Below are 72,089 nucleotides of genomic sequence, written 5' to 3'. Positions count from 1 at the left end.
TGATATTAGAAAAAGTCTAGAAGTTCAATTTTGAGCTTTTCCCTGCCAATAAATGAATTCATTAAAATTGCTAAAATTCTAAAAAAAATTGTATAATTTAATCAAAAATAATTGTTTCTAGAACTCCTGCTCTCACAATTTTTGAGTGATTAATTTGAAATTTTTCAGTTAAACTAAAATTCACAATTATTAACCTGTCCTATTAATTTTATCAGTGATGTGATAATAATTATCATTAATTATATAATTCTATTTGGTGCCATTATTATCATATTAGGATTTTGACTTGGACTAATAATTACTCAAATCAGGTTATTTTTAAACTTAAATCCTAATTCACCTGCAATAAAAGTTGCATTAGGTGCTCAGATGAATCATCTGATGTTAATTATTAACTATGTGTAACATATGCCCTGACTTTAAGGTGCTGTTCCACTTAGCTAAAACTTTAATATTAAGCAAATAAACGGGGTATCTGTCATTTTATTCATTTCCTTGAAGCAATAATCAGATTAAACAGCACAAACTATTAAGACCTATCAATGCCTGCTTTTGTATTACATGCCAATTAAATATTCCCCAAAAAAATCATGAAGAAAGCCAATTTTTTCACGATGACATAATTCTTTTTGGTAGGGTTTAAGGCATTCAGCAGTACTAGGAATGGTGCTTCTAATTTAGCTACTAAATTGTTACAAGCAGCAGAACACGTGGAACAGTAGGAAATGTTTAAAATAATTTAGCATCAATGTATTCATTATTTGCCATCATGTATCAATTATTGAATTATTAATATAGTTTATCTAATCAAATAATGCAGCAATAATTTATCATATGTAATTTATCCAATTAATATAGTAATAATGGATGTTAAATTATTCTAAATCTTTCTTACTGTTCCACATGTTCTGCTGATTTATATATATATATATATATATATATATATATATATATATATATATATATATATATATACATATTATTGGTAGGAATGTTCCTCTGTGCCCATGTAACACTTTATGTCTCGTTACAGGCTTGTGGCATCAATGTTTTCCTGCTGAGAAATGTATCAGCATCACAATAACAGGCACTGGCTTAAGCAAAAAAAGGAAAGGGTTAACAAATTAAGTGATTTGCTTGTTTTTTTTCTTTGAAGTAGTACTTAGATATCCTGTCTGGATATTATAGATTCCAAGAAAGGACTGCGAGTCTGCTTTATTGAAAAAAAATATATATAAAAAATATAGAAAAAAAGAAATATAGCAATTTATCTTGATCAGCTTGTTTTAATGTATCTGTTGGTGATACTGTGTATGTAACAGTGATTATATTCAATTAAATATTTAATATGCACTATATATTTGAAATGTTTGCTTATTTAACATAAAATAAAATAATTAAAAAAAATATATAAAATGGCATTTTCTCTTTATTTTTTAAAGAAAGAAAAATGAAAAAAAAAGTTTTTCTTTCTTAAAAACAAACAAACTGTTATTTTGTGTACAAAGGTGGTCTGGATTGAACAGTAGACTGAGGAAGGGGATTAAGTTGTAATGACATCATAGGGGATTAAAGGGGGCGCCTTATCCCTTGTTGCGAAATGTGTATTCCACGTGCTGTCTGGCAGCCCCTGCAGGAAGTGAAGTCTGCCTGACAGCCTCCATTATGATCTATTACTGTCTGCCCAACACCCTCTACAAGCCCTTTTCACACCTTGTCAATAACTCTTCACACCTTCTCACCATCTCCTGCCCTCCAAACCCCTATAATAAGGGTCAGACTCACTTTCCTCTCAGAAAGCACTCACCACACACAGGAGTCTAGATCACTGCCCTCACCAGGAGAGATGGCTGAATACATTGGGCAAAATCAGCCTTTTTACCCCACCTGCTTCTCAGATGCAGACTTCATGTGCTGCAGTGGCCTGGAGGACCACAGTCTGCATCACACCATGGATGACTTTCAGAAGATCAATGTGAAGGGTAAGTGGTGAAGCTGACTGGGGATACGTGTGGGACTCTAAGGGTTAAAGATCTATATTTTTAATTAATGATATCCATCACAATATACCTTAAATACTGAAGGAGTAAGATAATAATTTAGGTATTATTTAACACAAAATAATAATTTAAGCAGACGTTTTTTTTTAAATTAATAATTTTATTTAGTATATATACTGTGGTCTATAAGAGTTTTTATACATTGTTTTTTAATGCAAAATGTCTTATTATTACAGCTCAAACAGACCTTTCCAGCATGTGTGTTGGATCAGAGCAACAGTTGTTGGCCACAGTGGGAGAAGACCCTCCATATGTGAAAGGCTCCCACCGCAGGAAGAGGACAGCCTTTAACAAGAAACATCTGGATGTTTTGGAGGAATTCTTCCAGTCCAACATGTATCCGCACATCCACCACCGTGAACATTTGGCTAAACTACTTTGTCTTCCCGAGTCAAGGATACAGGTATGTGAAGTCATTATATACATTATGAAGTCATATCAGACATTATTTCCCTACCTAACACCAGATATGTGAGTTGTCCATGTGAAGGACATTCGTATCTTCTGACCATCCATGCTTCCAGTCCAAATAACTTCTTCTTCTGTTCTTCTGTAGCTCTACCATGTAATCATTTTTGAGGCCCCTTATAGTACCATATAGGACCATAAAGTACCAAGAGCTGCCCCCATGGATGGTGTTTTGCGTCCATATGATTGCATGTAGTTCTGTTTCTTATGGAAGGGTTTGACTATTGCTTGTTATTTCTGTTAAGGTACAAAACCTAAATCTGTATGTATTGGTGTTCCAGGTCTGGTTCCAGAACAGAAGAGCAAAAGCCAGAAGGGAGGGAGTGAAATTTACAAAGACCCCTGTTGGGGGACATTATTACCCCACTTTTCCAAGTGCCAACAAGAATGCCTACCCTAAGGCACCGGAATCAGCGCTAGATCGTTCAGTTGCTCAGGATGACCACATAGCCTTCCATCCTTCACAACAATGCGAAGTCCTCAGAGGATCCCAGCAAGATCTGCTTCACGGTTCTAGATCCATGACCTACCCTGGTTACTCCCTGAGGGTTCCCACACAGAATCACGTTATGTACCAAGCATCGCCCAACGACTATCACCTGAACGTGGTGTCCATGGGGTTCCAGCAGCACTTATATAGAGATACTCTCAGCAGAAAGTGTGTCCAGGGTCCTCGGCAGTCAAACTTCATGGTAGACTCAATCCCACCCAACGCGTCAATCGCACAAGAGATGAACATGACCACCGTGCCAACCGCAGGTCCAATGACCCATGAAGGGCTGCACCCCTTCACTACTCAAGGCTGGTTCCACGCGGCCCCCGTGCAGTACGACCCATACAACCCACTTTCTCCCATCTCCGATTCCGGCATCAGCGTCACCTCCACGGACTCAGAACGGATGGGAATGGAGTTTGCTTTTTTCACCCCGCACTCCGTATGGTAGAGACAAAGACGTCCTCCTACTTCGCCCGATAATGGATTTTCCGGGCTGAACTCAATATAAGGGGCATAAAACGAGAAGGAACATAAAGTTGGATGGTTAATGGTTTCATTGTATAAAATGTAGATAGTTCGCTATATATAACGCTAGTATTTATTCATATGATATATATATATTTATTTAACTTAATTTTTGCCATTTTGTGTAAATGTTTCCTTTGCTGAGCTTGGACAGTTACCGGTTGCACTAATAAAGATTAATGGCCCATATACCTGTGTTCCTTTTCTTACTATAACCTATGAGGTCATCAAAAGGATGTGTGACCTTATTGTAGCGCTTTCTATGTGCCTTGAGGTCAGGGCTGATAATAATGTGTGTGACTATTTATTTCAAGTATTAGTTTTGCTGATTTGATGTTTAACATTACTGTACTGAGAAGGTGGTGGATAAGTGGAACAGCCTCGCAGCAGAAGTGGTAGAGGTTAATACAGCGAGGGGATTTAAACATGCATGGGACAGACATACAGCTCCTGAAACTAAGACGAGACTGAAAGATTGACACAGAAACATGGGGTTAGGGGTCAGAGGCGGACATCTCAGGCCAAAAAACTTTAAAACAGTTAGAGACAGTAAAAGAAAATAGGACCCACGCTCATGCTTTATCCGCCAGGGAATAGATAGGTGCCACTGGCATACTCCATTGTAAAGCACCGTGGAATATGATAGTGACATATAGATCAATAAATAACCATAATCAGGGCCAGACCTGGGGTAATGAGGGCCGGGAGCTGCCCGATGTGGCCGGTCGCAGCACACCGAGGGAGTTAATCCCTGGCATTAAATGGCAGATCTAACATATCTGAGACCCCCTTTTCCTAAATTAAACTCTTATTTTTGCCAAATAAATGAAAAACGGGAAGACACAAGAAATAAAAAAAATAGCTGTTTTTATTCACAATGATGCACACATTTACCTATCCAATCCTATATGAGTTCTTTGAATAAGAGCAAAAAGTAAAAAAAAAAGGATTTTTGCATCTTAAAAGGTTTTGCATTTTTGTAAAGCCCACTAAGCTAATAAATAACTATATGGTGGGTTAAATAATATATGTTCCAAACATAACATTGGTTTTCATATTTCTATTAGTCAACCAATCAAAACTATCTATCTATCTATCTATCTATCTATCTATCTATCTATCTATCTATCTATCTTAATATCTATCTATCTATCCATCCATCCATCCATCCATCCATCCATCCATCCATCCATCCATCCATCTATCTATCTATCTATCTATGTATTTATTTATTATTATTTTTTTATTTTATTTATATAGCGCCAACAGTTTACGCAGCGCTTAATACAATACATATATTCCAGGGGTCTGACGAGACGAGAATTGACAGACTAAGACAAACCGATACATTAGGTGGAGAGGCTCGGCTTGCAAGCTTACCATCTATCATCTATTATCTATCTATCTATCTATACAAACAAAAATGATATATATATATATATATATATATATATATATATAAAGGGCGTGACTGAAGCTGACGAGGCAGGCCTAGCACTTTAAGGCCAGCAGCCGCTGGATGACATAAACTGGTGGCTGGGCATATTAAGCCGGTGGCCACACATTACAGCACCTGAGCAGTGGGGTGAGTGGCCAATATATACATTGACAGTGACCCTTAGCTGTATGGATCTAATGCCCCCGGAAGTGACAGCTCAATACAGAACTGGCGAGACACTGAGATCGGTGAAGAGACGTCCTGACATGCAAGCCTCCTTACACCTCGGAGAATCCGTATTGACTCCGACCTGCGGGGACCGGCTGACAGATCAAGGCGAGGTCCCCGCATGCCGTCACCTGCTGTCTTCCTGTTCCTCTCAAACCGTCCTTGTGTTACTTTTCAAATGCAAATCCGTCAACATCCTGTGCCCGGCGCTGACAGGGTTACCCCAGCGGCTTTCCCCGCTCTTACTCCTCAACCTCTGCAGAACTAGTGGTCCGGTCTGAGAAAATCATTTAATATATAACTTATCCGAAATGTAAATGGTTATTGTGTTACTTTACTGAGAGGGTGGTAGATAAGTGGAACAGCTTCCCAGCAGAAGTGGTAGAGGGTAACACAGTAAGGGTATTAAACATGCATGGGAGAGACATACAGCTCCTGAATGTAAGACGAGACCAACGGCGGGGGCCGAATGGGGCCTATCTGCCGGCATACATGGATTTTTAATAATGATGTCATCATTGGCAAATATCATGACTTTGCTTGGTGGGAAGCCCCCTATAGCCAATAAGATTGTTAACAAAAGTGACTATTTGGGGGTGAAAGATACTCAAACACAGAATTTTGGGGAGATCCTCTAAAGAAAAACAAATTTAGGGAAAGCACAGAGTTTTCTAGAAAGCCTCATTTTCCATCAGAATTTTTTGCCTCTGTGTTTTATCATTTCTTAGCTGCCTTAATTAACTTTCTTCAGGAAAATACAGACATCACCAAGATTCTAAGCTAAAAAGGGATTTGCAGAAGTAAGCACTAATCAATACTAGTCAGCTGTCCTGATTTCCAGAAACAGTCCCAGCTTTTGAATGATCTTTCCCTGACAGTTCACACTGCGGTTTAACCAAATAAAACAGCTTTATAAATGTCTGCTCTTGAAATATAAGGTTAATACACCCTGTTTATGGCAGAGACCCTCTCCCTTTCTGCCCTACCTTCATATGCAGCTGGCTTGTTTGATGAGAGTTGGAGTTCAAATGAATTTCTACACCTAATTAGAACTACATTTGCTGCTCCTTACTTGAAGATAATTCATGTTGTAACACCCCAGATGGATTACTACTCTCACAATGCTCAGCCAGCCAATCCTACATCTTTAGTACTAAAATTACATATGTTGTTGGCAGCTAATGCTTTAAATTCTGGGGCTAAAAAGGCAAATTTTGATGATGGGGACAGGGTTAACCCTATCTGTTGTCTGGATCTTGAAGTCTTAAATTGCTTTTTAGCTCTATACAGCGAATAGAAATAAATGTTATATTAACAGAGAAAACACATTTATTGATCTCATTGTAGTAGATCTGTATTTTTTTTCCAATTAAGGCTTAATCTTATGGCAACAACACAGAAAGTTTCTATGGTAACCACCTATCAGAGTCTGCTGTGGTGTCACCTGACAATTGAGCATTCCCTGAAAATTCTTACAGAAAAAATTAATTAATTCTGGGTCTGGGCATCTAGAAGAGCTTGGAATATTGCTCTAATGCTGCATTTAATGAAAAAAAATTAATTAGCAAACTTTAACATTTTTATAAATTCTGCATTTAAATAATATTTAAATGTCAGAATATTCTGATGTTATAGAGATTCTTAGCAACAAAAAATGAATAGCTAGAGGGCGAAAAAAATGCCAAGATTTTACCTGGATAGAGCCAAAAATGGAAAAAGAATGGAAAAAGGAATCTGTGAGATAAAAAAAATTAAACAAATAAGGGAGAAAGTAGAAAACCAAAAAGACAATCCCAATGATATTTCAATTGGTTTCATTCAGTTCCTCCACCTCCTCCTTGTCTTATTTGTCTGTTTTTTTCCTTTTTTTGTCTTTTTGTTTCAATGTCTTTGGTTTTATATGTTAACTTTATGTAAGATTTGATTTTTTTTTTTGCATTTTATCTGTTTTGCTTCCCTATAGGAATTAATAGATTGTACCCACAATTATCTATACATATATTTCTTGTTTTATATAGCGCCATGGTATTGCGCAGCGCTGTACAATGGGTAAACAGGACATGACAAGTAGTATATAACATAATTCCACTTGCAGAAACGAGGGGTAAGCAGGGCCTTAATGTGGTTGCATATCTTTTTGTGCAAAAATAATAAAAATGATTTACAAAAAAATGTAGTTTAGTAGTTAGGTTAGTATTTGTAGTGGTTGGGTAGGGGTTAATATGAAACATTCCTGATAAAACAGAGACGTCTTTCCTTCCACATCAAACAGACTCTATGTATTAAATTGTAAGAATCCACTAAAAATAAAACATTTTGTGAAAACCCCCCAAAACAAACAAAATTGATTTTGGGTCTATAGCTGCTGTTTTAATAAAATACCCAGATATTCTCAATTCCCTGATTCAAATTTATCTGTTAAGGAAGATATGATTTCCTTTCATTTGTGCCACATATTATACATTACTAGGGTAGAGTAGCAGTATTATTATTATGGTTATTATTATTATTATTAATTGTATTATTGGTAGTATTGATGCATATTGAAGTTGTTTATTGGGTATTTAGTTTAAATTGTAGAATGAACACATTTTTAAATAAATATATCTTTGAAAGAAGATATATCTTACTTCCGTGTGGACCACATTTATAATCTTTTATGGTCAATATCTATATAGAAGCTATAATTCTTATTTTTGGTGTGAAGTACCAAAACTTTAACAGAATAAGATAAAGTTTATGTCTGAGTAATTGGAGGAAAAAAATTTCTCATAAAATATTACATTTTTGACTAATAATAATAATAATAATAATACAAAATTATTATTACTACATAATGAATTTAATATTTTATATAATAATTATGTTATTTGTTATAATAATTATAACACAATTTTAAACAAATGTATTTCTTGAAAGTATTTTAAGTATAAAATCATATTAAGTACAAACATGATATTCAAATATATATATATATATTTATATATATATATATATATATATATATAATAAATGCAACAATAACTAATAGAACAATAATACACAGAACAGAATATTCTCACATCTAACGAATTATTAGTTTAGAAAAAGAAATCAGAACAAATTTATAAATCATAAAGGTTTTTGATAGATCCAAAGGTACTGTAGTACCTTTGCTTACCTTTAATATATATATATATATACACAATGCATTACACAGTTATCACCAGACTCATAGTACAACTATTATATAAGACAAAACTATGTAAAATTAAAATTATAAACCCAATTATATAAAAAATAATAATAATAATAATAATAAAGCCACTTTTTATATTACAAAAAGGGGTTATATTTTTGCTGATATTTGTGTATAAATGAAACAGGATATTCTTCAACTTCCTATTTATTTACAAAAAAAAGTATACTTCCTTCACTTATTATTATTTTTTGTTTGTTTGTTATTTTTTGTAAGAAGAGGAAGTCTCAGAAATGTCTCATCCAACATCAATGGAACTGAGCTGATATCCATGTCTGGAAAACCTGCCAGGTAATACATTTCCAATGGAGCCCAGTCTGGGCTGGATGTGTATTGGGGGTTCTGGGGTATTCACAATGCAATACCCAGGAAATCCAAGCTGTCTGATCTCCTGCCTTTTTCCACCCTGGACTTTGAGATGACAATGGTGTTCACCTCACACCCACAGCCTCCAAGGTCATTTTGAAGCTTTTTACTTTTTTTCACACCTTTTCCTTTGATCCTTGGACCCTCTAATCCCACCTCCTATAAGAGGACACAAGCTTTCCTCCATTCAGTATTCAGACACCTGTAAGAGCTGAGACATCCAAGTGGTGGACAATTACTCTCCTTCTAAAGCAGCTATCTATTGGAGGATGTCTGGATACATGCAAGGAGTAGGGGATTTGTATCCAGCCTGTTTCCCCATTCACCAGATGGATTATAGAGACCCTCAAAACCAATGGGTGGGAATGGGCATTGCCCCAGCTCCCCAGAAGGACTATCATCAAGAAGCTTTTGTGAAAGGTAAGCAGGCATTCACTGTAAAAAAAGAATCAGGGAGTTATCTGCTACATTGTTACTACTACAATACTAGTCATCAGGTGCCATCCCTGGAATGATACATGGAGATTTCTAATGAGCTGTAGTCTTGTGTGTGTTTGGAGTTCTTATAGAATATATATATTGCTTATATTTCTGTAGGAAGCTTGGATGTTCAACCAACAAGTGAATGCACAGGGCACCAAGGACCAGACACCAAGAAAGCCTCCAAAAAGCAGAGGGCTCAGGTTAACCCCCTGTCGCACCGCAGGAAGAGAACTGTCTTTGACCAGGACCAGCTGGACACTCTGGAAGCTTTCTTTGGAACCAACAAGTATCCTGATATCCACCATCGAGAGAAGCTGGCCAAGCAGATGCATTTGCCTGAGTCAAGGGTCCAGGTAGGTCCTGATCTAAAGACCACCCAAAGCTATAGTGTACAAGCAGTGCCAGGGTAATGGGCAGCATGCTGTCCTGCCATCCCATCAAACCTTCAAACATTCCCTGTGTTCTTGGTAGAATGTTTATCTTATTTCTTATCTCTTGGTTCTGCAGGTCTGGTTCCAGAACAGAAGAGCTAAAGCCAGACGTGAGGAGGCTAAGAGCCCTGGAGGTGGGCAGCATTACCCCAATGTCCCAGGACCTAGCATGTACTCTTATTCACAAGGACAATACCCTGGAGTACCAAGGGATCCACCAGTACCTACCCAGCACCAGCAAATTTTCCCAGCAGTCACAAATTCACAGCAAGATCTGTTTCATGGACCTGGATCTCTGGGTTACCCTGACCACTGCCAAGCAGCTGGCACTCACATTCATGCCATGCACCAAGCATCACCCAGCTGCTACCTCCCAAGTATGATGTCTATTAGCCCCAACGGGAACCCACAGCGCCTCTATACTGATGTGACCTCCAACAGCCCCTACCCAAGCAACATGGGTGGCCAGAGCAGAAGAAACACTCAGATCCCAACACAGTCAAACTTTATGGTGGACTTTAATTCCATCTCACCCAACAAGCCCAGCTCACCACAAATGAACATGACCACCACACAGATGCCAGTGCCTACCACCCCATATGGCCAGTATGGAGTGGATTCCTATACTACCCAAGGGCAGTTCCACATGGCAACCATGCAGTGTGGCCCCTATAGCCCAGTATCTCCACTGTCTGATTCTGGGGTCAGTGAAAAATCCATGGAGTCTATCACCGGTTGGGAGCACAATCTGATTCCTCTGCTCCATAACCCCTTAATGCCAGAATAATTAATTAATTAACCCATAATGTATATATTGTGAAATTATCATTTATGGGTCTCAATGTATTTTAGTAATTTAAGGACTAAGCACTAGAGCAGTTTTTTTCTTTGTATTCCGAGAACACATTGTAATTTATCGAACGACATTATGTGCAATACCCTGCTTTTATTTTTGTATTTATTTTTTTTACTAGACACGAATATTTTCTTTATCAGAATTATTTAAATGCCTTTTAATTTTAAATATTTGATGTTTTATCAGTTTGGGCGCTTTTCTACCCACTTATTTTATGAAGTATTTTTTTAAAATAAAATGTTTACATTTCTTTTTTTTTTTAAACTTAATAGAGAGTTTTGTAAAACGATCAATTTTGGTAAAACTGGTCTTATCAACATCAATGAAATGAATTGGACCATACCACTCACTGCTAAGGGTAAAACTTTGCACCAAAGGCTTGCAGAGGGTTCCCAGAATTCTGTATTCTGTCCGCTAGTGTATATATATATTTAATTTTAAATTAATTATTTGCTACCATGTATGTTGCGTTGGGGCACGTTTGCGACCGATCCAATAACTTAGGTGAAATAAGAAAAACTGAAATGTGATAGTAATAGGAAAAAAAATAACAATTTTACTTTACTGAAAAGGGGGTAGATAAGTGGAGCATCCTCCCAGCTGAAGTGGTAGAGGCATGCATGGCATAAGCATATGGCTCCGGACTCTAAGACAAGACCAACGACTGATTAAGTCTTTACAGCGGGTCAAACGAGTGACTGGATGGGGGCCGAATGGGCAAATTCTGTTTCTATGTTTTAATGGCTCCATCCAAAAATATAAGTTAACAAATAAATATAAAAAAAAAATAAAAAAATACGTTAACAAATAAATATATAAAAAAATACGTTAACAAATAAATATATATAAAAAAATATACGTTAACAACTAAATATTAAAAAAAACTAAACAAAAAAAAACCGTTAACAAATAAATATATAAAAAAAAAAATACGTTAACAAATAAATATAAAAAATATATATATAAAAAAAATAAAAAGTATAGAAAGAACCCCAAACCCCCGGAAAATATTAAGGGGGTTTAAAAGGCCAGCGTCGTATTCGGATATCCCAGTATATATAACACCTTCTGGACAATAGACTACGGGGATTATACCGAAACGGCACTCATTCATTAGCATCGGGCTTCCTGTGAAATCAATTTGCAAATGTACAGAGCCCAAATAGCTTCATAGCCCGAAAAAGATGGCTATACGTGGAATTTTAACAGATTAAGAACTTTTGTCAAAGGAATTTTTCATTTTACACTCAACTGAAACGACAACTCCTTCGCCGGGGCACACAAAAGGGGTAAACAAAGTTCGCTGGGGAGGAATAATAGCCGGGGTGTTAGGAACACGAAAGGTGTTTATAAAATGTGTCTATGCCGCATTTAAGAAAAGCAAAATTTCTGCAGAGCTTTCAGGAACCTGTTAACACTCCGGGTGAGGGAGGGCATTATATTATTATTATTATTATTTATTTTATATATTTTTTTGTATTTGCTTTGTCTCGACAGCTTTTGTAAGAAATGAACCACCGGTTTAATGTAACTTTAATAAATGCAAACTATAAAGGTTTTGACCCAAAAAGAGAAGCCATATGCTGCTTTAGAATCTGAAATGAATTTAAACGGGGCGTAACATCAAAGATATTTGACAATAATAAATCAACAAGCGATGCATTCATATATATAAACATGGGTTTTAAGACAGTATTAAAAGGATATTTTCACTATTATATAATTATAATTATTTTATGCTGCTCCTAGTGCAGAAGGAAGAGATCCGATCCCTGTCTGTGAGCAGAGATTGGTGTACGGAATGGGGCGTTTAGCTGAGCTACTGGTTTCCATGGTAACCATTAAAAAATCTGTCTATCTATCTGTCTGTCTATCTATCTATCCGTCTGTCTATCCGTCCGTCTATTATCTATCTGTCTGTCTGTCCGTCCGTCCATCTATCTATCTGTCTATCTATCTATCTATCTATCTATGGACTACAATTCCCATGAGCCGTGTGATCATAGGGGTCACTCAAGCTGTAACCCACAAAATAGTGACAATAAGTGTGTGTTGTGTTGGTGGCGATGTGTTTTCTGCACAGACCGGTGTAATAATGCGAAATAACCCACCCTTTGTGTGTCTGTCTGGGGTATATCGTGTCCCTGTCACCTACGTGGGCTTTGTGTGCAATCAACACGTATGTTTAACCCCCTTTTGCTGAATACATCTGCCGGGGTGGGGGCTTTTAACATAATTGACTTGGTTTGGGGTATACTGGGAAATAACAGTGAAAATGACATTTTGTATTTTTTTTTATTATCTCATGTGATCTGACGCATCGTTTGCTTTAAAATAGGCATTTATTATTCATAAATTTATTAATAAAATATAGGTTTCCGTAGGTAAATAAAACTATAGCCAATATACACAACTTGTCCTGCCCCGGCTCCCAAAATGTTAAAGTTTTGCCCCATTCAGGGGATGCTTGATTCTCCCCTTAATAATTTCCTCCCCACTCCGGTTGTACATTATACTATGCAAAACATTCCATTGGTTTCCATGGAAACAGAACCCTACGAAACCCACCATTCTTTTAAATAGATGTGACGTAACAATGGTCGTAATTATTAATCTTTAAAACTACGTCAGAACTTTTTATTTTGTTAGAAGTGTAGAAATTCTGACAATGTATTTTTTTGTAAATTGTGACAAATAGGTGACTTTCCAGCATCAGACGCTGTCTTGCTGATTGTGCCCCCCCCCCCCCCACCGCCGTCGACGAAGCCAAGACCCCGCTTTCCTTTCCAAGGGCCTGGGAGACGACACAATGTGGATTCCGGATTACCCGACGAGTCTCAAGTCAGCAGAGCAGTCTGACACCCGGCGCCTGCTGTCCGCGCCGCCCCTCGGGGGGTCTCGGGGGGGTCTCACCTCGGTCACTGACAGATCTGCCGTAGGTTTCTCCTCAAAAGGCTCTGAAATATTGTGTGTCCGGCGATTAAATGAGATATTCTGGATTCTCCCGTTATCACTCGGTGGTGGAGGAGGCGACGGGACCTCTACAGATCTCCGGCCAGACGTCACAGAGAGCGTTGGGGGCCGTTCTGGAGACCCCATTTCCAGAAGGATATCGGCATTCTGGAGAGAGTTCAGAGGAGGGCGACTAAAACGGGGAAGGGTTCGCCGGATGAAAAGTTACGTGAGATTTCCGGGCGGCGGATTAAGTCAAATGACTGACAAGACCAGTAATCAGTCGTTGGTCTCGTCTTAGATTCAGGAGCCGTATGTCTATCCCATGCATGTTTAATCCCCTCACTGTATTACCCCCTACCACTTCTGCTGGGAGGCTGTTCCATTTATCTACCAGCCTCTCAGTTATTTTACAGCTCGGTCTTAACACATAGCTTGGAGGAACGATTGGAAACCTTCAAATGTATGAAGCCATTCAAAAACACATGTCCTAGAAGTCCGAGTTTAAGAATATATCATATAATAAAGAATACTTTTGTCTTTCTCTTCTTTCCGATCTGCCGTCACATTCTATGCTTCTAGACCATGAAAAAAAAAAAAAAGAGGAAGGAGAAAAAAGTGACGTCATCGATCTGCAAACCACGTCATCATCATTAAAGTGCCGCTCGTCTGAGTCATCGGGTTAGGCGTGCGATCCCCGGGAGGTGAGATAAAGGACAAACCGCAGGAGATGCTAAAGTGGATCAAAAGGCCGCTTTGTTAGATATTGGATCGGAACAGACAACTTACGCCGGGCTATTGTTAGCCGACATCTCGCTGTCTAAGATATGCTTATTCAGTGAAATGTGAAATATTTAAATGGAGACGGCCGAGCGACGTCAAACCGCAAAAAAAGACGCAGTTTGGAAATCAGAATATCAAACAGGACTAAGTATCATTATTACAGTGAATGGCTAATTAATCAGGGGGGTAATCTGTGTCTGCAAACGGCACAAAATTATTAAACCTCTCAATATTCTAAATATGGGGAAACGGAGTTTATTAGCCGCTTCCAACATTTTTTTTACAACCAGTATCAGAGATTTCTGACAATATTTTAAGACACATGCCATATATTTTATATAGATATTTTTATATACTATATATATATATATAATTTAAACATATTTTCTATGTTATATTATTATTATACACTAAGAACATCCACATTACTGTTTTTAAAGTAAACATACATTTTTTTTATATATAATATTTTAATAACATGAATATATTTTGTGGTATTTTGGTCAATTGAACCAGTTTGGGGACCGCTTTCATAATAAAATATCAGATAATGTGTCATTTTTTTTATTGTATTATTCATACTAAATGTGGGACTATACATCTAAAAATGGTATGGAAAGGAGGTTAAAGGGAAACAGGGAGAAAGCGGACTGTGGCTGGGATCAGAGCGTGTTCCGGAGTCCATCCCGCAGTCTTAATGTTTGTCTTTGACCCGGAGTTGGAATCTGCCGTATTGGACATATATTACACGCTTCTCCATCTTGGGCCGATAACGCTGAAAGTGCTGAAATATTCTCTGTTCTTCGGGTATTTTAAGGGTTTCGGCAGCCGCCCCAGTGGGACCGGTACTGCGATCTGTTGACTGGTGGCGCCCATTGATGACCCTGAGGAGTTCTGTGGGTCTGTTGAGACTTGGGGTTCCAGTCTGATGGCCTCCAGCTGTTTCCAGGCCACCAAATGGAACAGAGAATGCCCCCGAGCACTTGGTTGACACACAGGATCTTCTCCATGATGTCCGTTGCCTCACTGCTTTTCTTTTCTCCAAAACCCTCTTGTTGTTATTTGATAGAGGACCATTCCGGACGACCACCAGTCTACCGAAGAATGATACCTTTTGGTACATGAGCAGCTCAGGTCCCGCGTATCCCGGGGGTGCCCCGCATGGCCTGATGTCATCACCGTGAGTCCAAAGTGAGAAATCTGTACGTGTCCCGCTCTGTCCGTTAAGATGATGTCCGGCTTGAGGTCCCGGTGGAATAACTCCCTTAGAATGGAGAAAGTGCAGCCCAGACACCAAGCCAGCAGCGATGGATGTAGTGGCGGTGTAGTGGCGGAGTAGTGGCGGAGTAATGGTGGTGTAGTGGCGGTGTAGTGGCGGTGTAGTGGCGGAGTAATGGTGGTGTAGTGGCGGTGTAGTGGCGGAGTAGTGGCGGTGTAGTGGCGGAGATGTCCCGTCTGGTATGTCAGGCCTCTCAGATTCCCAAGTATTCACGTTTCGCCATTTGAAAGGCAGCCTCGGCATGGGTGAGGAAGACAATTTAAGACCCGACTTTCCACCGGAACTCTTTCCCTTCTGTCGAGTTCTCATAGAAATGCTCTGACCGCTTGCATTTGGTGCCTCCAATTCTTCTTCTCCGCGTCATCACATCATCTCTCTGCTTCTCTCCTTTCTTCTCCATATCCTTCTTTATAGTTCTCTGTGCCCCTTTTTCATTATTAAGTGAAAATATTCACAAACTACAGAACACCAGGCATGACGTAAAGCAGGAGATACGTTTCGTATAGATGGCTGGTAATCAATGAAATGGATGCTACCAATGGAGGAAAGGATGAGTGTTGAGTGAGTTGTAGGGGGTTCTGGGATGTTGGGGTATCCCAAGAAAGTCTCCAAATTGACTTATTAAGGTCTGTAGGTAACAGTTTTATTGTAAGGACCATGTGGGAAAATGTTTTGTATTTGGGAGGGGGTTGTACATTTCTAAACCCGGCAGCAGATTTCGGGAGAGATTGTACTGGAGAGCTGTGAAGATCAGAGGAAAGCCAACCAAGACTGAGGAACCGAGGAATGGTTTCTGTGGCATCGTGGATCAGAGATACGTGAGATACGAAGGAGGTGGCCGAGCTAAAGGACAACCCCGAGACGCCGCGCTTGATTAATAGGTGATATGACGGTGTTACCGGAAGAAAAAGAATCATGCGAGATGGAATACAATGTGTCAAGAAGAACAAGGTGGTCGCAGATACTAATTGTGAGCCATCTATTCATTAAGCACTAAAGGTAATTGTAGTCAGAATACAGAAGGTAAGGATTTTCCGCGAGTCTCAGGTTATTTTATACCTGTTCCAGGGCAGATTGTCAGGATCACACAGGCTGGACCCAATTCTTTCATTTTTACTCTTAGCATCCCAATTAATGACAGGAAACCTTACTTGAATACAGGTGATTTTATTCAGAATATCTTTACCTCCTGACAGGTCATGGTTTTCATTAGGACAATTATTAGAACCATTTGGTTGCCACCGTTGTCACTAAGGAAGAATCAAAAGGCTCACTAGCATTGACAATATATAGGAACAATCATTTAGCTTCTATATCTAAAAGTCCAAAGTCTTGGAAGGAAGGTTATTTTAAATAAGGACAAATGTTAAAACAAGAGGTCATAATCTAGAGGGTCAGAGGCTTAGACGTAATGTAGGGAAGTTTTACCTTACCGAGAGTGGCAGATAAGTGGAACAGCCTGCCAGCAGAAGTGGTAGAGGGTAATACAGTGAGGGGATTAAACATGCATGGGATAGACATACGGCTCCTGAATCTAAGACGAGACCAGTGACTGATGGGCTGGATTGGTCTGACCGGCTTACGTTTCTGTTTCTATTCATCAGGCTGTCACAGCTACAATATGCCGCACACCCATCAGGCACCTTAAAGGTTCATTTTAAATATTTGGTTTTTTTTCTTGATCTTTATTCTTCTTTTAGAATAAACTTAGGTCAAAACCTAATGACAATAACAAGATCACCTAATATAATAGGATTAAACACCAAATTCTTAAAAGAAACAAAAAAAAAATAATAATTAAAAAAAATAAATAAATATATATATATATATATATATACACATAGATCCAATATCTATTACTTTTCCAGACATTTGCATTTGTCGGTAAAATGGGCCAAGATGAAAAGGAAAATGTTCTTTTATTCTTTTATTTCCTTGTGATTTGGGGATTCAGCTTTTTGTGATCTTCATCACAGACCAGGATCAATAGGAACGAGAAATCTACGAGCTTCCTGCACCAATACACAAGATGACCAGAGGACCTGAAGAGGTCCAGGTAGACCCGTCTGGCACACAGTGTGTGTATAGGGGCTGGTGGGGGGTGGAAATGTCTGGGGCCTTTAAGTTCACACTTTATGCTAAATAGAGCAGCTGACTAATGACCCTGCCCTCTCTGAAAGAGCCTTAATGAAGGAAGATAATGGGCCACTTCAGGAGATGAGAAAGTGGAGTGTGGCATGGATAGCAAAGCCTTTGATAAAGGAAGTATACTATTGACTTCCAACTGCAAAGACAAAAAAAAATAAAATAAAGTTGTGTAAACACCACCCAAGATTGTCATGCGCTTGTAGACTCACACAACACAGACAGCAGACATTAAACATCAACTGTCAGAGACGGCAACCGTTAAAAAGAACAGAAACAGGAAAAACTCTTCTCCGCTAATTTTCTGATGATTCACAATTAATATTATTTTAAAGAAGTGTAAGAATTAGGATAATTCAGCAGGGCCCTCCTCACCTGTTGTCTCTATAAGTCAATTTATTATGTTATGTTATTGTACAGCGCTACGGAATTTGATGGTGCTATATAAAAAAATAAATAATAATAATTCCCTTTAAACCCTCATGATCAGCTGCCTAGGATCTGCAGATACAATTAAAATCCTCTTTGAACAAAGACATCACATGTCTTACAAACTACAATTCCTATCATCCTCAACAATCCTGCATGACAGAGTTTTTGGTCGATAGCAGTTGATGAACTGTTGGCTACCGCCGATTTTTTTGTATGGATTTACAGAAATACACAGATTATTATGTATTATTACCAATTCCAAATTACATTTAAATTTCGTATAACAAATGAAAATGACATCACGCATTAAAAAGTCAATAAATAATAAAAAAGAACTGTTATATTCAGTATATTTTGAGTTTACAACGTGGTGATTTCACGGGTGTATAAACGCCGCCCTCTAGTGGCGAAAGACCAAGCGTACAGTCTAAGGGAAAACAGCGACATCTAGTGTTCAAAACTAGCCTTACATTGAGATTTATGTAGATCAGGATAAACCAGATTCTGTATAAATGAACCCAATTTGGCTGCATAGTTAGCATTTGATAAATGCTAAGAAAGGGGAATACAAAAATATGCATTAAAATGTTTAATTCTAGATAATTTACATTTTCTTGAAAATTCCAAGGCAGTTGGGATTTGTTTGATAGACACAGGAAAATCCTTGAACCGAAAAGAAATCATAAAAAAACCAAAAAACGCTATCTGACAATTAGGCATTTAACAATTGATAAAATGAGATGGTCCTTATTCTCCTGAGGGATGAATATTTTTATATAATAAAAATAAATTTAAAAGGCAGCACGTAAACCTCCAATATAATGTCATCCGTACAAAATGGGCTCTATTCACTATGAAAATTTTGATCTAACAGGGAAAAAACAAAACCAAAACCCAAAATTTGCCGGCACGTCATCCCAATCAGTCCATCTAGTCGCTTGTATTTCATGCTGTAAAGACTCAAACCTTAATTGTCTTAAGGAGCCCATATCCCTATCCCATGTATTTTTTTTAATTCCCCCCACTGTATTAGCCTCTACAACTTCTGTTGGGAGGCTGTTCCACTTATCCACCACTCAAATTTCTTTAAATAAAAAAAACTATTGAAAGTAAATAACCACCAGATGCTAATTTGCTTTGCAGGGTCTCGATTGCCCAATAGGAATGTAGACAGAGAGCCATGGCGGTGTATTGCCCCATTCACTTCCCAAGTAGCACTTACCATAACACATATTTTGCAGGATTTCCATCTAATATTGAACATTGGAGTGAAGCTGAGTTTGGTTATCAGACCTCGATGGATCTCCCAGTCATGAGTCTGTAGGAAATGTCACTGTTTTTTGTGAATACATTTCAACTCACTTATTTATTTTTTAAAGCGCCCTCGTATTCCGCAGAGCTGTATGACGGGTGCTTGTTTCGCAGAGAAAACCCAACCCCTTGCAGATCTCTTGAGCTTATTTACTAAACCTTATCTTTGCAGGTGGCAATAACACATCTCCTCACCTCCAGTGAGAAGGGCCGAGCTGGCCCTCCATAATGCATGGTTAAGTCAGTGTAAGTACATCTATTGTACAAACCATTCCTGCCCGGGCCCTCATGGCCCTCCAAGCAGTCAGGATGCTGGATATCCGCGCCGGTCGCACCAATTCTATAATACTGACTGAATGATACAGGGTCCCGGGCTTGTGATGTGTATCACTAACACCCCATACAACATGGTTAAGCAGACCTATGGCCAGGGACAAAGGGAAATATTCAGCGAAATTGGCGAATGGTTCTTATCTGCCGACACACTCTATGCTGGTTTAGGCGCGGGGTGCAGACCTATAGATCCTTTACATCCATCACACAAGCTGCCATCCAGCTGACCGGCCAAGTGTGTTCTTACACAGAAAGCGTTAACTGTCCTTCCAGACATAGGGTGGCCCAATCGGCGCTTGATCTCACGTTTCCAGTGTTTGTAATTTATTTAGGTTCACCCCCCACATACCACCATGGTCTAGTGGAAGAATATAGAAGTGTAGGAAAGATATGTATGGTATGCCAGGGTAGGATGGGTTCGCTTCATTCCCAGGGGCAGTTCTATATATTTTTACTATTCACTATGATAATGGAGCAGATCCCCAGTTATTAGGTTCTGTGGGAACAAATGGTGAGATGATGTTGTTTGTTTACCGAGGAGATCTGGAAGCCTTTAACGCATCGCGCGGCGCTGCGGCACCCATCTGCCATCTCTGTTTCACGAGGAATTAGCTGAGCTCGCCAAGGGCAGCAAGGACAACTGCAGCGGCATATAGCGGGTTTTATCTGCTAAACGGCTCCGGCTGAATTAAGAAGCACAGAATTTGCCGGCAGATCAGACCCATTCAGCCCTTTTCTCCTACCATAAAAACTCCGACCTTAGATTCAGAATCCATATCCTTATTCCATGCTTGTTTAAATTCCCTCCCTGTATTAGCCTCTACCACTTCTGCAAAGAGGCTATTCTACTGATCTACCACCCTGTCAGTAAAGTAACATACCATAGCGGTTATTTTAAAGGAGAAAAAACAAAACACATATACTTCCTTACCAATACCTTCTTTATCTTATCCAAAAAAGAAAATTATGATTTAAGTCTCACGTTTTTAGGTCAACCTATAGACCTCCAATACAAACAGAATATTGAACATTAAAGCAGATTTCTTCTAAAACAAAGTGTCAAACTGTTTTATTATAATTAATCTTCATCACCTATATTAAACAACCCAATACACATTTTTTTCACAAGGTGAACACCTTAAAATCCGCAAAAAGCTGTTTGGTGGCGGTCCAAAATAAGCAAGGAAAAAAAATTAAAATAAAAAATAAAAAAAAGTATTTGCTTTTAAGGTATTTCCAATGCTTTACACTTTGCTTGGCCTTTGTCGGGGCTGCTGACTGGTACCAGCTTGTCCCAAGAGCTCTCACCAAGAGACGGGTTTGTCCACAATGCCCCGAGAGGTAATTATATCCTGTCCTTACAGTTCAAAGTACTCAGAGCAACCATAGTCCAACTGGGGGGTTTGTAGATATATTCTGCATAAAGTCCTCACACCCCAGGTCTGTGGATCTTTAGGGTTATTAAGAACCAGAATCCAACTGGAAAAGCAGGCCTAGATCTGCTAAATGGAAGGGTGACGGGGAAGCTGTATCACGCGTGTTTGTGGATGAACGTGGAAGGGACAGATGACCTCACGTGTCACTTGCATGTTGTCAGAGTATCTACAGAGTCTTGGCAGCAGACCTATAGGTTAATGGAAGAAAGAAAAATGGATCCCTTGATACAAGACAAGCTGCTTTTCCTTCGTTCTGTTCCCCCTTAGGCATACTGCTGCGTTTTCACGGAGATGTTTCAGTCCCGGTTTGTATTATTAGCGGCGAATGCGTGAAGGTTCCCCATCTGACTGAGTCCGCTCTGAATGTGCGCAACATGGATCTCAACATTATTCTGAAAACAGCTGAAGAAGAAACAGAACAAATGTTGATGTTTAAAGGCATTAAATCACGAGTGCGGAGATGGTACTCTTGGTTTATTGGGGTCTATTCACTATGAAAGAAGAGGGCTGGCCAACAAACAAACTGCGGAGACCAAACCCAAGTCTGACAGATATATAAAGGCATCACTTGGTGCTGAGAATACGGCAGCGTTTCCCACTGAAATGCCGCAACGCAGGTGTAAGAGCCGCTATTTAAAAGCTTTTAGCGTAGCTGAATCTGTTAATGAACTTTAGCGTGTGCTTTTGTGGCATTTTCTGTAAATGTTTTGGAATGAATGGAATGAAACATTAACTACACAGAAGAGAAAAGGCTGGGCCAGCATTATCTGATTCAAACAAGAACTTTCTGCTAGGAAGGCTAACTTGGCCCATATAGTGGATTAGTTAATACATTATTAGAATAAGAGTTTTTAATAACGCCACAAGGCAGCAAAACAAAGCGCAGCTTCACAACTCATCTCAAATCAAAAATTTGGGACAGACGTGTCACAAAATGAACACAGAACCTCGGATACACACCTGATATTGGATGGGTTTATTGAGCTCTTTATATCATTTATTGAATCCGTTAAAGATTTGAACTCAAATGAATTAAGGTCTCCTCCTTCGGCCAGACACTGCAGGGGAGACAAAGACCGGTTAATCATATCATCTCCTAGTCACAAGTCCTATAAACAACTGCCCGGATGCCGCTACCACCGCAATCCTAAACATAACGCAGCCTTTATTATAATTATCTTACTCTTGGCGGAAACTATAATCGCAGCATCCTAGCACAAGACAAATTTATATTTTATATATCTGTTCAAACGTTTGGAGTCCCTAAAAAATGGAAATTCCTGGCTGTAACATAATTGCAAAATGATTTTTAACCATCAATTAGCCTTTTAAACTTAAACTTGGATTGCCATTGGGACACAGGAGTGATGGGAGTGATAAAGTGCCAATAAAACACAGGAGTGATAAAGGTGTTTACCTGGATGGGTTATTTTTATGCTTCATGTTTCCTATAATCATGTATATTAGTGGTATAAATAATAATCACGCTAATTATCGTATTAGCTCGATTATAAGACGATACGCACAGATAACCTCCGCTGCCGGCTTTTTTCCTTTTTTCTTAAATTAATATTAAGGCATAATAATATGCTCTCACTGTTCCAACAGTAATAATGTGAAATGACAATCCATCTATTCATTACCTTGTTAAATATAACAGTGAAAACACCTGCAGGGTTGAATGCTGTTAAATGTGGCAACTTGGACAGACCCATAGCAGCATGTAATGCCTTTAATTCTATTAGTGAAATATATATATATATATATTTCTATCATGTGTACAGCCAGCTCACAGTTTGACTTACTTTTATCTGTAACAAGATTGCCGTGAGTCTAGAAATTAACTCTGTAAGACTCTCGTTCTGGACGCAAAGTTGCCCCGTGGACGTTGTATTTGCCTGACGGACCATCTCCTGAGCTTCCTTCTCACAGCGCTGCTTCATGCTAGTTGGCTGGTTTGCCGGCTGAAGACCCTGCTCTGGGGCGAGCTAGAAAAATGCAAATTTAAATACCACGTTAAAAAAAAATAAAAAAATCTAGATAAAATTTACATGAAAGAGAAAAAAAATCCCCAGAAATCTGGAATTAATTTGTTTCACCTCATAACAGAACTGCTGAACCTTGTGCAGAACTTTATTAAGATCTTTGTTCAGCTGCTCCAAGTCAAGGACGATTGTTGCATATCTTCTTTGAAACTCAATGTTAATGGGAGCAGAGTAAGACTTCTGTGGAAAAAGAAACGCAAATTATCACTTTCAATGAGAAAAACCACCGCTGACCAAAAATAACGCAAAGGCTCGTCTCACACTTCCAAAACAACCCCCAAGCATCTCGATGATCCCCAAAACTTTGGGGATAATATTCTGTGGACTGATTTTGGAAGGCAGGGGTCCGGTTACATCTGGGTAAAGCCAACACAGCATTCCACAATAAGATCATCATACCAACAGTCAAACACAGCGATGGTCGTGCGGTGGACCCGGCTATCACAGGAACAGAACAACTTACTAGCTTTTCAGCTTCTGTATTCATATCTCTTAGTTGCTTGATGTGTTCTTTCTTGATCATCAGTATCTTTGATAACCTGGTCTAAGGAGATTAAAAAAAAAATAAAAAATCATTATTCCAACACATGTGGAAAGACTTGTATTCTTTCCCTTTTCCTGACGTGTGAAACAATCATAGGCCATATAGAAAGACTTTCAACGGGTGGCAAATGGGTCAGGAAAGGCTTCAACGGCAATCAGCAACTTAAACAGGAGAGAAATAATCATAGAAGCAATAAACATATATATTAACCCCTTAATGACAAAGCCCGTACATGTACGGGCTCAAAATGCATTGTTATCAATGGGTTTAGGGACCGACCATTGTCCTTAAGGGGTTAAAACCTCACATTATTTTAATATGTTACTATTACAATTAGTTTATTTAATGAATATGGGAAATTGTTTAGGCATAAGGCCATTAGGAATACAAGACCGACAATCAAATGAATTTGATGTTGTTACAACAAGAAAAAAGAATGGAGTAGACGGGCCACGTGGTTCTTATCTGGCATTGTAGGTTTCTACGAGCTCAACTTAATGTTTGTAGCCCCCACTCAGAACAGTCTTATACAGAATTGCTTTCCTCAGCAGTATTAGGGGTACGGGGGTAACACATGACGAACTTATGTTTTTGCAATTATCCCCCCTAGATATTACACATCCACTCCTTATAAGCTCTCATGGAGAAGTCTCACTTACCACCTGAACAAGGAATTCCACTGGGAATCCTCCAATGGTCTCACCGTCTGTACTGGATATTTTACTTTTCCAAGGGGACTGGCCTAACAAGGGATCACTTTCCTAAATAAAGAAATTATAAAATGAAACTGGCAAAAATGCTTTCAGATTCCAATTCCAAGAAAAACAAGAGCACATGATGTTATCACGCTGTGGGCTTTCAGATCAAGCATCATTTGTGGCTTTGTGAGGAAGGCAGTGTAGCGTCCACTATTTACCATTATTGGTGTCTGGAAAGTCGGGGGGTAATGTAACCGAGGAGGCGTCATGAACATCCGGGACGGACGCTGCTTTTGTCCAAAGGCTGCTATAGGCATAGTTTCATGAGGCTCATTGCTCTGAAGTGGAAGAAGAGGGAGAAATAAAGCATGAGACTAAAGAGAACACATTGTAACAAAATAGGAAAGCAATCTACCCCGAGTATCCCAAGCTGGTTGCGGCTGACCGTTGGGCACATGGGGCAAATACTTGAGTATCAGAAAAAAGACCTGGGGCCATAACAGCGGAGAATATAAATATCAAACAAGGTTGTGCAAATATGTCAATAAAGGACCCGATACCCAGTAGGGGAACGTTTTACGCGTTTTGCACCCAACAATGGCGCTTAGCAATAGGCATCGCTCTGGAAATGGCAGGATGCTGATTTAATGAAGGAGCGTGCGTCTTCCATGTCTACGCTCATGTAAACGCTGAACGCGTGGCTTTGGTATTCATCAGGATATCATACACCTGTGATCCATGGGCCCCGAACTATGTCCTGCTGTGAGGAATTCTACTAGCACAAAAAAGATTTAAGAGACTGTTCACGTTTAAAAATAAAACACTACATTCAGCACCTACGCCAACAGCAGCAGCGGGAAGGGACAAGCAGAAGAAAATGACTCCAGTATAGCAATGACAAATGGAAATAGTAATATTCAGGTTCTTTTCTTCTTATTCCTAAATACACAGCCATGTTTTTGCTAGCTGGTAATGCTTTGCCAGATAAAGCCTTTCCTTTATAACAACCGATGTAGGTCTTGATGCACCGTCAGGCTACAATAACTCCATAAGCCATACGAAGTCCATGATTTTTCCGGTTATGAATTAGCCCATTATATGAATTATTAGTGGTAGTAGTAGTAGTAGTAGTAGTAGTATTTCATACAGTATTTTATAGGGGAAAAAATAAATAATAAATAATAAAAATAAAGCCTTTGCCACTTACGAGAACTTCATAGTCTGGGATGGTGTGGGTCCCAAGTCCATTTCTATCGAACGTTACTCTGTAAGTTGAGTTCTGCGTGTCTACCGCGTCTATCTGGCCAGTGAATAAGCCGTCATGTTGGCCTCGTAATCGAGCTGGAAGAAAATATTTCATGTTTTAAGTGTTAATGCGCAGTTATTTTCGATTTTTGCAAAGCCATGTGGTCTTTTCCACGCGTCTGCAATGGATATTATGTGATATGACACTTAATGCTTGTTTAAGAGAAATACCTGTCACTTTTGTTCCTATCACCAAGGACAAGGGGATTTCTTCTGGAAGATCCTTGAACTGAGACACATCGGCTACCTTCCTCTGCTGCAGAAGCCGTATTTTCTGCCGCTTCTGTTCTAACGCCGATCTCTCTTCTTCAAAGAATGCAGCAGAGCATCTACAAATGAAACAAATCATAGCATGAGTACCAAACACAACCCCTGAAGACCAACAATGTACAGATTAAATGAGGGGTAAGTGGCATGGAACAGAAGAAGCTGAGGCTGAAGAAATAAAATACATCAAAATAGTGGTGTCCTGTACAGCTCAGACCCCCATTAATACAGTCATAGACTAATCATCCCACTCTATCTGGGTTTAGGGAACTTTCCATTAACAGACATGATGAGACAACAAGGGGTTACACGTATAAAATAATATACAAATAAATGTTTCTGATGCACATTTTGAGAAATATAGTCTCAACAAGAACATTTAGCTTGTTGCTGCGGAAATGGAATGGTTGTCGATCTGCGTTCAGGATCAACTTGACTCAACACAAGGGAAGGGCCAAACTCCGAAAGGAAAGAAAGCGTTGGATCTCACTTGGCTCTGATTTCTCTTTTTCATGAACTAGGCCTAAACGGCCATTAAACCCGAAGTGACACCGGCTCACCCAGGTATAAAGGCTGCGTGTTAAGTATTTACATTAGATCTGAAAGCCTTATCTGAAATATAGACATAGTCAAAATAATAATACAAGGATCTTAGCTGGCATACCTTCTCGGCTTCCCCATAAGCCGTCTTATCTTCCCCCATTCCACCCTTGTTAATTTTCGGGTCTTAAGATTCGGGAAGGATTCTTTTAGGCACACGCAAAAGTCATTATCGCCTTCGAATAACGGCCTGTCAGAAAAGCAGAAATTGGGATTACGCCGTCAACGGCTCGTATTAAACTGAAACACAAGCTTTTGTAATTTCACAGATGGAAATCTTTAGCAATTATTCTCTCCAAAAGTCCTCGAGCAAAACAGAAAGGCCGTGGCAAAAAGAGACCTCTGTTTACGTGACTTACTTGTCAATGTTAGAATAAAACCACTCGTATATACACCATTTGTGTGCTTTGGGAAGTTTCAAGAGGTTCCGTAACCTGAAGCCGATTTTCTGAGAAGATTTTCTTACTGGAGTATTGACAGCAGGCGCAGATTTCTAGATGAAAAAAACCAGGAAAGAACAAAACACATCGTAATATTTACTAAATACAGCTAAAGGGTTCGGCTTCAGATTCTTATACCTGACGCCTAATAAGATTTAGCTGTAGACAGCAGAAGCTTAAACCAGGGGCCGGTAAACATTGTATTATAGGCGCTAACATGATCTTTTTGGAGCCCTGGAACATTTATATCCAAAAATATTATATGATTCTCGGGCATTTTCTCAAATTTTCAGTACTCTTGTAAATTCAGTAATTAGAGGGTCTTTGGTAAAACTTACAGACGGTATCACAGAATGATCTTGTTTCTATGATGCGCGATGTATAAAGGCTTTTAAGACACAAGGACAAGTCCAAGGGTGGCAAGTAGAAACACAAGCCGGCTAATCTGATGTCTCTATAACTGCAATCGCGCGCTGCCGCAGCGGGTTAACGTAATTGGAAATGCTGATAAATAATTCCGCCTACCTGGGGCAGCAGAGTACTTTTGGGATTTCTTTTAGGCGATCTGGTACTTAATGGCCGTTCATCGTCATCACAGAAAAAACGACTTCGCTTTGAAGTCCTGTATGGCTAGAAAGAAAGAAGAAAAGTAAAAAACAAAAAAAGATTCTAAGCATTCCATGGAAATAACGACGGGGAGTTTGCCCTGCGCATGTATACTGTGTCTGGTATTGGTTTTAGACCGTGCTAAGTGTTTGCGGCGCGCATGAAGAATACGATACGTTTAGGTTTGACCGGCACGCGATCACATTGTATAAATCTGTTACTCACCATCTCTGTTCCAGGGCTGGGGCTACCCTTCCAGTTGGGCGTTTTCTGCGGGGACATGTATTTCTCATTCCAGGTATTGGATAAGCTTCCCTCTTTAGAGACAAACAAAACACATTTCAAATAATAATTGGTCCATGAATATATAAAATATTTAAAAAAAAAAACAACAAAAAAAAAACCCACTGGATAAGGTAGTGGCTCTTAGCCAAGCTGCCAGTTGCTTAATATAATAATAAATAATAATATTAAAAAGTTTTATTGTGTGAAAAGTACGAATGGAGACCTGCTACCCTATATCTTTTGTGTAAGGGATACCGGAGCAAGAGATCGCTATGCAGTCACTTGGACGGAGGTACACGACCCAGATACCCCCTGTTCATGCCTCTAGTAAAGAGACTACCACGGCTGAGATGCCTTTCCCTGTTCATGACATCAGATTTTAACCTCCCCGATGTCCGCTGGGCCCTTTCCTAACGCACCCCATTCGTTTATAAGAGTGAAGCTATCATCATGAATAAGGCGTGCAGTTAAATCTGTATACTATCTATATACTATATACTATGCTAGTAAATGTACGGAGCAAATCAGCTGGCGCCTACTCCTATACCACCGCCACCTATATCAAAGGTGTGCGCCAGCAACACGGCGACCGGATGAGACCGAGTGAAGACAAAAGCACAGAGACCGGACGGAAGAGTTTCTTACCTTTCAAACTGACAAGTGCTTTTGCAGAAGAATCTGGGGAGGAATAAACAATTATTATTGTTTTTATTTTTAGAAAGAGAATGATGTGTGTACCAGAGGACCAGAAATTAAACAGCAGAAGCAAACGGGTAAAAACTGTCCATAAAGCAGCATTTGAGGACAATATGAAAGAAAAAAAAAACAGTACCTTTTCTATTTCATACCCACAGGACCTGTCGCTACCCCAAACATTGACACCTTGACCTGGATTTGCATTGTTTTGCCCCATTTATTTGACCCCCACCCCTGTAAAGAACTCAGCTACAGTGTAGCCGGACAGTGGGCTCTCTTGCACAAAATGAGACAACATGGAACGGCCTACCAGAGATCATGGTAAATCTCAAGGTGCATTCTGGGAAACGGATAGGAGAGCATATATATAAGGATGAGAGATCGTACAGAAGGGACAAGAGTGAGCAAAAATTAAGGATCCAAGAAGCCCTGCCGTCCTTATAATACCGACCTTCACAAACACAACCGGAAACCCTGATCTCCCGCCAACAAACTTATAAATAAATAAATAAATAATAAAAAAGACACTTTTGTGACCTTTAGGGAAGTACTGATAGTTTGTTGCCATAGAAACTGAAAAGGCATCATAAAGTTCATGTTTCAATACGATTAACCATTCCATCTAAAGAATCGGAAGAAAAATCTGCTAAGGCTCATTCACCATGGCGGGGGAGGGTAAACGTCTAAATGGAACTGCACCTTCAAAAAAAAAAAATTACTATGCGGTAAATTTGATTTTGCTTTTTATCTATAAATTCGCGAAATAACGCAACACCGCTGCGTGCGACATCAATGTACGTAACACTATGTACGTATGTACTATATGTCCCCGCGCCATCTTTTTAAAGGGTAAATCTATCATTGTTTATGAGTCCGGAGGCCGAAGCATTTTATCTTTCGCACACAGACTCCTGTAGGTTAAACGTATAGATGGAGGCAGCTCCAGAGGACACAACGTATCCATTTCCACTACCCCTGCAGTGCTGAGTGTTTTATGGGTTATGTCATTCCGATAAACAGCTGGTGGTGGCAGTGGGGAGGAAAAAATTTTTAAGATCACGCCAGAGACCTCTGAGCTCCTGTACCAGATTGTAAAGCAAATGCTGACACAAATCATGAACACAGCCACTGCTCAAATAATAATATCACTACTACTACTTCTAATAGTATCACTACTACTACTTCTAATAGTATCACTACGACGACGACCCCTACTACAACTAATAGTATCACTACTACTAATAGTATCACTATTACGACGACCCCTACTACTACTAATAGTATCACTACTACTAATAGTATCACTATTACGACGACCCCTACTACTACTAATAGTATCACTACTACGACGACCCCTACTACTACTAATAGTATCACTACTACTACTACTAATAGTATCACTACTACGATGACCCCTACTACTACTAATAGTATCACTACTACTACTAATAGTATCACTACTACGACGACCGCTACTACTACTACCAATAGTATCACTACTACTAATAGTATTACTATGACGCCGGCTACTACTACTAATACGATGACTACTACTAATAATACTAACAATAATAAAATTACTACTACTACTGATTATAGGCTATGGTTTGAGGTTTTGGAAAGCTTTGCACAAATCATCACCCTTTTTTACATCGTTATTATTGCAAGAGAGGCTTTAAACTACAAATTAGCCGTGACGTATAGTAAAATATTACACACTGTAGTAAATATGTTTAACACATTCAACTGGAAACAACACACCGCCTAATCACGGCAATAACCAAAGCACACAATCAGACGGCGTGTGCGGATATACAAACCTACCCAACAATTTAAAAGTTTGGGGTCACTCAGCTGCTTTCATGGAAAACAAGGGAATTTCTAGCTGTAAGATAATTACAAAAGGGTTTCTAACCATCAATTAGCCTTTTACACTTGGATCAGAGAAAACAACGTGCCACTGGACACAGGAGTGATGGGAGTGATAAAGGGCCACTGGAACACAGGAGTGATGGGAGTGATAAAGGGTCACTGGAACACAGGAGTGATGGGAGTGATAAAGGGCCACTGGAACACAGGAGTGATGGGAGTGATAAAGGGTCACTGGAACACAGGAGTGATGGGAGTGATAAAGGGCCACTGGAACACAGGAGTGATGGGAGTGATAAAGGGCCATTGGAACACAGGAGCGATGGGAGTGATAAAGGGCCACTGGAACACAGGAGTGATGGGAGTGATAAAGGGCCATTGGAACACAGGAGTGATGGGAGTGATAAAGGGCCATTTGGAACACAGGAGTGATGGGAGTGATAAAGGGCCATTGGAACACAGGAGTGATGGGAGTGATAAAGGGCCATTGGAACACAGGAGTGATGGGAGTGATAAAGGGCCATTGGAACACAGGAGTGATGGGAGTGATAAAGGGCCATTGGAACACAGGAGCGATGGGAGTGATAAAGGGCCATTGGAACACAGGAGTGATGGGAGTGATAAAGGGCCTCTGTACGCCTATAGATTCCATTTAAAAATCAGCCGTTTCGAGCTACAATAGTCATTTACAACATTAACCCCGTCTGCGCTGGATTTCTCATCCTTTCATGTTATTTTAATGGACAAAACGTGCTTTTCTTTCAAAAACAAGGAAACTTGTTACCCCAAACTTTTGGACGGTAGTGTTTATAATCCATTGCATGGGTGGGATTGAGTATCCAGCACATACTCAGCACTGTGCGACACTGAATGACAGCAGCGGGACCAGCGCACCCTTAAAAAGCTCAAAGGCAGCGGGCAATAGAAAAGGGGGGTCCCCAATATCTTTGTAAGGGGGGGGTTCTTGATATGCAGTCGGGTGCCGGCTACACATTAAAGCAGCCGGGGTATAGGTTAAGGGGTCGCCCAGGCCTCTCAGGGTGTAACAGCTGCAGGTTAACGGGCTTGTCTTGCAATGTTGATGTTTATCAGCAGCAGGTTAAGATAATCGTGCCCTCTAGGGGTATAACGGGTACAGAATATGGGGGGTTAGTCCTGCCATTTGGGGGTACCAGCCTCAGGTTAAGGGGCCAGCCCTGCCATCTGTGAGGTGTAATAGTTACAGATTGGGGGCTAGTCCTGCCCTTTAGGGGTATCATCAGCGCGCTCTCTTAATAGGTGCAGATTAGGGGGTTACTTCCTTTTGGGGGTACCGGCTGCAGGTTATGGGGGGGGGGGAAAGACCGTGCCTCTGGTGGGGTGCAATACGTGCGGATCAGGGGGTACTAGCAGCAGGTTAAGGAACTAGTCCTGCCCTCGGGGGGGGGTAATAGCTGCAGGTTCGGGAGGGTAGTGTCGCCCTATGAGGTAACAGCTGCTGTGTGTTGTGAGAAGGGGCTTTGTTTGGGTACCGGGGTTGGCTGACAGGACCCCCTCCCCCCGGGCGGCGTCTGCAACTCTCACCCACCTTCTACATCGGCCAGGTCCGGCTGCTGCTGAACCTCTTGTTCCTCGGCCGCGGGGGCTTTGGCGGCCTTCATCCGCTTCATGTTTCGCTCCGAGGAGAGAGCTGCCTCAGGCTCGCAGACAGGAGAAGCCTTCGTTGGGTTTGAACTCCCCTCTCTGCGCCGCCATTCGGGATCCGCGCTCGCGAGTCCGAACGAGATCGTGACGTCACCACAAACACAGCGCAGGCTGCGTGCGCGCTACTGCGTCCATGCGCGGGACCGCGCAAAGGCATCATTAACCCTTTCTGTGTTTGCCATCAATATACAACGCGCAGAAATAATGCGGGGGGCGATAATTGCAACATTTCTACAGCAAAAATAGTTACAAAGAAGCTGTTTTATAAAATAAATTGTTCTAAACGCCTTATTTCATTTATTAAAGGGAATCTCATGTAAAGAATACTCTTCCCCTTGAGTATACACCCCCCAGTGCTGTATACAGTAATATACACCCCCCACCACTATATACAGTAATATAACCCCCCCCAGCGCTGTATACAGTAATAATGTCAGTCCCAATTGACAAAAACCTAATTTTACCTAATTCTGTTCCAATAAATTCCCTTTATCTGCAGGCATCGAGGCCACCATTGTTGTCAGTCATGTGATACTTTGAGCCGGCAAAGTGACCCAAACACCACACTGATCCGATGCTTTATGGCAACGCTAATAAAGTCTATCCTCCATAGACTAATTAAATCAAAGTGTCTGACTGGTCGATTAAGACTGATCCATTCTATTATTTGCCACGGGTAGCCTGATAAGGAATCAGGGAGTTTGTTTAGTAGGTTAGGAAGAGAACTCAAACAAATGGCTGATATGCAGCTGCCTGAAAACGTTATGGAAAAACTCTCAAAACTTTTTTTTCTGATACTAGTAATAAACAAAAATTGTTCTCAGTACCTGCATGATCATTCCTCCCCATTAATCTCTATCCTATTACACCAAGGTGAAGGAATGAAGCCATCACACCTTTTATCATAGCTTTAGCTCATCGGACTGCCTATAGTTTGTGCTTTTCTTTTGACAGTCAGTTTAATTGTTTTGGAGATATTTAGTTTAGATGCAGAGGCAGGTAAAGATGTAAAAAAAAACAACCCAAAACATTTTACACACAAAAAAACAGAACGGAAATAGTTAAATGGTGGAGCAAATTTACTTTATTATCGTTCCTTTTAGATGGTGCATAACGATGTCATTGACAGAAATAAGTATTTGCATGTCACCAACATGCTCCACAGCACAGTAGGTAAAGCTCCAGAAGTGGAGCATTCTGGGTAAAAAAAAAAAATCTCTATTAAGCTCCATAACCATATGCCGGTTCCAGCATATTGGCGCAAACATATAAGCGAAACAGGAGTATGATCTGTACAAATGCTTAACGTAACAGATACGCTTTTTATTTTTATTACCTGAAAAATAAAGGACATGTTAAACATCTGGAAGAACAGTCTGAACAAGACCAGGGAATAAAGATTCTCCAAAAACCAGCGCGAACATTCCACGTTCCAAAAGAAAAGGAAAAAAACGGGTCGGTCTAGCAGCCTAACTGCCCTCATACAGATATAAGAAGTGTTGTCCTTGTAAAACAGGTTTCCTCTTAAAAACAAACAAAAAAAAAAGTTGGATAGTTTGTATCTCGTGACATCAGCAAAGAGGTGGCAGTGTCGGAATCAATGCAAGCGATTAGGTCATTTCTAATATATCTACAGTATAGACAGATGCACAAGACGTGCGATCACCACATCATCCCCCCTTTGTAGTTGAACTTCAGTTTCAGCAGATATTTCAGGTTGACTTGGGCGATGTCATAAACAATGTATCTGGAAAGGAATGGGTTAAGGAAAACACGGAATTTGGAAGAAAAAAATAAAATCATATTTATTCAAAGATTAAAATATGGTCTCTTTTCTAAGGCATAATTTAAATGTCCTAGGGAGCGATTCATACTTTAATATGCATTATTGAGTTGTTTTGCCTTAGAGAGAAGCTGCAGCTGTACAGCTCCCAGCCTCCTCTGTGGGGCAGTGGAAGAAAAGCGCGCCAATTGAAATGAATGGGAACACTTTTCTTGCATGCAGCATGGCGAAAGTCAATGTCATTTAAGGGATGATGGCCATGCGATGAGATGGAAAGGTTTATGAGAAAGCCAATAGCCGGGCTAATTTAGCATTTTGGGAGTTTTACCAGAGCTGGATTATCAGGGGTTAACTAGCCACGCTGCGCAGCTTTTTAACAAGACTGAATAGCCAGGATCTCCATATTAATGTCAGCCCAGCCGCCATTTGAAATAAAATATACGGCTTTAACCATTTTAATATAGAGAAGGCAATTGATGTTAAAAGCATCGTAAAAGGATACTCGTTATAGAGCAGGCTAGTATCGTTAACCGGGGCGGAAACCCCTTTCCCCAGGGGGACGTCCACCCCATCAAGCTGAACCGTGGCAGACGGGTCAGGAGCAGTCCTTCCCAAACCTGTAGGGGGGGGAAAGAAAACCGTAACTAAGTATGTTTAACATGATACATCTAACATGCTAGGTTTGCACAGTCCTATAGTTTACTACCAAGAACCATATAAGCATCTACCAAGAATACGCCAGGGCTGTACTTTTACGTCCCTGAGTGGATGGTAGATACGTGGAACAGCCTCCCAGCAGAAGTGGTAGAGGGTAATACAGCGAGGGTATTAAACATGCATGGGATAGACATACAGCTCCTGAATCTAAGACGAGACCAACGATTAAGGTTTGAGTCTTTACAGCAGGAGAAACAGCCTTGTGTGAACATATCACTTTATAATGCTTGTGACCCTATATCTTTCTGTTTTGCTATTAACACAGAATATTGTACATTTAGGATCGCGGTATACAAACTTAACCCTTTCAACATTAACCCTGCTTACCTTTCACACTGTGTTTACCCTTCGGTAATTTTGTGATGTGGGCAGCAGCTTTCAGTTCATGCCTTCAAGCAATAAAAGAAAAGAAAAAAAAAACAAAAAAAAACACCCCGAAGATTACTATTAGGAAATATAATCTTAGGAAACAAAATTATTAAATAAGAATAAACTTAATATAAAAGCAATAAATGGTATTACTAAAAAATAGAAATGATGTAACTGCTATGATTATGTTATGCTGGGTGTACATAAGCAACAGCTAACAGAAATAAATTGGCAATATTTTAGATACCGTATTTGCTCGATTATAAGACAAGGTTTTTTTCAGAGCAAATGGGGGGCATAAGGCATTTCTGGAGGCAGGGTGCTCTGTGAAATGCCTTTTAACCCCCTTAATGCCACTCTGCCTCCAGAAATGCCTTTTTAACCCTCTATACGCCACTCTGCCTCCTGAAATGCCTTAAACCTCCCTATATGCCACTCATCCCCATAATATGCCTTTTAACCCTCTAAGTGCCAGAGTGGCATTTAGAGGGTTAAAAGGCATATCATGGGGCACAGTGGCATATAGGGGGTATAAGGCATTTCTGGGGCAGATGTGCATAACTGGGGTGGGGCAGGTTGGAAAATAGAAGGAAATAAAACCAACATATTTTTCTCAATCATAGCTTTTATTAAAAAAATAGTTTAGATGAATTAACATTTACTGGTAAAACTTTTTTCCTATAGGGTCGTCTTATATTCAGGCTTTTTCTTTTTTTCCTCAATTAATATTAAGATTTGGGGGGGTCGTCTTATAATCAGGGTCGTCTTATAATCGAGCAAATACGGTATTAAAAAATGATGAAAAAAATTGAAAAACGTGGAAAAGAATTGAATTCAAAAATTGATATACAGCCTCCTCCAAGAACTTTATGCAATGTGCTTTAAAAGGTGTATCACGTCATACGTGTATGGCCTCAAATATACCTTTGAGCATCTCAAAATCAATTCCCCCCCAAAAACTCTGCTTTTGGGATTTCATTCTTTTTAAAATTAGTTCGATTAAGACGGTAAATTATGTATTAAGGTAATACTTCTTGTAATGTAGCTTTGCGCCTTAGTACAGTATGACATGATGGGATTAAAAATGTTATTTACTTACATGTTTCCAAGGGCCACCTCACCCAACAAAATCAAGCCGACAGGGTTACTTGGCATCGTATGACAGTAGTTGGCACTTTTTGATACCATGTCGGCGAAATAGATACCTTTACCGAACATGTAACCGGTCTGTGGGAGAGAAGCAGCATTGAATTAGCTGAATTATTTAAGTGTTAAAATGTAATTATTAGTCCCCGGGACAGCATTGCGCAATAATTACTTACAACAGGAGCTTCAGGCGGTGCGATGCGCAGACCCTGAGACAAGATGCCGGCAAAATTGGTCGTGCGGGAGCCGTGCCATAAGAGCTGGCGGTTGTGGAGCTGTTTGAAAGGCTTATACCTCTGCTTCTCGCCTTCACGTTCAATCTTAAAGATCTTTTGGGTTAAAGGAGGGAAAAACACAAAAATGCATTCATAAGAGAGCAAGTGGCATGGGGTGGGGGCTCTATGCTGAAGGGCATTTTCTTTTAAAGGAACAGTTCCTGCCTGTCAGAGAATTAAAGCCAATTACTTTATTACCAGCTGCTGTTATAGGAAATATGATATGACAGAAGTGGGAACAGTGCTAATATCCACACTTTCAATTACTTTTAAACTGGTTCGCACATTGAAAATCCAACATTCTAAAATCATAATTAAAGAGAACAGGACAAAAAAAAACAAGCATTTGTATCAAACGTGGTACATCGAGCCTTAATATTAAGCAAAGATACTGTGGTCACTCGTAAACATTGATCCACAACGTTACACTCACATCAAGGATCTCCAGTTTGTACGCATTGTGAGTTTCTGCATGGGTATTCTCCACGTACTGCTCAATTATCCTGGCTTCTTCGGAATCCTTATCAACAACCTGAACAAATGAAACATATTGGAATAATCATAAAGCGACTGTTTATCGTTTGACATAAATCATACATGCTGAGCGAATACATTTTTTCCCATGTTAGACAATAAGATTTAAAAAAAAATCTTAACTTGTGTTCTCCTTTAAACAAAAGAACGCTATAATTTATACATTTTAAGAACGGTGTATACTTAATCTTTGCAAAACAAAGGCATTTTGCCTGAGTGCTGTATTTAACGGCATGGCACTTGCTTACCTGAATGTCAGTTTTAATCTTCTCATATTTCACATCGATGGGGTCCTTCTCTCCATCCTCTGCGCCTCCCCTCAGCAGGCTGTATGCTACTTCAATGTCAAGCAGGTTATCCAGCATCTGCACCTTGGCCTATAGGGCAGAGCAAAATAGTGCAGACGTTTGCTAAATATTTGGTGGAACAGTCTCCCGGCAGAAGAGGTAGAGGGTAATACAGTGAGGGGATTTAAACATGCATGGGATAGACATACGGCTCCTGAATCTAAGACGAGACCAACGACTGATTAAGGTTTGAGTCTTTACAGCAGGAGAAATGGGTGACTAGACGAGCAGGATGAGTGCGACCTGCCGGCAAATTGCTAGGTCTCAAAACTAAGCAGAAAAAGGGCCACGAGATGCCCTGCTTTTTTTTATTTACCTGGATGTATTCCAGATTATTCAGAAGAGGTGGTTTCTTCATTCCAAAATCATGAGGAATGAGCGTGTAGAAGCGATTGGAGAGATCCAGTAACCGTGATTCACTGGAACTGTCTGAAACAGCCTGAAGCAAATAACATACATTTGTAAAGGTGGTCAATATTGTCCCACAAGAGACATTTAACATAAATCTAAGTTTCTGCTTTATCACAGCACTCGTTACCCAAAATGAACAGCAGCCAAAAAAGAACAGATACCACAATCGATAGTGATCATCAGCAACACACATTTAAAGAGACAGAACTCAGGAGATCCTAAATGTATAACACAATTAAGAAATAAACGGATACAGACAAGAGCTAAAACCTCTTTAAAGAATCCCCACAATCACACGGGATGCGAGAGTAGTCTGAAGCCATACAGACGTGGGAACCGATGTCCCATTTACCTGCTGTACTTCATTCAGGATGGAGTACGCGCTCTGAATCTGACGCTTGCTAAGCTTCCCCAGCGGCATCTTCTGAAGATCAATCTGTCGAAGAAAAAATATAACGACCGTCCTTAGCGAAAAGTACATAGTCTACAGCGGAAATAAACTCATCAGGGGTTTACAAGGAAATCCAGAGCTAAGTGGTGCTGCATCTTGCAGAAAGCGGCCAACAAACGCAAACTAATTGCACTCCAATTGCGTAAAAAATTATAAACAGACCAGAACAGGCGGACGTGGCAGCACCTAATACTATGAAAGTGAGGTATACGCCAGAGACACTTCGGAGACCGCATTTATGTCACAGAACAAATAATCAGTCCCCGAAAAATTATGAATGAAGCAAAATTCTCCATGATTAAAAAATTATTTCTTGGAAGGGTTTGGCCATTTAACGAAACTAGGAATTCTGTTAAACTCAGCAGCTGGGGGAGAGCACCTTTAAAGATCCATGTATTAATATAGAGAAATAAACTCCACTTACCTCAAACTCCACCATGGCTTTCTTCATGCTCTCCACATCAAATATCATTTTGATGAGCTCTTGCACCGGCTGAGGAAGCTTGGATTTGGTGCCAGCACCAGCAGAAAGTTTCTTCACCACATCTTCCTCCTACAGATAAAAAAGGGATATTAATACAAGGAAACAAATACTCGGAATAAGTCAGTCACTATATAACACCAAGAAGCCAAAACGAAGACCAGAGAGAGAGAGAGAGAGAGAGAGAGAGAGAGAGAGAGAGGAGAAGACAGCCAAACTAGGCATTTGCATTCCAAGCAGTAGATCAGGGCAAGCCAATTACTATCTACACAGCTGTTGCTGAAATATAACTCCCATGATCCTGAACCAGCAATTAACTGCGGCACAAAGTGGCTACTAACCAGGCCTTTTCTACATCAGTATTGTCCAAATAGTTGCTGCAGTTATTCCAGTGAAACGACAAATGGTAGTCAAGTGAGTTTTTTTTGTGTGCATTCAGTAACATCCTGGGGTAAGATGACCAGATTTCCCCTATGTCTAGGGACGTTGAAATGCAATATACACTGCATGGGTTAACAGCACTTTGATTATGTGCCCTTGTTAAAAGGAATTCTAACTGGGGGCCACAAACAAACATGCATTTCCAGGGTTAGGAGGATCATCCGGTTTAGACATACCTGCCCGTAGTCAATTTCCAGCGGGTAGAACTTGTTGGGATATTTGGTGAAGTTGGTGGAATGCCAGGCATTGCCTGTTTTTTCTTGGTACAGATTGAGAAAATGGTCAATGGCTTCTTCTTTTGAAGACATCTCCTCCAGCTTGTTACTGCCGATAACAGTCCCTACACGGCCCCAAGACCGGAACACCCAGTACCTGGTGGCAAATTAAACACAACGCCATCGCGTTATACAATGCAAAACCACTGAAGCACAACACTATTACGTGTCATTACCATGTAAAGGAGCAAATATATTTGTTTGTGGGGGTATGTGTGCGCAGTAAGCAGGAACATACCTGGCGTCTCGATCATGCTCTATAAGCTGCAGTTTGTAATAAGAATTTGTTCCTCGGGTAATGTCAACAAGTCCCAGGGTAGCACTGAAAATTTTGCCACTTTTTTCCAAAACATGAGACGAATTCTCAAGCCCTATATAGAGGGGGAAAAGAAAACATAAGTCTGGCACCATTTAAAGAAAAGTCTAATACCGACCCCTTTTAAATCCAATCTCTAAATGGCTTTCAGCAGGCAAGAGTATTCAGGGGAACCTAAAAGCCCCCCCCCATCTGTTTTCCAAAAGAAGTGCTGCACGGAAAGCATCTGAGCAGTTTAAATATTCTCAGGTTCTCTCTCTTCCGTGTCTGACGACGGCTGATGTGAGCGGATCCGACACCCCAGCTGGCGTAAGGTTGGTGCGGGAGGAAGGGAGAGAAAGCCATAGAGCCAACAGACTGTGTGGAAAAGCCATCAGTGCCACCTCGGTTTAAGTACAGAGGTAGCGGATCCTTCTGCTCCAGTACACCGGCTAACACTTAAAATCAGGGCTCTGCTTATATACAGAAAAACACCATATTGTCTAAAGCAACCATCTAGTATTAACTTGGTAAACTGTAGCAGGTAGGGCTCTAAAAGGGGGTAACCACACATAAAATATGATTTACAAAACACTCCAATTACTCCTTTCTTTATTACGTGATTAATACATTTTATATTCCATATCTGTATTAAGATTACTTCTGACTTGAAAAACATACTCCTAAACATGGTACAGAAGTGCCCCCTAAGGTTTATTATAGGGCTTTATTATTATTTTAAAAGGTCAATCATTTTTTAGTATTATTATTTTAAAGGTCACTGCAAGTTCACAAACAATTGGAATCAAGAATTGGAATTAGTAAAATACAGCTGTAATAACCTTTAATGAAAGTATTTAAACAGCAGCTGTCTCAACTTTAAATTAAAATGTTTTGTATCCCCATTTTTTTATTTTTTTTTTATCAAACCCTAAAGGAAAAATAAAGAGCAAGGAAAGTAGTAAGTCAGAGGAGCTAATTATGGATGTTCATTACCCAAAGTGTTAGAATACATGAGGACTAATTAGACGGGCGACAGAGAGGTGAGAATATCACATCATTAACGGGAGAATTTAGTCAAGCACTGGAAACATCAGCAGATGCATAATATTAGATCAAGGTTTACCAGGAAACCATTATAACTGCAGAATGATGGGGAATATGAAGGTTAAAAGCTGGTCCTCTAAAGACAATGAATGCAACAAAAAGCAGGTATCCTTAATGTTAGTGTTAGAAACCTAGATAGCATCTAAAGTCTTGTTCTTACCAGAATCTGGATCCACCGCGGCTCCACCTTTAACTGTTAGCTTCATTTTCTTCTCTGATTTGCTGCTTCCTTAAAGATGGGAAAAAATATAAAAAAATGAAAAATCCAGTGAATTATCTGTTTATCACTGCGAACAGATCCAACACACTAATAATTGGGTAATGTTACCCACCAAGACAAAAGGGGAAGCAGGCCTGATTGCAGGAAGCGAGTTTACTGGATTGGTCAAAAGTGACCATTATCACCCCACGATAACTAGCAAGAGGATTCTCCGTCCGCTTAACAGACAGACTTCATACTGAGGGTAAAGTGTCCTTTTAACTAGCGGCAGACTAAGCCATGCTTACCCTGTTCCTCCTTCACTTTCCCTGCGCTCTTCGCAGCCGGGGCCCCGCTTGATTTCGGCTTCGGAGGTGGCTCTTGTACGGCTTCTTGTTTAATCTCAGCCCCCCAGGTGGAAATCCCGTGCTGGGACAGCAGCTCCTGCACGCTCTTCCCAGACTCCAGCTCCTTCAGGACTTCCTCGTTCACAACCCGCACGTTGGCTGCTTTCACTTCTTCCATCTTCTTGTTCATTTTCTCCACTTCCTCTGTTTGGAGATAAGCCGAAAGGAGATAATTAGTGCTGTGCAAAAACACGAGGCAGTACATACAACACAAATCTACAGAATAACACATGACCAAGCAGCACTTTGCAGAAATTATTTCTCATGTTCATTGAACTAGCCTGTTTACTATTAGAATTGTATCACATTTTATCCAAAAACTCCCAGCAAAGCAATATAAGTTAAGAGTTTGTTGGTGAATAGGACGCCCACCCAACAGAATGAAGAAAGAAAGAGAACCGACTCCAATATTTGCTAAGAACTGAAATTAAGACTTTATTTCCCAATATAAATCTGATCTTGGCATCTACATTTGGAAAGGTTAATGTTCCTAATCTGCTAGGACCATTTGCTAAATTTCAGGGTGCCTGTGAGGTCCATTTAAGTTTTTCTTATTGACCTGTTTGGATCATCCAGGAGGATTGGTTTCAATTGTATGAAAGGTTGACCCTCTTTTTTTTAAATGAGATTTTATTGAACTTTTACAGCCTTCTTAATTTCTTATTTTGGAAAACTTTACACAGCGCCATAAAAAAGGTTCTTCTACGACATTTTTATTTTGGTGAACAGTGAAAAACTACCTGGTAGTACAGAAATGTGACCCTTACTGAACCCCCAATTTGATGCGCACGGGGAAAACATTATTTCACCTTCTGTGCGATTTCATGAAGAATCAATGACCCGTAGCATTTAATATTCTGTAGAATAGCTCGTAAAGTGTGTCTTAACGTGTGTGTTAACGTGTGAAGTTATTGCCAAATTGTATTCTGCCAATTTTAAACTTCCACGGCGCCTGTATGGTAGCAGCGCTACAGAATCTGTTGGTGCTCTGTAAATAAACATAAGTTCGGAGACTCACTCTCTGTGCTAACGCAGAAGGTGGCCTTGTTTGCCGACCCAGTGATTTTCCCACCAAGTTCTTCGACCAATGACTTTATTTCATCCTTGTTCTTGGACAGTTTTCCAACTACCAGAATCTTCATGTTGGTCAGTGGTTTGCCTTAATAAATAAATAAAAAAAAAAAATGCAATTCAACAAAATTTGTGAATCTGTTCACTGTAGTACAGGCCGCAGCATCTGCTCCACAAAAGCATAAATGGGAGATTTTCAGTTAATGAGTCCCAAGACTCGGCATCAGATGAACAAAACCGACATCACAACGCACTTTGATTTTTCTGACCCAGGTATGCATACACCTTGATAGAGTGAGGGAATGAAAGCGAGGGAATGACATAAGACTAAGGTCTAAGAGGTGGTGATTTGATGGGCATAATTATCCTTCATAACAACCGCAGGACTATTATAATGTATGCTATCCAACGTTAACCTGGTTTTCAGTTACTCACTGTATTTTCAGAAACTAACTAAACTTCACTAAGGTGGCTCGACTTACCTGCGGGTATAGTTTCCATGGGAACAGGTTCAACTTTAGCAGGGACTGGGGTGCTCACAGGCGCTGCGGATACCGACAGAGGGAAGGCCCGGTCTTGCCTTTTAAGCTTGAATTTTTTCAGATAGGAAACTTCGTGAAATTCCTGCTCATTTAAAGAAACCATCATTTAATCCACACGCATTCCAAGCCGCTCTGCCCAAAGCAATCAGACGACCCCAAAGCCAGATTCATTGTCACCACTAGAGTCTTTACTCACCTTCGGTATCACCCAGTCCTTTCTGTTAGGGGTCTGTGTTTTAGCAACACATTTAGTCCATGCGCTGATGTCCCCTGTGCAATAGTAGGCATCAGTTTTGAAAACATACTGGCCATTGCACTCCTCGCAGGGAAGCAGTGACCCAAACGCCATACCGTCCGCCACTCTATCCAGGATCTGCAGAGCCAAGAGAACACAAAACAGATTTAAGACTTAACCATCTCATATCCCAAATAACCACAACAAATGACGCCCCCTTTTAACAGACATTTTCCCCACTTTTTTTTTTTTGCACCATACAACTTACATTCGTCTCTCCAGAAGGGACCTGCTGTTTGTTGGCTATAAGGAGTTCCTTCAGGTCATTGGTACTACAGACCTTCTTCAGTTCATCCTTTATGTTCCAAACAAGTTCGCTCTGCTCCTGTTGAAAGAAATGAAACAGTCCAGCGACATTCATTGTGGGGGGGGTCCAATTATCTTATTTATCCAAGATTCTTCTATATAAGCAGAGACTGACTTTTCTGTTTTAGTGTCTCATCAGCTAAATGGGTGCTTTAATTTTCCTGGCTGGCATTTACTGCATATTGCGACACCGGAATAGCCAATAACCAAAACGAATAAGTAGCAACACACATGAAACAGGGCGATCTCGATATGAGGGGATAAAAGTGTAATCTGCAAACCTTGAGTTGTTTTTCAAGTTTGGATTCCTTCTCCTTTTCTTTCTTTGCTTTCTTTCTGGATGCAGCGGAACCATCTACTTCATCCCCTTTTCGTTTTCTTATCAGAAGAAAATGGGATAATGAGATTTTTGTTGAAAATATTTGCGCTTTGTGTTACTGTTACATAAAATTCAAACAGATGGAACTACTGCATAAATACGATTGCTATCCAATTACACAACACATACATACTCATTGAGCACGGGAAACAGCATAGTGTTCTATAAGTATGACCCAATTCCCTTCTGCACTCACATCTCTAATTAGTAACCAATTTTGAACATGTCCAAGCAGAAAGGATCACTGCGGCCACCCATGAGTGTTATCCCAAAAGGTGCATTAGTCTCTCAAGGCAGCTCATTATCGAAGTAATTAATCAAATTTGCTTTTAACGCCTTCACGCAGCGATGCATCAAAACAGCCAAGATAAACACCAGAGGGTAGGATGGCGCCGATATATAGCTTTGGCCAGCAGGTTTCTCGCGTAGAAGGTTAGAACGCTCAGGTGTTTCTACTATGGGCGCTTCTGCAAACATCCCATGCGTTCTGGGTCGTGGGGAGAAAAGAATTAAAAGCAAGGAAAGCCTGGTGAGTATATCGCCGACCCGATAATTATGTACCAGGATACATTTTAAATTAAGTAGGGATCTATAGGTAGCGATTTATCCCCTACAGCACAAAGTGGGGTTTATTCAGCAGAGATAAATTATGGTAGCGAGATAACGCAAAGCCCATCAGCAGCCATATACAGAGAAGGTATTGTGTTTTAGTCGTAATATTGTTGTTTAGTCGAGAAGCTTCCTGTTACTGTATAAACGCTAATTATTACGAGGAGAACAACTGAATCTGTGATAAAATACTTGGTAATGGCGTTTGACCTATTTTTAAAATTATTTTCTTCATTTTTACTTTATTTTTTTCTTCTTCTTCAAGAAGAGACCGAGGACTGATTAAGGTTTGAGTCTTGAGCAGGAAAAATGGGCGACTAAATGGGCCAAACGGGTCTGATCCGCTGGCAAATTCTAGGTTTCCTCCGCACGTAAAAAAGAGTGTTATGAGTTTCAAGAGCCAGAAAGATACCGGTAACTCTCCAGCCATCTGTCGGGATCCTCTACTTAACAGGGCAAGTAAAAGCAACGTATGCCCCGACAACTGATTAGACAAACACAGCTATAAACAATGTAAACATTCTTTTTATTGTCTATATTTACAGGTTTTAAGTAAATTTGGAGGACTTGGTTAAAAATGCAATCTCGAACCACAATGAATGGCAGCACCTCACCAACGCCCAACATAAGCGGCGGCAGGGAGATTTATTTCCCCTTGGATGTCCCCTACACCACAGCAGAAGTTGTAATCGCCACAACAGCTACTGTGGGAAACATCTTTGTGTGCATCGTCATCATCCATGAACGGAAGCTCCGGACAGTGACCAACTACTTCCTGGTGTCTCTGGCTGCTGCCGACACGTGCGTTGGGGTCTTTGCTATCCCCTGCGCCATCCTGACCAGTGTAGGGATCCCACATCATAACCTTAAACTCTGCTTGCTGATGCTGTCCATCCTAATTATGTTGACGCTTTGTTCGACCTTCAGCCTCCTGGCCATTGCCGTAGATCGATACATCGCCATTTTACACCCCCTTCGATACAAAGGCATTATGACCCCATCCAACACACTGGCCCTTATACTTATGGCTTGGATGGTTTCATTTCTCGGGGGTCTGGTACCAATGATGGGGTGGCATAAAGCCACCTCTGGAACCAGTCACTGCCTCTTCACCCAAGTGGTCGATATGAAATATCTGGTCTACTTCTTCGCCTTAACGTTCTTCCTTTTGCCTCTGATGATCATGTTTGCCATCTACGCAAATATTTTTTGGGCGGTTAGGAAGCAGCTGCGCAGAATAGGAAACGGTAAGCAGGGCAATTGGGTGGGAACGCAAGAAGTCGGGATCAGGAAAGAAATGAAAACGGCCACGTCTCTTTTCACAATCGTCTTCCTCTTCATTCTGTGCTGGGCGCCACTGCATGTGATGAACAGCATCATCTTACTGTGTCCCAATTGCTTTGTTCCGCCGATCATTCTGCAGACGGGCATCATACTAACTCATGCCAACTCTGCTCTCAATCCGATCTTATACGCTTACAAGTTAAAATCGTTCAGGAAAACCTTTAAGGTCATTTTTTCATGCAGGCGCAAGGCGGTAAGACCGGTAAGGCCACCCGTTCAAGCACCGGCTTTTTCCTCCATTCACTAAATATATATATATATAAAAAAAAAAATACGAATTGGGTAATTTACATTGCGTCCGCTACATCTTTGTCACGGCAAAATTATACACCCTTGTATGTTAATACTTGTAACAATGTTGTCAATAAGCGAAAACATACTGTCTTTCTGTATTATCATTGTGACAAAACCTATTTAATAAACAGAGAATTGATTAAAAAAAAAAAATATATATAAAAAAATTAAAAGAGGGAATAATTCTCCACTAAATCAGTGGCATATTCAGGTCTAAGGCAGCAGAAGTGGGGGCAGATTCATTCATTCAAGACTTTTTGCGGCTTTATGGATGTATTAGGAAATGGGGAATTCACCAAACCCTAAAGTTAAATGTACAGAACCAGAATGGGTTTTAAAGTGGATCCAAATGTCCTATAAATATGCTAATCGCTGACATCAACCTAGAATGCATATTTCAATGACCCTAAAGTACTTAACTACCAGCAATTGTGGGGGGGGGGGTTACAAATGAATTTAGCAAATGTTAATCTATCGTCTCCTTAAAAATCTGAGCAAATAAGGAAAATCCTGAAACGGACAACCAAGATACCTTTGGTTGATCCGATCAACTTGTACGTAAATAAAGCTAAATAAAATCTAGTCTCGTAGAAAATGATTGCATTTTGTATGTTTTTTTGATACGTTGCGGGGCGGTAAAGTGGTTTCGGCTAAACGATTAAAACGGTGGGACAAAATAAGATTAGTCTTACTTTATACTTTTAACATTTTTTGGAGTTCCTAATGTTCCTTAGTGCTGGGGAAATGATCAGGGTAATACCACTTACATTTCTCCTTTTGAAGGAAACATTAAAAGTTCCGTTGTTCCATAAATATACGATTATGGGAGAACATAAGCCTAGATAAAGTATTCTCTCATCAAGGTATAGCTAAAATACGATACACGACGCATAATTAAACTGAATAGGTAGCAGTAATCTCAACTTTATAACTAAATTATTATACTAAAATTAGCTGTACTTTATGTTTTACAATTATTGTAATGGATTTGGAGCGATTTGGTTTGAATGCGAGATGTTATGCTCCCCTCTAGAAACAGTGGTTTGTAGGAGAAAAAAAATGGCATTTTAATCTATATGTATATATCTGTAAAATTATTTTTCCCGCACGTATAAAGGCAGAGAGACCTAACCAGCTGGCACTAAAAGGAAGCATCATATAGAACCTGAGTACACAAAGTTAAGATGACTGTTCCCATGGTATACACACAATGTGGATTATATATAATTCCATTCTTTTAACACCAATACACCGGTAAAGTGAACTGAACTATATAATATAGGATATGGAAAAAAGTGACAGATTCACCATTTTCTAGTCATTTCCATAGTAACCAGAAGGTATCTCCCTTACTGAAATAATTCCCCTTACCTTCCTTGACGCTTTTCGGTTTCCTCTAATCCTAAACTGAAAAAAGCTCAGTGTCAAAGAATGCGTTTCTGCGAGCGTTACGCTCCCAAAAACCACACAGATCTTTTATTAAAAACCAACACTTAATTGCTAAGCTCGATTTTGCCTTATGTTCAGGACAGCCTTACTCCTCTCTCGCTGGGTTAACCTCTCCCTCTTCTCCTGGAAGGACCTTGCACTTATCCACCACCCTCTCAGCGATAGCCTTTTTCCTTTTCACATTAAATCAAAGCCAACACTCTAATTTTAGCCTTATCACTAAATTCGAGCTTTAAACGCTCTTCAACTATGAACGGTTTTTGGATCTGGGGTTTGAAGCATACGTTTCAACAAACTGCTAACAAAAATGCTTTGTTCTTGTACTACAACACAATTTCCGGCTCTTTCGAATGGTAAGTAATTTGCATTCATGGACACAAGGTGATGGACAACAAATACGTTTTTAATTTGCCTCTTAATTGGTTTTGCTATATGCTGGCAAAGTATGACCCTTTTAATGGTTTTTGGTGTTAAAAGCCTAACATTTTGTCAGGAAAATGTCACAGAAAACATGCATCACATATTTCTTAACTGAACAGAAACTTTAAATATTCTTGAAGATCTGGCCACCACGCAACTATGTGAAAAGTCAAATGCTACACAGTGTAGTATATGAAGATGCAGAGAAGAAAGCAACCGGAATGAAAAAAAGCACAGATATATATATAAATAAAACCACACATTTGTGTGTATTTCATACGTACCCCTCGCCTTTTACAGCTGGAAGTTTCTTGTTCAGGATATCTTTGTCCTCTGCGCTGAGGATGCTGAAACCTTTCATCTGGCTGGCGTTGTATGAAGGCAGGAAGCCCAGCTCCTCTCGGCGGCTGACGAAGCAGTCTGGGTGGTACCATCGATCGATCATGCCAAGCTGGGGCCTCTCCACATCCACACTCTTTTTGGATAATCTGACTTGGCCCTGTACGGGGCAGAAAAGGAATTATAGGATAGATAATAAACACATCTGCTTCAGCAACTGTTACAAGAAACAGAAACACTTTTTTTTTTTTTATTATAGGGGGGTCACCATTTTTTTAGCATAAACCTGCTAGATTTTGCAGGGGGTAAAAACTTGCCAGGGCTACTACAATTGTGAGTCAGACATCATATGCTTTGGGAGTGCAATGAAGTAGGTGAGTGTGTATGTGTTAACATATAGTGCTGAGTCAGTCTGAGTGTGTGTACTGTAGTGTCAGTATGTATGGTGTTGTGTATATTACAGTATGGCATGAGCTTCAGCATATGGTGTTAGAGTGAGATGTATGTACATGAGAAAGTATTGCTAGCCATTTGGTTTGGTTTCAATGTAATTTAAGCTTTAGGTCTCAAGCAACACAGAGCTGAGAAAACTATAAAAGCTCACTAGCCACAATGTTGAACACACATTTCATGGTTTTAGTCTTTATATTTTGGTGCCAATAAATATTTATTAGCATGAATATGGTTTAATATGAAACCTTGAGAGAAGGTGATCTTTGGCAGGCACACTAAAACACAGAGGAATAACGGTTGAACACACAAGCTGGATTCTTTATGGTGTAAAATACCCTTTGTCATGAAGAGGTTAACTGTGGTACTGTACAAAGTGGTGCCCCAATATACATCCTTTAACTGCAGAGTAGGGGTAATATATGAATAAAAACATGATTGGGGAAAAAAATAGCTGGCTCCCAGATCCAAACCAGATTTTTTTGACTCCTGTTACATTTCCATACATCTCTAGCAAAACAGGCCAAGTACAGAAATGACAGAGCGACTTGGGAGACCGCACGGGATAATTACCACACGAGGATAACACAACATTCTACCGTACAGATAAATTTTTCGCTTTTCAGGTCCTTTGGTTTGAGCGATCGGACGTTACTTGCCAAATGCAGCAAATGTTTACCTTTTCTATCTTCTGCTCGCACCCCTTGCACGTGCTTCTGTTGGATTTTGCATATTCTGCTGCAAAATCATTCAACGTCATGTCTGCTTTGCCCCCTTTGGCTTCATCTCCAGCCCCTTAAATAAAAAAAGAATAAATAAAATCAGTCACTTTAAAAGGTGAACAGTCAACTTCACAGTTTAGAACTATATTTGCTCTTTACTCTTTCTTGCTGGTTGTGGGTTTTTTTTGTTTTGTTCCTCAAGGTAAATTGTTTAGAGTGATCATGTTTAAAAGTACTGAAATATTTTATCTCAAGGAATCAATAACAATCAAACATTTAGCAACAGAAGAGTGATAACTCAAGGGGAGGAATAATCATGCAGATCATGAGAACACAAAGTTAAGATGGCTGCTCCCATGGCACATATGGAGGTTGCCAACATATTGCTTTATTGACCCTTTATTTCGGTTTAGTGTACTGATTTAACGCATTCACCCGCCTCTTTCCATGAGCGAATCTAAGAACAAAATGCTAAATGTATATAGCACACATTTTGGCGTTACCTGCTGGAGCGCCACCGGTTTCAATCGCCTTCTTTATTTTCTCCTGATCGTCCCATCGTAGCTCCGTAAAACCATCAATATCCCCGTGGGATAATACTCGCGCACGCTTCCAGAAGCAGGAGTAATGGTGCCAGTGGGGTACTTTCCCATCGAACATTGGCGACTGGAAGCAGAGGGAAGAATGAGAGTTATTCACAGAGCATTAACTGAACCATCCAGAGAAATCCTGCTTGCGCTCCACCACTAGATAACCAAGAGACCAGAAACCTGATGTTATTGTGAGAAACGTAGGAAAACATAGAATTTGACGAGCTAAGACCCAACTAGTTTGCCCATAGGCACTAAAAACAAGACCGTTACCGAGATATTCCATTATCATAACATACTGGCAAACGGAATTACAAACTTGGGATACTTTTCAGCAATCAAACACATTCACAGAGCGAAATGGAAAGTCTCCAAGACCCTTTGTAAAAGATCTGAAGAAGAGACCTCTGAGCCTGTGATTAAATCTTAGTCTGTGGATAATTTGCCCACGTATAAAATACATACAAGGTTTCAAAAACATACAGAACACTATATCAGAGATGATTTGCTTTGTTTTCAAATCGGCCGCCGAGCAAACAGAATTCCCACGTCAGCCGCTGCGCAAGTTTACCAAAAGCTCTCGCGGTAAGGAAATGAAGCTTAGCGAATCTGTCATTTTATTTCTGCCACCGAAAGTCTCTAAAGCTTGGATTAGTTGCAAAAGTATTAAAATCAACAGAAAAGCCTCTTTCGCAAAACAAATTGTGTAACTGTGTTACGTGCTGCGTTTGAGTGTGAAATGTTACACACACACTGTAACTTTGTTGCAAAAAAGTAGATTGTATTTTATGTTCAGGGATATGTTTTTCTCCGTGGGATTTCCGGTTGAAGCGCGCACGCTTTCCTCTTTAAGCCCCTTCTCGTCAGATGACCTTATTAGCTCTGCAAAGGAAAAGCCGGTAAAGCCGCTGCCCCATCCCGCTGCCGAGCTTTTGATTCTTGTCTAAACAATAGCATTGCACGGCTTTCCCACTCGCTTCTCCTGTGAGGTTTGTTCTGAATTCTTGCTGAATTTGAAAGGGTTAAAAGTTGTTTTTTTCTTCTTCAATCTATTGTTCCTAAAAACTAACTTTGTCTCCAAACTAAAGGGCGGAAGTGTGAAATTCGGGTGCTTTCCTTAACTGGGACACTTTTCCCCCAACTAGTTATCAGAGAGTGATTAATTACAAATACAGAAATAAAAAAATAAAAAAAAACGAGATCAACAAACCCCATGAGAATAAAAAAAATGTATCACGGAGGAGAGACAACTACACGCACAGTCCACAGTAGGGTAAGCTTTTATCTGATGCTACATTAAATAGAGGTTGCTGATGTTTTGAACCCAAAATGGGGTTGTGTGATTAAGACTGAGACATTCTATTGTTTATTACAACGCAGCATAACAACAAGCCAGGGTGTTTGTCTAGTAGATTGGGTTCAGATAACAGAGAAATTAATATATATGGAACATTATAATGCCAGCTGTCTGTAAAGAGGCGTAATAAGTAAGGATACTAAGCGGGACTACGTGTAAAAACAGGACATATGTAATATATACTATGGCAACATAGTACTACAGACACGGATGCAGAATAAAAGCTCTACAGCTCAGCAAAGCTCTCTAATATACCATAAGAATTCACGAGATGGTGAAACAACTGACGATAAAGTCTAAGACCAGGTAGCCAGACAGATAAAACAGGCCGGAGCTGGATAAACCGGGGAAATGCTGATTAGGTCTCTGTAGGAGGGCAGGTGTGGGGGTATACAATCTGAATGAAACAATAGCCTGTCAGCCATGTAATAAACCACTAAAGGAATCCATTAAGTAGGGAGGTGGGGGGAATGCATGGATTTCCAAGAGACATCTGATAAGGGAAATGCCTGCAGAGAAAGAGGTGAGACGGAAAAAAAGTACCCCCCCCCCCCCCCAAAAAAAAATTCTTGACGGTACAATAGACGTAAGGAATTTGTTGTCGCCTCCGGTAAGAACTAGATTAAAGGTAGATTCAATACGGAGGATCTGAAGCATTTCTGTAGAAGAGGAAATAATTGTGACTAACTTTCTGACCTCATATTGCTGTTTCAGCAGGTAACACCTGGTTGCTTTAATAAGCGCCCCTCTCCACCAAGCATCAGAATGGGGGGACAGGCACCTTTCTGGCATTCAAACAGTTAACGGCCAATCCATCCCGACTTACTTTAAAGAACAAATCAAGATATCATTGCTTATTTCCTAAGCCGTAAAACGTATTTGTTTCCCACTGCATGTATGAGGTTAATCTAACAAAGATTGGTCAAACCAACGTTTAGTAGATTGCAAGCTCACAGGAGCAAGGGCCTGTTCTGCTTCTGTCCCAGTACGTGTTAACATTGTAACGTTGCTGTCACTTTAAACCTAAATGTTTTCACCTATTCGCCTATCGTAACAGCGCTACGGAATCAGCTGGCGCTATATAAACAAATACCAACCAGATTTCACAAACTCCTGGCCATTTTTGAGTTATTTCTGTTATCCACCTGGGGGGTGTAGGATTGGGTCTGTGAGATTCACAATGTTAATGTGGGTGAGAGCGCTTTTGGCAGTTCTATGGATGAGATCACTGCAGACTAATGGTATAAGAGCACTGTCATTATGGCTGCAATGGCAGATCTAACTAAAACACTGCACATATATACCAATATATATCTATCTATATATATAAAATCGATTAGAATATGTATTAATATTCCCATGTTATGTACCGATTGGCTGGATAATTGATGCTTTTAATAACATGTATCCCTCCCTGATTAAGTCCCTTCCCATAGGCTTGAATATGTAAACACCCCTCAGATCTGCATCACTATAAAAAGTTATACCAGATTCTAAGAAGCTGATAAACTTCTGGCACTGGATCAACTCTGGGGTAAAGTTGCAAATATTTAGATGCCAGTATTTGCCCTCCAAGCTTAATACCCCAGTGCACAGGGGCCCTGTTTGCCTGTATGGGGTAAGCCAGCCTGTGCACACTGCAGACTAGTTAATACCCCATGCACAGAGGCCCTTTTTCCCTGTGTGGGGTAAACCAGCCCTCGAAGGCTCGTTATTATCCCAAACACAAGGGCCCTCTTGCCCTGCCTGAGGTAAACCTCACCTGCACCATGATGGCCAGCCGGAGGGATTCCTTGCCGATATTGTCCCCGCATTTCTTGCAGGATGCCCGACCGCTCTTCGCGTACTCAGCCCGGTACAGCTTTTCGGAGGCCTCGGCCATGGCTACAGACTATAGCGGATTATCCCCCACACACAAACACACACCGGGTGCAGCGTGCAGCCACCAGCCCGCCACACAACAAAACAGACCAAAGCAGCCGCCAGCCGAGCGCAGGCGCACCTCGCGCCGAGGCACGCATCAGTTGCTCTGCTATCGATAGCACAGGCCTTGGAGGAGGAGGGAAGCTAGTAGAGATAACAGGGCTGCTTGAAAAGCGATGCGAAACCACGTGGTTCTGCAGGAAGAATGCTGGGGGTGGGCGTGCACGTGGGCTGAGATGCTGCAGAAGCTCTTGGCAAGCAGAGGCCGTCAGCAGAAGTGGGGTCTCTACTGCTTAAAGACTGTGCCATTTGAGGTTTCGTTTAATGCTTTAAGACAAGCCTTCGGGTGTCTTCTCTTCATCAAGTGAAAAGCATTTTTGACCAGCATAGTAAAACTCAAGGGTTAAATGTCACAAGTACGTGTCCTGATACTGGAGAGGGGGTGAAAAACGGGTTAAAACAGCAGGGCAGATAATTCACTGAAAACTTCGGAGGGTCAAAAATAGTCCGGTTACAAGGATAGGGGAGAGGGGGGGGAGGGGTGTGGTGTGTGAGAGTGTAAATCGGGGGGCAGGTTACAGAAAGCTTTGATGTTCTAAGAAACTCAAATCCACATTAAGTCCCCTATTTTTGCAGTCATAAAATGTATCATTTTGTTTTTTAAGGTCATGTATGGAGCGACCTGTTTGGGTAAAGTGGTGGCCGACTGGGGTGGAATAATTATTTTCTTCATGGTGGTTGATGGAATATCTGTGCGGATTCATCCTTTCATTCATTTGTGCGTTGTATACAACATTTAGAGACGTGCAGGAGTACAATCCTTTAACGTTGTGTGTCTTGTTGTTGTGAGCGGTCGTATTACTGAACCAATTGTGTTGGGGTTTGCGGGACCAGGGGCAACGAAGAGCTTGAAGGGCCCTTTTGTCCTTAGGAAGGGGCAAGCATTGTCAACCTCTCCCTTAACCTGCAGTAGTGGGGTATCATATGACATCATATTCCAGACCACCAGTGAGAAGAAGACCATAATAAGCGGCGGCGCTCTGCGCTGCTCTTCTAGGTTGGGGGCCCGGGGTCCTACATGCCCCTGCTGCAGACTATCTACATATACTGACATAGTACAGTGCTGAGCACACTTGGATGTGCTGTGGCTGTCTAGAGCACTGTGGTTTCAGAGGGTTAACATGACCTACCCCTTAATACCCTACAGGGTGCGTGGAGTCCGTTCCATCTTTGATTTGGAATATAGAATACGAAGATAAAGGAAACCCGCATTGTGTTCGGGGTCCACATGTGTCGTTCACGGGTCCCCTGGGTATTTCCTAAAAGTACCTGATCCCCCGCTGCTTTTTATTTTCATGATGTTGGGGGGGGGGCTTCGTTTCCTTGGCTTGGTGCCTCAACTTGGCAGGAGCTCTGTAACGGCAGACAGCCCTGAGTATCATGGAATAAATTATCCCACACTAAGATTCTAAAAGAAAATGATTTTAAATTCCATCCTCGCAGTGTTCTAATCATCCCTTATTTATTTAAAGAAATATGTCTCCAGCCTCGGTTACTTTGCGGTACGGTGTCCGTGAGGTTTAGTTACTAAAGGGTCCGTTTGCCGTAAAGTCGTTGTCTCGGTTAATGAGCTTCCCCTGTCTGGCCTTTAGTGGGGCATTAGGGAACGAAGCCAAAAATCGTGTGAACTTTTACTGTTATTCCTGCTAACGAGACGAGAGTGAAGTAGTCGGCGACCGTCTTTAAACCATGATCGAGGTGTTGAGGAGTTACAGGTGAAGTAACCAGCTTAAAAGGCTAGAAACCTGGGGGACGAGGTTGCAAAAGAGAACTTTTTAAGCAGAATGTATGGATCAAGGTCTCAGGAGACCATGATGGAGCATCCCGTAAAGAAGTTCTCCGGAGCGTTCAAAGTTTAGAAAGGTGAGGCTGAGAAAGTGATATCGGGAAGAACATGCTTAAGCATCATTGAAGGTAAGAGCCATGGGGCTTACAGGGTCACTTAGAACTTTGTAGGTTAAGGACCCCGTTGTACTGCGCTGCGGACTATGGTGGCGCTAAAAAAAAAGTATCCTATAATGCTACATGGTTTTTATGAATTGTCAACCAAAGAATAAAAACTATGTGTTTATCAACAAGATAAGCAATAGAATTTAGTAGCAAGCGACTCATCTAACCACACGAGGAGCTGATGTAACGTTAAAAAAAAAAAAGTTTGAATAATTAATGGGTTAAGAAATACACATAAAAATCTAATATGAAGAGCTTCTGGGAAGTGTTTAATTTGCTTGCGGTATACCGTATTTGCTCGATTATAAGACGACCCTGATTATAAGACGACCCCCCAAAATCTGAATATTAACCTAGGAAAAAAAGAAAAAGCCTGAATATAAGACGACCCTAAAGGAAAAAAGTTTTACCAGTAAATGTTAATTCATGTAAACTATTTTTTTAAATAAAAGCTATGATTGAGAAAAATATTTTTTTTGTTTTTATTTCCTTGTATTTTCCAACCTGTCCCCCAGTTACGCACATCTGCCCCCAGGCTTGCCACACCAATATGGCACTGTGGCCCATGATATGCCTTTTAACCCTCTATATGCCACTGTGCCCCATGGTATGCCTTTTGACCCCCTATGTGCCACTCTGCCTCCAGAAATGCCTTATACCCCTATATCCCATTCTGGCATTTAGGGGGTTAAAATGCATATTATGGGGCAGAGTGGCATATAGGGAGGTATAAGGCATTCCAGGAGGCAGTGGCATTAAGGGAGTTAAAAGGCATTGTATAGAGCACTCTATAAGGCATTTCAGGAGGCAGAGTGCTCTATTAAATGCCCCCTTAACGCCACTCTGCTTCCTGAAATGCCTTATAACTCCCTATATGCCACTCTGCCCCATAATATGCCTTTTAACCCCCTAAGTGCCAGAGTGGCATATAGGGGTATAAGGCATTCCAGAAATGCCCTATGTCCCCCATTTAACACACACACGCACACACACTTACCGGTGCTTCCAAATTCCTGCTGTATTGCCGGGGCAGCGGGTTGACGTCTCCTTCCGCTGCAGCCGGAAGGAGGTGGAGTTGGCAGCGGGGGGTTGTCTGCGTCCGTCGCGGATACCTTTCCCGGCTGTCAGAGATCAGAGTTCCGGCACCTGTGCGGGGAACTCTGATTTCTGACAGTCGGGGAAGGTATCCGCGACGGACGCAGACAACCCCCGCTGCTAGCCACACCTCCTTCCGGCTGCAGCGGACGTTGTCTACGCGGATCGCGTAGACGTCAACCCGCTGCCCCGGCAATACAGCAGGAAGCACCGGTAAGTAAGTGTGGGGGGGGAGACAGGAGGATCCAGGTCCCCTGCAGCGGTGCGGGGGATCTGGATCTTAGTCTCATAATCAGACCTCTATTTGAGGTCTGATTAGAAGACGACCCCGATTAGAAGACGAGGGGTATTTTTCAGAGCATTTGCTCTGAAAAAAACCTCGTCTTATAATCGAGCAAATACGGTAATTTTAATTGAAAAAGAAAAACAACAAGAGAAAAAAATATATAATTAGAATTTTTTTAATAGGGCCCCGTAGAGTACATTTATTTTAACCATGTAGCCATTAAACGGGCGATGAAGTCACCCTAAGACAGTGCGAGGGCCGCTCCGATCAGTAAACCCTGGATAAGCCTGTGTGAGCATGTGTATGTATCCCGTTGTACAACGCTGCAGAATATGATGGCGCTATATAAACCTATAAATAATACTATGTGTAAGGGAGAGTGTCTATGTATATGTGTGAGTGTGTGTATGTTTCTGCTCCCACAAATATGGAAGTAATGCGCATAGCGTGGGTGCTTAACCCCTTTGTGCCAGGACTGTTTTAACATTTCTGCCGTGTTTGTGTTTAGCTGTAATTTTCTCATTTACTGCACCCACACAAATTATATCTAAAAAAAAATTTCAGGACAATGACGGGCTTTCTTTTACCATTATATTGCTCATATCATCTAATTGACCCCCAAAAAAATACACTTTTGTGTCTTTTAGTTAAAAAAAAATATTTTACTCGTACAAAAGTTCATGAAAAAAAACTGCTTAATAGATTTTAATTTGAGTTTAGAAATACCAAATGTTATGTTTTGGGTTTTCTTCAAATTATAGGCCAATAAGTACAAGTAGCATATTGCTATTTCAAAATAATTTTTTCCAAATCTAGTCATCCTGCGCACATGTTCTATCTTGGGCATATTTGAAGCTGGCCACTTCAACTTACCCCCATATATTTTTTAAAAACTAGACACCCCAGGTTATTTCAAATGGTGGTATATCACCTATGAGGTATATTATGTATAGTACCCCAAGCTACTGTATGAAAATAATACAGTGGCTTGAACAAATGGACACTTTGTAGAATTTACCTAAATGCAAGTAGTAGCCTTTGTTCATAAGGGGGGGATATTAGGTCCCAAACAATTTTTACACTGCTTCCCAGATTCTTTGGGCAGCCTGGAGGGTCAAGGTTTCCCTCGTATACCCAGAAGGTTTGAGTGTACCCAGCCTCTTTCCCGTAGAGCTTATACAACTTCACTCCTTACCTGAGCACTTGGAAGGAATATACTGCTTGAATCCCAGCCTTCCCTTATACTTCATCAGGGATTTATAAACAGTAGGAGGGGATGGAGGGCTACATTACATTATGTTTATATAGCACCATCAGATTCCATAGCGCTGTTACAATCAGTGGAATAATTTAACGTCATGCACACAATAACAGACTGGCTTACAATCTAGTTGGTGGTTGAGGGGGAGGTGAGGACAGCTTGGATGGGGATGAGTTGGTCGGGTCAGGATGATCTGGAGAAGTTGTTGGTCGTTCAAATGGCTTGATTAGGATGATGGCTGAGAGTGTTAGGGAGAAAGGTGGGTTTTCAGAGAGCTTTTGAAAGTTGCATATACGAGGGATAAAGTCTGACAGAACGGGGAAGGGAATTCCAGAGGAGGGCTGCAGCCCGGGGCAAATCCTGAATACAGGAGTGAGAAGAGGTAATGATGGTAGAAGACAGACGCAAGTCATGAGAGGAACAAGCGGTTAGGGGTGTATTTGGTATTTAAGAAATCCTGGCGCATCAATAGGGGTCTGTGTCTGCTTTGGCAGAAAAGAACTTGGGCTAGCAGCACGGAACTGCTGGGGGTAAAGATTAGACATCATCTCCCAAAAAAGTTGCAAGGGAGTAAATCCTATTACATCAATATGTAACATCTCTGGAGTCTTTTTTTACATGTTACCAGTAAGTGGAGCTCCATTGCCCTGCATTGCTGATCGCAGTACCAGTGGAAAGACCCGCTTGGGACTTTTTTTTACATTTAGGGCGAGCTGAAGAGCTGCCTTTCATTATGCCGCTTGTGATTGCTCCGTAAAGCGATCACACGGCGCCCTTGATTTTTTTTGGGTGTCCCTGAGTGCCTTGTCACAGAGGCATTTCAGCAACACGGGCTGAGAGAAGGAAGCTTTGTATGCTCTTTCCAGCAGCAGGGCGAATATGAACGCTCCGGAGAGAGAGAACGCAGCTTCCGTGTGTATTTTTGTTGGTGTTGCTGATTGCCCTAATATCGAGGCATTGCTGGAACACCGGCTGAGCCAGGAAAGTGATCGCTGATCGCTTTCTGAGCTCCTTTATCCCCATGGCATGCCAGATTCGTCAATTTTCCTTAAGAGGATGCATTTCCGTGACGTGCCCGACCTGTCAATTGTCGTTAAGGGGTTAAAAACACGCTGTACATGTGTACACACCTTGCATGTGTTCTATGAACGCCCAAAAGGTCAGGTTGGGGAGCACTTGGCTTATTTACTCCTAATGAAGCTGCACCCCCACTAAAGCCACACCCCTGTTGAAGCCACACCCACAATGATCCTAATTACCAAATATGGCATGCGGTCACTCCTGCCTGAAACGCTAAACTACAAATATGTTCTTTTTAAAGGGACACCCCCCCCTACAGAAGAATGCATATTAAAATACTCTGCGAGTAACCCTCATCCTCTGAGTACTTTAACATTCTCCACAAATGGAGCAAAGGGCACTTATCTTTTGTAGAAACCTCTCATGTATTTGCAAGGGTGACACCATGAAAGTTTAAAAGCACCATGCAGCTTTGTATGCATTAAAGTGATTAAAGCAATTAAAGCTGATTGTACTACATACTAGCTGCCTGTAGATGGCGCCATGGTACAAGGGAAAAACAGCTGACAGTTTTATCTCATCTAATTGTTTGAATAAAGCACCCAAAGATCAGACCTTTTCTGATATTCCTCATGTCAAGAACTCCCTTTTTTGGGGGGTAAAATTAAAATGAAAGATGTGTGATGTACAGTAGATGAACAATAGATTGTACTTTTAGAGTTCTTGTACTGCATAGCTTCCAATAGTCCTGAATTCGTCAAGACTGGCCTGACATCTGGGCTTATGTCCAGTTGCCATTTGTCCCGGAAAGCGTCCCTATATATTGTGATTGCCGGCAGATCTCCATGTATAGATAAAGATGAGGATGTGGAATAGGAAGAACGCCCAGTGATGTCATAGCTTGTATTGTGGGACATCATGCATGGTAGAAAGCCCTATGAGAAAGAATGAATTGGATGTGCAAAAATTCGGACAGGTTTACTTTATAATAAATCAGATTACAGATTCAATACAATTCTCTATATTTAATTCAGTATTACATTGATATCAAGCTGATAACTACAATTGTCTTACCTCGTGAGGACTAATTGATCTAAAAAAAATATATATATATTTGCAAATGTTACTTTTCCTGTGAATTTTAACTGGTTTGCAAATGCTGGTAAAAGCAGATGGACCCGCGTGAGTCACCAATAACTTGGAACGTCTACAGCCTGCGTGAAACAATGAGTAGGCAGCGGGGAGGAGATGTTCAAAGGACACAGCTAGACTGTCAGATTACGGCAGAAGCACAAACAGACCTCACACGTTAAACACGATCTTTGGAAACAACAAGGTTTCCTTAGAACGTCAAGAAAAAGACAGGTATATATATATATATATATATATATATTATATATATATTGTGTGTGTGTGTGTAATATATATATTATACACACTATATGTAAAAAAGTATTGGGACGCCTGACCGTTACACCAACTGAGACTTTGATGACATCACATTCTAAATACGTAGACATTAATATGGAGTTGGTTCCCCTTTTGCAGCTTCAACTCTCCTGGGAAGTCTTTCCACAAGATTTTGGGGAGTTTCGGTGGGAATTTTTGCCCGTTCATCTAGTAGAGCGTTTGTGAGGTCAGGCGCTGATGTTGGACGAGACGCCCGGCTCACAATCTCCATTCCAGTTCATCTCAAAGGTGTTGGATGGGGTTGAGGTCGGGGCTCTGTGCGGCCGGTCAAGTTCTTACACCCCAAACTCGTCCTGCCATGTCTTTATGGGGTTTGCTTTGTGCGCCGGGGGGCTGTCACGCTGGAATAGAAAAGGGTCTTCCCCAAACTGTCCCCACAAAGTCGTAAGCAGAGCGTTGTGTATCATGTCTTGTAATGCTAAAGGGGACATTCAGAAATTTCTGAATTGGAAGCATTCGAAGGAACGAATCATCTGGATATATCGAGCTCAACATAGCCAAGAAGAGCAAAAACTCATGCATTGCTGCAAAGAACTTACTTTGCTTACTTAACTTTACTTTGCATGAAAGGCCGGCAAAGCCTCAAAAAAAAAAAAAGTACTGATGTTATTTTTATACCTATCTCCTAAATGAAGTCGGGAAGGACTGGCCGGCAGATCAGCCCCACTCTGCCCCATCTAGGAAAACTACAATTTATTTGTGATAATACATTAAAATAAAAAATGTTTCCAGATATCTTTCAAGTAATTGGACAATGTTTTGAGATATAACTGTTTTTGCCTAAATTTCTTTGAAACAATAGAAGTTACCAGGGTAGACATCGTGTTGCTGCACAAATGTATGGGGGCAGCCACTGGTGCCCCTAAGGGCCCACACATCCATACCTCGAATAGATATACATTGTCTTCAATGCAGTATTGGTAACATATGGGCTGGTTGGTGTACGTCTTTAGCATGAGGGGCCTATACCCATTCTATACCCATTATTGGGAACTTTAGGGCTGTAGAACCCTGTGATACCTTGCGACAGAGGGGTATCGGGGAGGAAAAAGGGACATTAAGGGAGGAAAATGAGGCACAGGTTTAGGGCCCAAAGGAGAAATTGCTGGTAGCATGATGGTAGCAGTGAATCCCTCTATGGGCGCAATGCTATCATGGCCTATTGCCGTACTTTCTTAAGGACACTCAGCTGTGTAAGCTGGTACTCTCTAGTTACAGATAGCATTTATTCCCCCCCAGTTGCCTCACTCTCCCCAGTCCTGTTCTCCTGCCCATTTGCCTGATTATCTCCCTACCCGTTCTGACCTGCCTTGACCCCACTTGAGCTGACCTATTGGCTAGCGTTTCTTGGACTATTGACTGTGGACTGCTTTCACCTGTCCTGACCCTGGCTTGGTTTGTTGCCCCTTTTGATTCATTGCCTTCGTTTACCCAGCCCGCTCCTACTACCCGTGAGTGTTAGAAGAAAGCTTATGTGATCGTAAATATTATTCCTGACAAAGACATAAGAAAGCAGGGAATGTCTAGTCAATGATATATGGACGAGTTTCCGCCAACACGTCTACTCTAAGTTGTTCTATATATATATGTGCAAAGGGTCAAGTCTAGGCCATTCTTAATTATGCAGCTTAAAGAGGTGTAACTTGCTTGAAAAGTAACCAATCATAATAATGCATGCTATTAGAAGTAGATAAGATGCTATATAAACCATGTAATTCAAACATGTAATCAGACAACGCTTCGACTTTTGTGTGTTGTGTGCCTTGTCTCGATTATGCGCATGATCTAATTAAAGGAAACTCTTTCTGAGGAGAATGTCCTGTGCCTCAGTTAAACTGTGTGTTCCTTCCACCTTGGAGAATATCCTGCCCCTGGGCTACTCAGTCTGTCCCTCTGTCTGGTTATGTATCCAGTGCCATCAGAGCCCTTATCTCTTGTGAGTTGGTCTGCCACTCTTGTCACCTCCCAACCTACCTTGGGCCAGGTAGGTCCTGAAGAATAGATCTGGCACCAAACGGTATTGACTAGGAGGGAATGGGGTTGGGGAACGAGCATGGTAAAATGTAGCGCCCCTACCCAAAGAAAGAGAGAAGTAACCCCGAGACCCAGGGAAGCAACGCGTCCCCCAGAGACTCCAGGCCAAACCCAGAGAGTTCCCAGGGATGCCTTTTATATCATTTCAGGCTTCTAAATATGGCTATTTTTAATTTACAGAAAGTTGGCAACACAAAAAGTTCCTGTTCTAACATATTCTAGCCCAATATCTGTAACTAACTAAAATGACTAAAGTAATTGATGGCGGTGGTGCAGTAGACATTGCGTATCTGGGTTTCAGTAAGGCCTTTGACACCGTGCCACATAGAAGACTTATAAATAAACTGCAATCTCTGGGTTTAGATCCCAATGTTGTTGAATGGATTAAGGAGCGGCTGAGTGACAGGAAACAGAGGGTTGTAGTGAATGGCGTATATTCAGAGCGAGGTGTTGTTACCAGTGGGATACCTCAGGGATCTGTACTTGGACCCATTCTCTTTAATATTTTTATTAGTGATACTGCAGATGGACTTGATGGAAAGGGATGTCTATTTGCTGACGACACAAAAATTTGCAACAGGGTTGATGTTCCTGGAGGAAGAAGCAAAATGGCAAACGATTTCGGTAAACTGAAAAAATGGTCAGAGCTGTGGCAATTGGCATTTAATGTGGATAAATGCAAAGTAATGCATCTGGGGCATAAAAACCCAAGGACAGAGTATAGAATATTTGGTACAGTCCTAACCTCAACGTGTGAGGAAAGGGATTTAGGGGTTATTATTTAGGATTTAAAGGTAGGCAGACAGAGCAGTAGAGCAGCAGGTAATGCGAGCAGAATGCTGGGTTGTATAGTGAGAGGTATTAGCAGTAGATAGAGGGAAGAGCTCATGCCGTTGTAAAGATCACTGGTGAGAACTCACTTGGAGTGTTGTGTACAGTACTGGAGACCGGATCTCCAGAAGGATATAGAAATGTTGGAGAAAGTGCAGAGAACTAAACTGGTTTTTGGATTACAAGATAAACCTTACCAGGACAGGTTAAAGGATCTTAACCTATATAGCCTGGAAAAAAGACGGGACAGGGGGGATAAGATAGAAACATTTAAATACTTAAAGGGAATCAACAAGGTAAAGGAAGAGAGTTTATTTTAAAGGAGAAATACTAACAACAAGAGGACACAAGCATAAACTAGAGGGGCAAAGGTTTAATGGTAACATCAGAAAATATTACTTTACGGAAAGGGTAGTGGACGCATGGAATAGCCTTCCAGCGGAAGTGGTAGATGTTAATACAGTAAAGTCATTTAAGCAAGCATGGGATAGGCATAAGGCCAAGCTAGATACAGGATAAGGGCAGGTACTAAAGGAAAGTACTCGGAGGTTGGGCAGACTGGATGGGCCTACTGGTTCCTATCTGCTGTCACTTTCTATGTTTCTATGACTCTGTTAAAAGTAACGAGAAAATATTTTGACTTAATCTTGATGAATGTGGCTTCGTTTTACGTCGCTAATCTATAAACGGGTAATACGATTCTATTTATTGGCAGTAATGTTTGAACAGCACATTAAACGCATTCATCAAACCCGCTCCGCGTTCTTACTTTATAATTGTTTTCTTGAAGGCAAATATATTTTGCTGAAATGGCTAACCGAGTTTGGTGTTACTTTTCCATTTGTTCTCATCTGAATCAAATCATTGTGCTCAACTCTGTAACTGGAAGCTCTAAATTATAATATTAAAGAATGTCAGCTATCTTCTTAAGGAATTTAATAAAAAATATATATATTTGAAGACGGCAAGCCAAGTCTGCATACCCCAAACATTTTAAACGGCCTAGATGGAACACTTTGTCAATCCCGTGGCCCGGAGTTTCCCCAGAGTGACCCGAGGACCAGGAGAAGTGATGCTTCACCCAGAGTCTCTGGACGAAACCGGACGGTTTCCAGGTATGGTGGCCAATGGAGAAAAGTTCGGTGAGTTTGGCGCCAGATAGCAAGGGTAGTCCTGCTTTGGGGGGCATGCAGTCTGTCTAAAAGGTATGCATCAATTCGAACCTCGAAGCAGCAACATATTCTGGACTGGTCCTAGGGTGGCAGGACCTTGGTGGGAGCGGCAGGACCTTGGTGGGAGAGGCAGGACCTTGGTGGGAGCGGCAGGACCTTGGTGGGAGCGGCAGGACCTTGGTGGGAGCGGCAGGACCTTGGTGGGAGAGGCAGGACCTTGGTGGGAGCGGCAGGACCTTGGTGGGAGCGGCAGGACCTTGGTGGGAGAGGCAGGACCGTGGTGGGAGCGGCAAATCCAGCCACAAAATCGAGGGGCAGATTATCTTCGTGGGCAATCAGACCCTCTGGTGTGCTGCTGCTCAATGGGCAGGCTACCGGCTATGGTTTAATGACGTTCCTCTCAGCGCACCCCAAAAAACATGACCCTGAGGAAGGCCTAAAAAATGCCAATGGAGGCCAAAGGAACTGCGCTTCATATAAATTACTATGGTTCTATCTCTATTTTTCTATTTATCTCATTGTGCTCCCATCCCCCACCCCCATAGTTTCCCTTCAAGATCTGTGGAAGAGGTTAAACCGGTTTTGGATAATAATCGCTGTATCTGGAAGGGGTTGGTGGGTAACTGTATCTCTTTTTTTTTCAGGGAAAGTTAAATAAATGAGAAAAGCAGGTCTGTGTAATTAATGTAAGAAATCTCTGGCATGTACGTTTTAATGAAAGTTCAAGACAGAGATAATTCAATTAACATCACAATTTGGATGTCCAACTACCCCAGAGGCCAATAAGTTCACATTTTAGTCCAGAATGTCAGCGTAATACGTCTAACATTATTAGCGCCGTCAGCACCGACGGACCAGACGCCCGCCCTGCAAACTCAGACGGACTGGATGGATGATATGCAGATGACACGTAATCAAGAGGGATAAATGTACAAAATCAAATTATTTTCGCATACGCCCGATACCACAGACTTTTGCAGAAAATATTTATATAATTTTTTATTTAGAGTCTTTCCAGAATTCGGGACTTTAAACCTCCTGCCTAAGGTCATCAGACGTCACGATTTCGCTGAAACCCCGCCGTGGGCATTTTCAGAAATCATCTTCTTTAAAGGTTAAATTTACCATATTGTGGAGTAAGCGAGATTCAAGCTGTCAGTGAACGAAAAAAAAGAGTGCCGTCATTTACATAGAAATTAGAGGGCAGAAGAGAGGTAACTAATGCAAAGAAGGCCTGGGAAATCAAGAAACGGTAAGTGGTCTGCTGCCCCCCCCCCCCAGCTCTAACCTTCCACTCCCCACCTCCCACAACTCCCCCCAAACTCTTTCATGCACACGCCACTCTAGCCTGGTACATGCGCTTAGGGATGATTTTACTGCAGGCCCCGGACCATCACCTTACACTCTGCTGAGTGTCCGCCTACCACAGCAGATCGGCCTGGTGTAAATGCTGGACTGGCCCTCCTTCTTGAAATATGGACAGCCTGGGCCGGCAATTGCCCTCAACCCTCCAGAGCAGCCTACCCTTATGCAAATCTTATGGTTCTGGGTTAAGATAGCGGAAAACACCAAAAGGACTGCATGTATCCCTCATGCTTAACATCTTCTGGGCTTCCTTTGATAGGACATCCAACATACATTGGTCCATTGGTGGTGGCATTTTCCACCGCATTCCATGGGCGAATCCTGATGGACCATCACTGCTTGTTTTGAGCGTTCACAGGGCCAGTTTAATAAGGGGCCACCGGGACAGGTGTATTAGAACTAGATTCCGTGAGTGTATCCTGATGGGCCATCTCTGCTTGTTTTGAGCATTCACAGGGCCATTTTCATAAGGGCCACCGGGACAGGTATATTGGAACCTCTTACTCCACTAATGAAATCGTCAGTCACTCGCCAGTATATTATATCATTATCCCAAGTGGCAAGCCATGGAAGATAAAACGGGTTATTAAACATATTTTCACAAACTTATTAATATCGCACAATACATATAGAGTTATTTAGGCAATAATTAATATAATGTATTTCTTTCAGATAACGGATATGCTTTGATTTAACCAACTTATGTAAACTACTTCCATGATCTTGGCTAAAATATTAACATTATTCATTAAAAGCTGACCCAGAGGTTTAGTATTTAGCATCAGCGCAGCCTTCTTTAACCCCTTAATGACAAAATCCGTACATGTACGGGCTCAAAATGCATTGTTTTCAATGGGTTTAGGGACCGCCCATTGTCCTTAAGGGGTTAAATGAATTGATACAATGTATCTGTATAAAAGTAAATAACTGTACATTCAGCAGTATAGAATGTTTCCAGCGATCTTCCTTTTTTAAAAGGTGATTAATTTTCTGAATAATGACTTTAATGTATTTTTTAATTAAGCATGTAATCGCGCATACTGAACTCTGTGTCCCCAGCTCAGCAGTCATTAACGCCCCGAAGGGACAACATTTTTAATCATATCTTTATTATGTTTGTTACAACAAATATTTTTTATGTTATTTATGCATAATAAGAACTGCACTAATGATCACCTTCCTTCATTATAATTAAATAGTGAGAAAGATTAAAGGAATTATTTATAATGTTCTCTATTTTAACTATTCCGTTGGTTTGTTGATAAGCATTGGCTGTAGGGCATAGGCAGCACTACCAGATAAAGAAATTAAGCAGCTGCCTAGGGGCCACATTTTTGCATATATTTAAATCCATGGCTAGGGGAATACAGATCAGATTTGATATTCTTGCGCATGGTCTTTAAAGCACAAGGTCACATATGGGTACACACAGGGCCGGACTGGTGATGATGGGGCAACCCTGGCACTTTAAAGCCAGCAGAGGCCCGATGGCCTTATTACAGGATCCAGTCCAGGAGTCTGACGAAGCCTGCATCAGGGACAGGTGCGGGGTATTAAGCCCCCCCTTCATCCTGAGCCAATCAGAGAGACTGTGGAGGGGGAGTTCCTCGGAGCTCCTAGGGCAAAAAGAGGCCGTACGGACTATCTCTGAGCCAAGTGAGGCAAACCTACCTGGACCTGCAAACTTTGTCTGGGAGAGGTTTTCCAGAACCTGTTTTCTGCGTCTTAGTGTTCCTGAGTCTTATTGCCCCAGAGGACCATGCACACGATCCCTAAAAGTGACATATATGACCCTCAGCTACAGGGTTTGTCACCCTAAACTTCCATATTTAAATTGAGTAAATAATAATAAATAAAGACTAACGATAATAATAAAAGGCCCATGGAAATGTCTCCTCCGTTACTGTTAAAGTCAGCTGAACATGTTCTAAACGTGTCACACGCAACACCTGTCTAAATATTGTACGTTACTATTATAGAATATGTCGGCACAAGTGATAGAAGAAGCATGATATGGTTGCATATAATAATAATACTTTTGAAATAATATTTCCATTGAGATGGATTGATACTAGCCGAGGTGTTTTATTTCCTTCTATTGACCAATGGGAGCTTTTCCTGAGGCTATGAACAGGGAGCAGGGGGCAAGTGGGTCTGTGGCCTGCTGTGATCTGAGATATTTGGGCATCTACTTATCGTCGCTTTATAATGTAAATCCCGGTCTTTGGGTAACATTTCTAATCTGACTGGATCCTTTCTGTTTTCCCTTTCTTGGCGATCGTTGGTCATTGGGCAAACCAGGCAAGTGGACGGTGGGCCAGTGTCCGATGACATGTCTCACCTCCCTTGTGCATCAGATCCCATCGCTTAGTTTGCGGCCACTGTCTGGATAATGGTTTGGCCCAGAGATTGCTGGGTGAAGCACCACTTCTCTGCTTCTCCAGGTCACGGGGTCTTGACACACCCCACTCTCCGCCCATTTTCCCTTGAATTAGGGGTCTTTCCAGCAGATGTCAGCAGGAACGCCCACCGATGTCAGTGGGCAGTCCTGGCCGCGTCCCGCAAGGGAAGGCTCCGGGTAGCCGGAGGACAAAAAATCCCAGGTATGGGCATCACCCTAACACAACCCCCAACATGTTAATCCCCCAAACCCGTCGTCACTCTTCATGTTTTTTAAAAAAAAAAGCTCCAATTCCCCTCCCACATGGTGACATCATTGCTGTCCGGTCCCAGTTTTTTTTTATTTCTTTTTCCCTATTTTTGAAGGGAAACGCTGAGGTCTATCCACTCAAATGCTAATTCAAACTTACTCAAGTTGGTCTAAATAATAAAATAAAGTTTTACAGTCAAAAAAGAATAAAAAAAAAAAGGGCCACTGAACCCATTCTCAACCAAGGGGGACCAACGAGTGCGCACCTCTACCAATGTCCCTTACTTACCCCAATCTCACTCCAATATGATTAAGTCCATTTTTGTGCTGATTAGTGATAAAAAAAAAAACTAAAAAAAACTAAAAAAATATTGTAATGAGCAGAAAAAAAAAATCACAAATATAGGTTTGTCTTTATTCTGATCATAACCATGACGTCAAAGTGGGGATTGGTGTGATGTGAGTGGTATCGGGCAAAAATGATACACTTGTGCATAGCAACAACCCCTGGATCACACTTTTTGGTGGTAAAGTAACGCTTCCAGCTCCACTACAGTTAAACAAAAATTTATTTATTTTCAATAAAAAACAAATGAAAAAGTCTAAATTTGAAAGGATACAGTAAATAGCTTAGCGAGTTTTATATACTTTTAAAATAAAAAAATATTAAAGGGGCAGGCACACTTTTTTTTTAGTTTAGGATTTTGGAATTGGACTCCCCGTTCAGTATTTTACCTATATTTTGGGTGCAGCTGGCGTTTCGGGCATGTGACCGATCACTGGTGCACGAAAGGATAGGCAGATTCCAAAAGTAAAGTTATGGAAACTTTTATTAAAAAAAAAAAAAAAGTTAACACATCAACCGAGCCCATTTGCAGAGTAAAAAACAATAAAGCAGAGCCAATTATTATCATAGAGCTATTCAAACTAGAACAAGAAAATTTCCCAAGAAGCCTTTTAAGTGGAATATCGAGCGACCAGAACAGAAATTGCCAGAGATGCCATTGGGAGCAATAGAATCCTGAAACACTAACGATACAGATATAATTACATTTACGAGTAGCTGATGAAAAATATTCCAACTTTTAAAAATTCCACCTTAATTTGCCTCCTTACGGCCATAACAGCAAAAAAATACAAAAGAAAAGTAAACAAACAAAAAAAGAATAAATTTTTTTTTTTTTTTTTTTTTTATTTCTCATGGGTTATTATTTATTATTATTTCAATATTGGGTATTGAGTGGGCTAAATGTGGTTGAGGAGATAATTCCTTTAGGAAATGCTCTCAAAAATGTTCTTTCTGGACATACATTAGAAAAAATTCCATGTCCCCCCCCCCCGACTGTGATAATACCTTCATTCTGCAGAGTGGAAGAAGTAAACCAATTTATTAAAAAAAAAAAAAAAAATATAGAAAGTCCTTGTCTTGATATTCACTGTTGAGAAGCAGAAGAAGACTTAGTTGATCTCATGGACTCATCAAATTAGATTGTTATATGAAGTGGGATTTAATAAAAAATATATATTATTAACGGTTAAAACATGTATGAAAAGGGGAGAAAAAAAACTCAGTTGTCAACCCAAACCAAGCCAATCAAAAGATTCTGACTTATTAGCTGAACCATCCATGTTCCGCATGGACATGAAGATGGTCAAGGTGGTGAAGACACAGCTCCTCACGTCCCACCGCTGGTCCTCACCAGAGACATTTTGGCCCCCCAGAGAAGGGTTTTGCTGCGTATGTTCTTATCTCATGCCCTGGGGAATCGAATAGCTCGATTATCTCAAAAGTACAAGACCATGAAGACTGGCAGAGAATTAGATGTCTTGGCAGGGGGGGGGGGCACATTAACCAGTGATGTATGCTCCTGTCCGTGAGACGGATTGGAAAGTAGGAAGATCGCAATGCTTTTGGAATAACAATTCTCTGAGCCAAAAATGAAATTCGGATTTCCGACGAGAAATTTAAACCCGCTGCTTCAGCTTTGTAACAATAAAATATCCCCCGATGACAATGTCTGGGTGATTTGTTTTTGAAGGGGTTTTAAATCGGAATGGATTTTCCTTCCGTAATCTGATGTATGTAAATTCTTTTGACGGAAAGATTTATTGAATCGTGTGACAGGTACATTTATTCTCAAGTTCCATGTTCTAAGTCGACGATACACAGTATATAAAACACATAAGAACAACCTAAAGGTTAAAACTGTTTTTAAGCAGAAATCCACAGGATTTAGATGTTTAACCCTTTTTTTTTTCACTAGGAATCATTTGTATTTTACTGCATTTCACATCCTCATAAACTGAAATATTATGTATATGGAATATCTATATAGTAAAGGAAAACCTTTGGAACCCAAAATTTAAGAGCTGTCCCGCATGGAATTATACTCAAAAAGAAAATAATGCTATTTTTTATGGAATTATACTCAAAAAGAAAATAATGCTATTTTTTATCTATTTATTTCTTGTTGAATCCACCCATTCCCAACTAAAATTTTGTGTTCTCAAGAAAAAATATTAATATTAACTTATTTATTATTATTTCAATATTTTAAAATAATATTTATATGAATATTTATTATTATTATTTTAAAAGGCATACAATTGATTACAGTTATAATGATTTTCTCTATCCTATACTCCCTCTAAAACCTTTCCAAGTTCCAGAACACCAAGCCTTAAAGCATGCGGCATTCCAAAATTTGAAATGGCCTTATTTACATACAAATTATGCAAAATAATTCCAACTCATATTTATTCATCCCAAACCTTTGCTACATTTAATTAAAAGTATGTTGTTCTGTAACATTAAAAACACATCAATAATCTCCAGCGGTAAAATGTGTTTTCACATTTGAGAAATCCGTGGAATGATAATGAATACTGGGAACTAAGCGAGGATATGGGTGGCCAAAAGTCTCAGGAGGCATCATTTATAGAGATTGGAGTGCCAGAGGCTCTTTTTTGCCGGTAAAGGCACAGTACAGGCATTATTGTTTTTCCTATGAACATATCATTTTTGGGGTCAAAATTGTCTCGGTAGACTATAATATAGGCCAGCACTAAACCAAGGGTCTGAGCAATAGTGTAACTACAGGGGTCACAGCAGTCACAAGTATGACGGGTCCCTGTCTCTCTACGGGATCCATGCAACCAATTATTCCTATCTCCTTGTACCGGATCCAAATTGTTCAGAGTGTGGGAGTAGCCAGACTGAAAGCTACATGAAAGCAGAGAGGTAAGCGGGGGCGGGCAAGAGGGGGTAT

General features: G+C 40.8%; 3 protein-coding genes and 1 pseudogene across 3 annotated transcripts; 2 read left to right on the top strand and 2 right to left on the bottom strand.

Moving 5' to 3' along the window:
* The first annotated feature begins 9,184 nt into the window (after window positions 1-9,184).
* Window positions 9,185-10,520, top strand: LOC149281643 (homeobox protein Mix.1-like). The gene is made up of 3 exons (XM_089499085.1): window positions 9,185-9,239; window positions 9,417-9,655; window positions 9,810-10,520. The coding sequence occupies exons 1-3, from the start codon at window positions 9,185-9,187 to the stop codon at window positions 10,518-10,520; spliced, it is 1,005 nt and encodes a 334-aa protein (XP_089355211.1).
* Window positions 10,521-21,556: 11,036 nt separating this feature from the next.
* On the bottom strand, window positions 21,557-32,264 carry LOC149281642 (protein lin-9 homolog). The gene is made up of 15 exons (XM_089499084.1): window positions 32,183-32,264; window positions 28,696-28,728; window positions 27,991-28,082; window positions 27,685-27,789; window positions 27,079-27,212; window positions 26,784-26,909; window positions 26,024-26,181; window positions 25,755-25,888; window positions 24,766-24,885; window positions 24,509-24,610; window positions 23,769-23,849; window positions 23,360-23,485; window positions 23,066-23,248; window positions 22,221-22,318; window positions 21,557-21,662 (listed from the first exon to the last, which is right to left on the bottom strand). The coding sequence occupies exons 1-15, from the start codon at window positions 32,262-32,264 to the stop codon at window positions 21,557-21,559; spliced, it is 1,680 nt and encodes a 559-aa protein (XP_089355210.1).
* A 1,696-nt stretch (window positions 32,265-33,960) lies between these two features.
* On the bottom strand, window positions 33,961-53,585 carry LOC149281640 (poly [ADP-ribose] polymerase 1). Its single transcript, XM_089499079.1, has 23 exons — window positions 53,466-53,585; window positions 50,260-50,422; window positions 49,714-49,829; window positions 48,530-48,744; window positions 44,032-44,128; window positions 43,653-43,769; window positions 43,346-43,522; window positions 43,090-43,231; window positions 42,555-42,695; window positions 41,438-41,680; window positions 41,091-41,159; window positions 39,767-39,899; window positions 39,430-39,625; window positions 38,756-38,884; window positions 38,233-38,316; window positions 37,786-37,908; window positions 37,371-37,499; window positions 37,022-37,120; window positions 36,490-36,642; window positions 36,267-36,394; window positions 35,126-35,187; window positions 34,584-34,698; window positions 33,961-34,045 (listed from the first exon to the last, which is right to left on the bottom strand). The coding sequence occupies exons 1-23, from the start codon at window positions 53,583-53,585 to the stop codon at window positions 33,961-33,963; spliced, it is 3,036 nt and encodes a 1,011-aa protein (XP_089355205.1).
* Window positions 45,334-46,329, top strand: LOC149281641 (adenosine receptor A3 pseudogene; annotated as a pseudogene).
* Window positions 53,586-72,089: the final 18,504 nt, after the last annotated feature.

Source organism: Sceloporus occidentalis, unplaced genomic scaffold, assembly GCF_023333645.1.
Source record: "Sceloporus occidentalis isolate IW3139 unplaced genomic scaffold, rSceOcc1.0.p SCAF_129, whole genome shotgun sequence".
NCBI classification, from domain to species: domain Eukaryota; kingdom Metazoa; phylum Chordata; class Lepidosauria; order Squamata; family Phrynosomatidae; genus Sceloporus; species Sceloporus occidentalis.
This window is presented reverse-complemented; position numbering and strand designations above follow the sequence as displayed.

Coding starts and splice junctions, on each gene's coding strand:
- LOC149281643 (XM_089499085.1), top strand. CDS start 9,185: ATGGGCATTGCCCCAGCTCCCCAGAAGGACTATCATCAAGAAGCTTTT. Junction 9,240..9,416: donor TCAAGAAGCTTTTGTGAAAG/GTAAGCAGGCAT, acceptor ATATTTCTGTAG/GAAGCTTGGATGTTCAACCA. Junction 9,656..9,809: donor TGCCTGAGTCAAGGGTCCAG/GTAGGTCCTGAT, acceptor TTGGTTCTGCAG/GTCTGGTTCCAGAACAGAAG.
- LOC149281642 (XM_089499084.1), bottom strand. CDS start 32,264: ATGAAGCGGATGAAGGCCGCCAAAGCCCCCGCGGCCGAGGAACAAGAG. Junction 24,886..25,754: donor TCCCAGACTATGAAGTTCTC/GTAAGTGGCAAA, acceptor CTTCCACTTCAG/AGCAATGAGCCTCATGAAAC. Junction 23,486..23,768: donor ATACAGAAGCTGAAAAGCTA/GTAAGTTGTTCT, acceptor CTTTTTCCACAG/AAGTCTTACTCTGCTCCCAT.
- LOC149281640 (XM_089499079.1), bottom strand. CDS start 53,585: ATGGCCGAGGCCTCCGAAAAGCTGTACCGGGCTGAGTACGCGAAGAGC. Junction 39,626..39,766: donor GAGCATGATCGAGACGCCAG/GTATGTTCCTGC, acceptor ATTTGCCACCAG/GTACTGGGTGTTCCGGTCTT. Junction 36,643..37,021: donor ACAAACTGGAGATCCTTGAT/GTGAGTGTAACG, acceptor TTAACCCAAAAG/ATCTTTAAGATTGAACGTGA.